General features: G+C 36.8%; 5 protein-coding genes across 5 annotated transcripts in view; 3 read left to right on the forward strand and 2 right to left on the reverse strand.

Moving 5' to 3' along the window:
• The first annotated feature begins 769 nt into the window (after positions 1-769).
• On the forward strand, positions 770-6,133 carry LOC591756 (39S ribosomal protein L22, mitochondrial). Its single transcript, XM_791309.5, has 5 exons — positions 770-1,204; positions 2,473-2,538; positions 3,496-3,573; positions 4,309-4,378; positions 4,798-6,133. Exons 1-5 carry the CDS (start codon positions 896-898, stop codon positions 5,004-5,006), a joined length of 732 nt encoding a protein of 243 aa, XP_796402.1. The 5' UTR covers positions 770-895; the 3' UTR covers positions 5,007-6,133.
• A 2,903-nt stretch (positions 6,134-9,036) lies between these two features.
• On the reverse strand, positions 9,037-28,281 carry LOC115922312 (WD40 repeat-containing protein SMU1). Its single transcript, XM_030981014.1, has 11 exons — positions 28,153-28,281; positions 20,286-20,496; positions 19,546-19,698; positions 17,855-18,094; positions 14,998-15,138; positions 13,754-13,849; positions 13,206-13,333; positions 12,497-12,623; positions 10,830-10,997; positions 10,067-10,219; positions 9,037-9,375 (listed from the first exon to the last, which is right to left on the reverse strand). The coding sequence occupies exons 1-11, from the start codon at positions 28,176-28,178 to the stop codon at positions 9,277-9,279; spliced, it is 1,542 nt and encodes a 513-aa protein (XP_030836874.1). The 5' UTR covers positions 28,179-28,281; the 3' UTR covers positions 9,037-9,276.
• Positions 28,282-29,378: 1,097 nt separating this feature from the next.
• LOC591782 (WD repeat-containing protein 61-like) lies at positions 29,379-41,303 on the forward strand. The gene is made up of 10 exons (XM_030981016.1): positions 29,379-29,428; positions 32,843-32,976; positions 33,619-33,704; positions 34,439-34,525; positions 36,529-36,677; positions 37,019-37,112; positions 37,781-37,874; positions 38,964-39,056; positions 40,251-40,329; positions 41,056-41,303. Exons 1-10 carry the CDS (start codon positions 29,426-29,428, stop codon positions 41,143-41,145), a joined length of 909 nt encoding a protein of 302 aa, XP_030836876.1. The 5' UTR covers positions 29,379-29,425; the 3' UTR covers positions 41,146-41,303.
• A 4,280-nt stretch (positions 41,304-45,583) lies between these two features.
• Positions 45,584-52,182, reverse strand: LOC115918045 (methylmalonic aciduria type A homolog, mitochondrial-like). The gene is made up of 6 exons (XM_030981017.1): positions 52,040-52,182; positions 49,877-50,656; positions 49,187-49,309; positions 48,476-48,646; positions 47,708-47,943; positions 45,584-47,057 (listed from the first exon to the last, which is right to left on the reverse strand). Exons 2-6 carry the CDS (start codon positions 50,601-50,603, stop codon positions 46,761-46,763), a joined length of 1,554 nt encoding a protein of 517 aa, XP_030836877.1. The 5' UTR covers positions 50,604-50,656; positions 52,040-52,182; the 3' UTR covers positions 45,584-46,760.
• Positions 52,183-52,370: 188 nt separating this feature from the next.
• Positions 52,371-72,089, forward strand: part of LOC591622 — a 20,582-nt gene continuing 863 nt past the window's right edge. The window contains exons 1-15 of the mRNA XM_030981018.1: positions 52,371-52,592; positions 54,779-54,879; positions 55,340-55,540; positions 56,155-56,243; positions 56,817-56,916; positions 57,158-57,279; positions 57,838-58,034; positions 59,306-59,477; positions 59,785-59,842; positions 61,005-61,149; positions 61,750-61,789; positions 66,369-66,420; positions 66,898-67,084; positions 67,829-67,952; positions 71,673-71,763. Coding sequence (XP_030836878.1) covers positions 52,382-52,592; positions 54,779-54,879; positions 55,340-55,540; positions 56,155-56,243; positions 56,817-56,916; positions 57,158-57,279; positions 57,838-58,034; positions 59,306-59,477; positions 59,785-59,842; positions 61,005-61,149; positions 61,750-61,789; positions 66,369-66,420; positions 66,898-67,084; positions 67,829-67,952; positions 71,673-71,763 — 1,890 coding nt within the window. The 5' untranslated portion in view covers positions 52,371-52,381. The remainder of the gene's footprint in view (positions 52,593-54,778; positions 54,880-55,339; positions 55,541-56,154; positions 56,244-56,816; positions 56,917-57,157; positions 57,280-57,837; positions 58,035-59,305; positions 59,478-59,784; positions 59,843-61,004; positions 61,150-61,749; positions 61,790-66,368; positions 66,421-66,897; positions 67,085-67,828; positions 67,953-71,672; positions 71,764-72,089) is intronic.

Here is a 72,089-nt window from a genome sequence, read left to right on the forward strand (position 1 = left end):
GCCACCCCTGATGACACAGATCGACAAATCCAAACCGGAGAATAACTAGAACATGAGGCCATTCCATGAAGCTAGCCAAAACAAGGAGCCGCCTTGACATCAGGAAAATTTCCTATACAGAGAGTTGTAAACAATATTAGAACAAGCTGCCACAAACTGCCATCTCCCACATTCCTCATGCAGCTACAAACGACAAAGTTACTATCCAACCTGGGTTTTTTAATGGGTCTCATGGGATCCCCTTAACCCTGCATGCAACACCACATCACTATCTACTGTAACTATCTTCATCACCACGATGGCGAGGTGTATCCTTCAATTAGGTATATTCCCTGTCGATCAGTCCAGGCTCTGCTCAAGGCGCTTTAGGAGTTGTAGTACAGTGTCAAAGTAGAGTCCTGTAGTGTTGGAATAGTGATTACCGATTACTTGTACCATATTACCCCAGTCTCACTGATTAGGCCTTTAAAAAAAAAGATGTTCTTTTGCCCTTTTAATAGGTGTCAAAACATGGGTCGGTGGATCAGAAATCTTTTTTTTTTATAGACTCTATATACTTTAAAAAAAAAAAAATTATCCCTCTCATATTTCTCAGTTTTGAATGTTTTGATACATTTTTTCCTCCAAAACACGGTTTAAAAAAAACTATTTTAAAAAGCCGACCGTCGATTTCAACATTTTTGGGTCGGTCGCAAAGGGCAATCATCATTCGAGCTTGACTGAGCTGTATCTAGTCTACAACTTATAAACTAATAATAACATACAAATACATTTATAAACTCACCCGAATACAAGACTACAGTGACAAACATCGCGTGTACGCTCTGCATATTCTTCATCTATTAATGCATTTAATTAAACACCAGCCATATTCAGGACTCATAATTTCATCAAAATGTCTGCTTTGAATTTAATGAGATCATTGAAGTACTCTGCAATTTGCCAAAGGACATTTTCGGCTGCATTTTCAGTTCAACATTTTGGTGGCAATGGATGTGCAGTCCCACGCGTAACGAATTATGTGTGCCTTCCGGGGGACAATCCGCTGAACGCGAACGGACTCCAGCCTGTAAATATTTCAAGACATTGTGATTCACTCACACAACGATCGTTTGTGCACACATCTTCAAATTCATTCGCATGGGATGCTAAAAACAAGAAAGTTTATCCTCCTCAAAAACCCGGAGAACCTAGAAGTCCTGCTGTAAGTAGAAATTAGGCTCTGAGTCTGAGACTGAGTCTGACGCCGACGCCAAAAAAGGCTTCGGAGCTTCAGACAGCGGGTTGGGCGACATTATCTCAAAGTATGCAAAGGGATTAATTAAACTTTTGACTTACTAGGTTGCTCGACTCCTCTGGGCATCTCGCAGGCCACTTGAAGTTATAATTTGAAGAAGTCTTAGATGGGAAAAAGGGGGTGATTCTTCTTCCTACCCCGACGATTCTTCCATGTGCATGTTGTATCGTTGATTCAACATGGTGAAGAGAAAGTACGCATGCACGGTAGCGGCGCAGCAAATTTAATGCGTGCGTAGACTACTATCTCTTCGCCATGTTGAATCGCAACGGAAGTGCAATGGCAGTGCCAATACGTAATATTACGTAAGTGACTGACATGTCATGCTTTAAACTTCACACATAATGAAACGCACAATCAGCATAGATCTAGATCTAGATAGTACTTAAAATAGAAAAATCACTGAACATTTTAGTACAACTTGCAAGTTTATACATGTACCTTGAATATGACCAAAATGGGAATTTTTCTAACTTAAAAAAAGTTAGGTAAGACTAAACTGCAGTGAAATACTTCACCTGAAAAAAATCATAACAAATAGAAGGCTTGACTTTAATATCATGATTTTGGTATCAGATCAAACGGAAACTCGCAAGCTTTCTCCTCGCACCAATATCTTATAACATTGAGAGAATGGCAGCCAGCAATAGCCAATCAGAAGGGCTCTTGTAGGCGTCAATTTAGGAAATAAGGCCGAGACCAGATCAACGTAATGCACATGCGCTAGAATCGGCTAGCTGTAAGCTCAAGTTCTACGTGCTAGACCACTAGTGCTCTTTGGTAAAGCATCGATCCTCATTACCAAATCCTTCAGCTCAGAGAGGACTTAAAGCCGTCAGTCCCCTGGTTGCTTACTTACAAGCACATACCGGTACATTCTTTCTTAGCAGTCGTGTTAAACAAACCAAACCATATTATGTTGGTGCATGTTTTCATTGTTTTGTTAACTGCAGTCTCACAATTAATACACAGCACAGTTGCAATTGATTAGATACATATCGCATTAAAAAGACTTGGTGTACCAAGCCACTGCAGTTACTCCAGAAGGATGGAAACTAGAAGTAGGGTAGGGATAGAAAAGTTATATTAAAAAAGTAAATTGTTTTTTCTTTCACAAGATGGAAGCCTAGAAAATGCCATTGAAATATTTATCCTCTTTGCTTTGTCTTTGGCAGGAAATCTACTACTCTCGGAAGGATATTAAGCATAGCCAAAGAAAGATGTGGTATATTACTACTTTTGTAAGTCACTTATAACTTTTCAATATGTAGGTTCATAATATATTGTAGAATTGTAAATGACATTTTTTTTTTAAAGTGAGTCAGAGACGATGTAGAAAGATATCTCTGTTGGGGCTATCTTATTGATTAAGATATTTCTAAAGTAGTGAAATTTGTCGGACTTAATTAGGACGGATGCATCAGATTCATTCACTGCACGTAGTATCAAATGAAAATGATTCAGAATTTTAATTTTCAAATTCTATATTTAAAGGGCAATCCAACCCTTGTAATAAGTTGATTTGTATGAAAGCATAAAAATAACAGAAACGGAATGGAAAAAGTTTGAAATGAATCGGACCAATAGTAAGGAAGTTATGAATGTTTGAAATATGAGATCACTAAGTCTGCGAATTTCAAATTAGCAGTTTGGTCAGTAGATTTTGACTTAGGACGTGGATAACTCTCCCATTTGCTGTGTACAAAAATATCATTAATTTCTATTTTTCTTGTAAGTTTCTTCTCCCTTGAGGTGCTACTCAAAATATATTATAGATAACATTTTATTATGGGTCTTCTAAAGAAATAGACCCTCCTAAGCCATGAATTTATGAACAATTTAAATTTTAGTCATTTTATATGTTGGAACTTGGAACAGATGGGAAAGTAGTCTGGCGCTACATCACATTGACATTACTGCTTCAGCCAATTTGAAGTGCCCATAGGTATAGTGATTACAACTTTCCAAAATTCATAACTTTCTTATATTTTGTCAGACTTTGAAACTTTCATCACTTTGCTTCTTTGATCTTTCTGCTCTCTTTTAAAGTAGTTGTTTATTTGGGTTGGCTTTCCTTTTAATGTAATGGAGAGATATTGCATTTTTTATACTTTGTAATACCTTTGTATTCGTAGTTTTTTCGTACATCATGAAACAGCAGATTTCATTTTATGTATTTATTCTCTCCAACCAAATAGATCAAAGGAATGATGATTGATGATGCTGTAGCACAGCTTGAACATGTGAATAAGAAAGCAGCGAAGATAGCAAGAGAGGTATATATTACATGTTTATAAACCTCCCATTTCCCCCCTTCCCTTTCTTTTTTTTTTGTCTGTATATCTGTTCCTTTGTAATGTATCACTCTCTTTCTATATAGAAGTGTTGTGGTTCAGTAGTTCATGCATGTATTGTATTCAAGATGTGGAGGGTTCACTTCAAATATCAGCCTCATGCCTGGCAGTAAAGTACTTTTTTATAAGGTTATTAACTCTATATATGCAACAAAAGTAATTTCCCTTTGCCATATTGTATTCATCATGGGATAGATATACCAAAGGCTTTCAAAATTATTTAACTGTTTCTAGTGCAAGATTTTTCATACTGGTGTTGAAAAGGTTGTTATGGAGCTAATCAAGAATGAAAATGGGTAATTTTGCAAAGCCATTGTGTTGCACAAAGCACTCCTTCTGTCAATAGATGCCAATTGTTTTGTGCAAAATTGCTCGTGTGGCAAACTAGTGATCATGCAGAGAGGCAAAGAAAGCAACCCAAGTGTTGATACACACACTTGCTACTCTTTGCCCAAGTGCAGTAAATGGGTTCCTGGTTGAATAATGTCTCTTGGATCCTTTTAGAATCGTACAAGATATCCCTTTGAAAGCTTGACAAATTATATGAAAGTGAATGTGCAAAATTGAGTATTATATAATCATGTTCACTATGTTAGTGATAATTTCACAGGATTCTTTGGGGTTTCTGACATCAAATATAATTTTCCCCATGTTCAGGTCCTTCTGGAAGCCCAAGAAGAAGCAGTGAAAAACCACAATGTTGAATTCAAGTCCAATCTACATATAGGTGAGTTTATGAGCAATATCACATCAGAATTAATAGGAAATCTCTGGTTTAACGTCAGTTACTTTCTTTCAATATTCATGAAAATTGTGTGATCTGAATGAAGCGATAGATGCAATGTGCTTACATGATGTGTAAATTGTGTGAACGGTTATTATTTTCGGGTAATTGGCTAGAGGAGGCTAGTCATGCTGATATGCATTCATCTCCACAGGATGGTGACCTCGACCGTACTTATGAATGAACTGGCTAAAGACAGTGGGTGAAATTCCTTAGTTTGTAGATGGTTATATGTCAGCTAGCATGTAATTGGATTTTTGTATTTCAAAATATATTATTAATGTAATAGTTGGATTCTGTTGGATTTTATTTTAATTTTTGTTATTTTCACTAAAGTTCAATTTCCTTCTTTTTCTTCTCAGCGGAAGCACTAGTGGGGAAGGGTAAATACCAGCATGCTATCAGATTCCATGCTAAGGGTAGGGCCAGTATGTTGGACCTAGTCTACTGCCATCTAAACATCAAACTCCAGGAAGGACCACCACCAGAGAAACCCAAGTTCACCGGCTATGATCAAGCCAAGCACTACATACAGTCTAAAAGGAACCGGACTATTATTGCAGGACTTTGAGTTTCTTGTATGTAAGACTTTGAGGGTTCAGTGACACATTTGATATCAAAATGTTCAGAAAAATGTGGGCTTTCCAGGAAACACAAAGACTCAACTCCACCCAACGCCCCCATTGAAGTCAATGGCTAGTGAAACATAGACTTAAGGCCCAAGTGATCAGTGACACATAAACCACCTTTTCTCAAATTGGAGTTACGTCTGACCAATTGACTTGGCCTTCTGCTATATATTCATCAAAATCCAGGAATTAGGACATCCACCAGAGAAACCAAAAATTACAGACTATGATCAAGCAAGGCACTACTTATAGTCTTAAAAGAACAGGACTGATATGGCGGGAATCTGAGCCCCTAGTATGCTGGACCTGGTCTATTCATCAAATTCAAGAAATATCAATATTTATCGGTTATGATGAAGCAAAGCACTACCTGGATTCCAAAATGAATATGATTATTATTGCAGGACTCTGAACCAAGACAGTCACTCATGATACTTTGTATATTATTATGATATAGCAGACCATTGAACTCTGAACAAGGCATTTCCTCAGGTGCTTGGTATTACATGTACAGTATTGTGTTAAATGAAGATCATATAGAACAAATATTTTGCGGGACTCTGAAATGGGATATTCTCTAACCCTGATTGTATTTTTTTTTTTGGTGTGTTTTGAAAAATTCATAATTGGACCGCCATTGCTGGGCTCTTCCTGAGGCTTATGATATTGCTTTTCTATATTTAGTGATATCTATATTGATGTTATAACAAAAAAGGAAATATCTTGCTCAAAATTAACAAAGAGGAGTCAAAATCTCTGGTAATTAAGAAGCCTGGGAATATTTGAGGGTGGCAAATCAGAAGAGAGGCTTGGTTGAAACAAGCTGGTTTGATAAGGGCAGATTACAATGTAAACATAGTTTTGAAAGGCCATTTGAGATTAATATGCTCCTTAAATAGCCCTCTTCTCTTTAATATGGACTTGCCCCTTAATGGCACCATAAATTACAAGTGATGCAGTCCTAAGAAATTATATCTGTTTCATTGTAAGATGTAGCTTACAACATGGTGACTGTACACATCCGTCTGATACTAATGCTAATCAATTAAATGAATTGAAACATTGAAGACATCAAGCATGAAATGTGTATGAATTCAAACTCAGTTGTAAATTAAAGCGTATTCTTAAAAGTAATACAAAGTTTTGGTATCAAGTCATGAATTTGGTTCAAATTAACATATTGGAAGCATGTGTGATCCTACAATATTCAGTGATAGTTATCGTGGTTGAAATCAAGTCTTAAGTTTTGAAATTGTAAATAATAAACTCTTTATGTTGTATAGCTCCCTCTCAAGGTCAATATATTAATTAAGATATATAACAATGTTACTTGACAAAAATCAACTGATTTGCTATTCCCGTTTGAAAATTATAGATCACAACTACATATTCTGAGATTTTCATGGTCGCAGCTACCATTGTATGGCCGTAGGCGCTATTTGAAATTTATATATTTTTATATTCCATTTTTCTCGAAAGCAGAAGTGTTTTAGGGGCTAAATTTTGTATTGCTTATCCACAGGGGCATCCAAATATATCAAATTATAAAGAATCACTATCCATCCAATTTTCAAAATTTCCCAAAACTTAGTATTACCTTTAAAAGCACCGTTACAAAAGAAAACTAAACATCAACAAATCACAACATATCAGTACTCATTCCCACACAATGCAAAGAATGCATTGATCTCATCTTCACACCAAGACCCAAACATTGTAATCATGACACGTGGACAAGAGAGGTGGGAATTTATGTACAAAATTTATGAAGCATACATGATAATATATACAATATCTATACAGAGCATTTGAATAAAAGCTACACCTCACTATGATGGGAAATGATAGTTTGCCATGTCCCTAGCAGCTAGATGAGTGCCATCAAATCAATGCTCAACAAATGTACATTGCTAGATACATGTGTAAACCCTTCAGTTGCTATCTTGTCTACATTCATCACAATCATATCTTTTATCTCCACTATCTTATTTCTTGATCTTTTCATTAAAAACTTGAAGTTAAATGCATTCATAGATCTTGTTAGGCAAAATTACTAATCAATCGATGTCTTAAGATAAGTAATCTATGGAATGCTCGAGTGTTTCACAAACCTGGTGCTAAGTCAGGATAATAATAATTGAGCTCCAGACATGAGTGCTTTACAAGAACCGACTACTATTAGTTTTCCCGCCCAATTTTGTCAACCTTGCATCCGATTCAACGATGCGATCATTCAATTTCATGATCACCGAGATCAACAGTTAAAAAGCTAATCATTTCATTCCCAATTTAATTGTATAAGCATGCGATTTCATGATTTTCTCACATAAACGTGTAAAAAGCGTGTTCAAATTAAAAATGCATGTAAATGCATTCAACTTCGCACATGCACTGCCCTGATGAACGTTAAGGTATTCAAATTCACGAATACGCAAGCATTTATAGCATTGGGCAGTCTTTTTTTTTTTCACTGTTTGTTCTTTGCAATCTAAATCTGTTTGAATAAATTATGCAAACTTTATGTACCTTGAAATTTGACCTATAATTGAAATATCTCATGTGTATCTAACCCTAAACATGACATAAAGCACGATCTGTTAAAAAAAAGTATACATAATACACTTAACAAGTACAAAAATTGGGCGGGAAAACCTATATTAATGTCAGAGATGAATGGAATATTTAAGTCCAAAATTATTCTTGCCTACAACTTTTATTTCTTCCTAACCAGGCGTTTTTTCCTCAATTTTTGTCACAAGTTTCTAATGACAGTATCTTTCTCTTGTCACAGTAGGGCTTGTACATAATCTGGTTAAGAAGAAAATACATTACATGAGCCTTGGCATCATGAAGATACAGCTGATTAATGCGTCAGTCATCAAATCACAATCTATCTCTTTGCATGATAAATTCAAATTACAGGAAATATATGCAACCTTAAAGATAAAAACCAGTTATGGTCATGCGATCGTATTGTAAAACAAACGTGGAATCAATCAGAAAAGGTTGATCATCTAGCATATAACGTCCCTATTTTCACGAAGTGATGGTAGTGAGGAAAATCGTCACGCAAATTGAATGCGTGACACAAACATTATATCTATCAGGTCCAAATAGATATAATAATTTACCAAATATATCAATTAGTAGGTGGTTTCTCGGCAAAATTTGTATGATCACGTATTAGTCAAAACATATTCTTTTTTGAGATGGGACATTTCCAAAACTGGTCTTTACCTTTAAACTCATGAAACTGAACAAGATGAGTAAGACTGCCTCTCTGATATGCCTTTGTCTACATTCAGTTCATTTATTACTAAATGTTCAGGATACATTGTATTTCAGAAAGATAATAGCTATACATTTGGTAGACAAAACATATGATATCATGACCTTAATCCTCTGATCCCAAAACCTCAAAATCTTATCATTCTGTCCCTCTATGGTGATACATGTACATGAAATTGTACCCAGGTTAAGGTCAATTTTCTCAAATGGTACTTCAGATATCTTTAAAAAAAATCAAAGCCAGAAACACAGAATGTTATGGAATTGATCTTTATGATCTTTGACCCCAATATATAATAAGTTTGTTTTCCTACGGTGAAGTTCACATCTCAATTATTTCTTAAAGCAATGTGATAACGAGAAAGCAGGATCAAACATAATGTCTCCGGCACGACCTTCAGTGGGCGGCGGTATAATGATACAATTGTTCTCTAATAACAGTGGAATCTAAATAACAAACTCCTTGGGTCCAAGTCAAATTTTTATAAAGCATTCTTGAATTCTTGATCTATTGGAGGGTGGAGAGGAAACAACAGTAAACAAAGAAGTAGGAAAATTGCTTACTTGTTATAGTTACAGAGTTCTTTATAATGACGATCCACTGTATTGGATTACAGGGCCCTGTCTTACAAAGAGTTGATATCAATCGCAACTTATTTGCGATTGATATCATATCAATCGCAACTATGTACATAAGTGATAGGAGACTGCAAACTTGCGATTGATTTGGATCAATCGAAACTCTTTGTAAGACGGGGCCCAGGTGTACTTGATTTCTAAAAATATTTTTCAGAATGTCCAATAACGATTTTTGTATGTGGACCCTAATTGACTTTTAGGCATGCAGGGGAAAATAACTTACGTTAGATTTCAAAAAGCTAAAGCCCTATGAACTAAAGTCTATCTCCTGTCTGTGCAGGCAGCTCATGATTTCCATAGCTTGAGGAGACCATCTTCGCTGTATGTGGCTAGAAGATTGTTGTGAGGGTGGGGTACAATGCCTATCACATCCTTCTCATGGACCTGGAGGGGGGGGGGGGGGTAGGAATAAAAACAACATAAATACAACAGTTTTAAACAAGAGATATGTCAAACAGACAATGAGTAGGTGATACCAAGCAAAAGTGTAATCACTAATGCAATATTCTTGTGAATTCTCTCAGTTGTCATGTTGTACAAATTCAAACCTAACAAACTATCAACTTTAATACACATTGCATGTGTATTACACAGTTACAAGAATATTACAAGTTTACACCATTTGCAGACCTCCCAACATTACAACATTCGAATTTCAAAATTCCTATTATTTTGTGCAACTCAGCATAATTTGTGGCAACTTCCTCTCTTCCCCTTCCTCTCTCCCCCCCCCCCCCCCCCCCCCCCTTTTTCCCCCTCCTCTCTCTCTCTCTCTCTCTCTCTAGTAAAAGATATATCTTACGGTGAGTGTCCTTTCTAGTTTTCCAGTAATAAAAAATAAAGCAGAAAGGTTGGGAGGTCTCTTTTGCTTGTTAACATTGTTCTCATTAAAATCATTTTGTCCTGGACTCCCCAATGATTTGTGCCTACTATTCTTTTCACTGAGCAGAAGAGACACCTCCCCTCCTCTCTCTCTCTCTCTCTCTCTCTCTTTCCCCTCCTCTTCTCTCTCTCTCTCTCTCTCTCTCCCCTTCCCCCTTCTCTCTCTCTCTCTCTAGTAAAAGATATATCTTACAGTGAGTGTCCTTTCTAGTTTTCCAGTTGATGTAGAGAAGCAGTAGAGCACCAAATCCTCTCCTACGCAGTAGATCCATTCCCCTCTCGGTGATAAGCAACTACATGTGAAATCTCCTCCCTCCCGCTTACCAGAGCTGAAACTCCGAACAATCTAGTACACAAAAGATGGATCACAAATATTAAATTTGGAGACTATTTTTCTTTAAAATTTGTCTTGGATAAAATGAGAATTGTCATTTTCTATCCAATGCGACCTAAAGAAAATTGGGTATAACAACTCAAACAGCATATATAGGAGCTGGAAACTTGAGTTTTTGAGAAAATATATCACCACTAGATGGCTAGATTTTGTCCGTAGATTAATTGATTAGAATTTTCATACAGAATAATTTCTCTTGTCACAGAATGTCAGGTACAAGTATTACAGTTGTCACCCATAATAGGCACAACAAGTAATTTTTATATTGGGTAAGTGGAAATGTTTGTGGCTTACTCGTCATAAATTTCATATATGCAAAAATGTTGCGAACTGAACGTACTACAAATTTTTACATATGTTTCACATATGGTTCAAATTCATGAATCTTCATGCCTCAATATATTTGGATCACAATTGACAAAACTATTGTTGCCATGGTAATGGCCATCTCACAAAAGTTTCTAGTTTTACATACAAATACTGCTCCTCTGTAACAAATTGCATATATGCAAATTTTGGCAAAAACCTATATACTAGCTTACGAACAACCAGATATTCGTACCTGTCCTTGCATGTTCATGATAACGACAGTGTTGCTACGGTTACAGACAACAAACTGTTCTGCATTCTTGGGATACGGCATAACAGAGTTGACTGTGATGTCAGTAGCTGATGAGCCTCCCAGTGATTTGAAGGTACTGATGCATTCTGTAGTCTTGATGTTCCAGACCTGGTAGAATTCAATACAATATGATTGATTGAGATTGATTTATTTTACAGCAAAACTCTAAAGGGTGTTCAATGCAGAGATTAACGTGATTAGTGGAAAAGTCCATAGTGTGCGGTCATTTGGTATCCCTTACCCGACAGTTCTTAAAGGGGAATCCAACCTGAACTGATAACTACTCTCAAAGAAAGCCGACATATCAGATAAGCAGACTGATAAAAGTTTGAATTAAATCAGACAAAAAGTCATTTAAAAGTTGTACCTAATCACTATATGTACGGGCACTTCAAATTGGCTGAATCGGTAATGTCACTTTGACGAAGTGCTAGACTATTTTCCTAATTGTTTAAACACCCAAAATGGTAAAGGTGTCAATTTTTTCAATATGTATGATCCAGGAGGGTCTATTTTTTTTAAAGATATATTTTGAGTGGTGCATCAAGAGGGGAGGCACTTACGAGAAAAAGATAAATTAATCATATTTTTGTACACAGCAAGCGGCACTACATCCTGACTTATGGATCCTGCTGAGTATCGTCGTAGAAGTAGAAGTGGAAGAGTTGTCCCATGACTACGTCACAATCCACTAACTAGTAATATACATTATATACCTCACTAAAGAAATCCAGCCATCTGATTGGTCGAAATTGCAGTCATGGTTTTAGCCATTCCCGTAAATAAACAAAAAATGCCAAACCCATGTGATAGTTCGAGGGTTAATCGGTAAAATCTCGGCAAAATTCCAGTTACCGGGAAAATAGTTCAGTCTTGCTGAAAAACTGGTTTGAGCAAGCGTGGATACCATACATTAAGTGTGCGAATCAGTGGTCACTAGACAGCAAGAACACCAAAAGGGTACGTGAATTAGTCTTATTATTAGCCGTAGATCTAGGTCTAGATATAGATTGTAATTTTATTGTTTGCGATAACGGTGATACAGGTATTTAAGATTGTATAATGCAAGTGTTTGAATTGATTTAGTGGATGAAAAGTTGAATTCTACGCCGTTTTATGCGTCATTGCAGCGCTAAATTTGGTGTGTTTGTCGCTAATTTCTGACAAATTTAGATAGCTTTCCTGATGATATTTCATGCAAAATTTCTGTTATATTGATAAGCACTGATTCTTGTCCTTACATTTGACCTGTTTCTTGTCTGTTATAGTCATGTAATAGATGAATTACTTGAATTCTGAGCACATTTCAGTAACACAAAAAATCCAGCCCGTTCATAGTCCCACACACGTATTTGTATGTACATTGTGCCCTTATGTGCTTAGTCTGCTGTCTCAATAGCATAAACAAACTTGATTACCATGATTAGTAAGTCGCACATGTATTCTATGATCCTTTTTGGTTTATAAAAGTATTTATGACTGCTTTAATTTTCGAGATATAGTTGTTTCTCAAAGCAGTCATTAATACTATACTATTAAAATCTAACAAAATGTGTTAAAAGAACTGTTTTAAAATGATTTCTTTTTGTTGCAGTGATGGACTATACCTTGATGGTACCATCTGATGAAGCACTGAGAGCAAGATGACCATCAGGAGCAAAGACGGCTTCATTCACAAATGATGTGTGTCCTCGGAACTCTTTCAATGTCTTGCCAGATTTCAATCCATGTATCCTGTATCACACACACACACCAAGAGAAAACATGTAAGAAGTGTGAGTAACTGTGTGTGCAGACATTATACCCAAATCTAATATACAAACATTTAAACAAAAGGGCGTTTCTGTATTTGTTGTACGGGACATTAAGACGTTTTTCTAGACTATGAGGCAAAGAAATCAGCAGTGAAGATTGGTTTAATGGTATTATAGTAAAGTACTACCAAGGGGCCCTATGAAGATATGACAAATAACTATAAATAAGCCTTTCTCAGGAAGATAGAGCTGAAATTATCTTATGTCATACGAGACACACACACAAAAATGATTTTCTTGAAATTCAAGTTGATGCACAAAAAAAATATTAATGAAAAAGTACATCATAGACAGTTTAGCTGTCAAAGAAGAATTTAATTCACCTTTCACACTAAAAAGTTCTTTAATAAAAAACATGCACAAGATTAACATCTTCAGGACGATATGTCGTACAGAAATGATATTTGAAATTGATCTTTTTAAGATAGTATACTGGCACTGAAATACAAACCTACATAGAAGGATAGCATTGGTGATTGGTCCCAATTGGAAAGAGACTAACCTTAGAGATTGATCAAATGAAGAGCTGAGTATCTGAGTGGCATCTTTGGAGAACTTGACAGAAGTGACTCCCTTGCTGTGAGCATTCTCAAATCTTCTCAAACACTGCCCTGTCTGAACTTTCCAAACCTAATACAAATTTTTACAAATTCAAAAAAATGCTCGCTCTCAAACACTGTACTGTCTTAACTTTTCAAACGTAACATAACAAGGAAGAATATTTTTAAATGAAATAAAGATAAATGGCCATGAGTGTAATTCAGATCTCTATTGGATCAGTGATTTTAAAAGAATACAAAATAACGGCAGAAGTTCAATCATTCAAATTGCATTGGAAAAATGGTAATGTCTGTGAATAAATATCTACATTATTGCATCCAAAATTTAAGATTACACTATGACTAAGTTTAGTTTTCATCATGAACGGCTCAATTGACCGAAATCCCACAGAGACTTCATTCCAAATTGTGAAAAAAGGACCCCAAACCAAAAATAAACCCAGCACATCCAAATATGACATTGGCAATGACAAGCCTGTCATCAACCTACCTTGATCTTACCATCCTGACCCCCTGTAGCAACCATTTCGCTGTCCCGACTGAAGCACATACATAGCACAGCATCATCCATCAGCATGAACGAATCCTGGGAGCAGCAAAGGATATAGACTTTCTCATGAGCACCAAAGAAACAATTCTTTGATATTTAAATACATCAAAACACACAAACTCATTGTAATATAATGCATCAAAAGAAACTGACCTTGTAATGTTAAGAAATCTCCATATTAGAGTAAACTAAGAAAGAAATATCATTAAAAAAATTTATTCTCCAGAATTCAATGTTTTCATGTAAAACACAGCATAGTTCAAGTGGTGCAGCCAGCAATAGGAAAGCAACAATGAGTCAACTGTCACAATCTCCCATAAATCACACAGATATAACATAAGTTATGAGACTGACATATGTGCTTAAACTGGCTAAACATTCAATTTGAAACAATGAGCAATTTAAATTCTTATATCAATTTTTTTGTCAGCATAAACATTCTTCTAGAACCCATTTTCCTTTTCTTTTTTCACAAATACTTACTCTTCAGAGTTAACATAAAGAAGTTGAGAATGCAGATGCAAGCAAAGAAATTTAAATTCACTGAAAATTGCAAACCAAGCTTAACTTGATCCAGAGGCTGTGAAAAATGTGTGTATTACTAAAAAGCACAATTTTATCCACTAGGGCCAGACCTCTCCTCTGGAGTTCAAAAACTGTATTCTTTAATCCCAAAAGTGCTATTTTACTGACAAAAATTGTATTACAAAAAAACAAAACATGGATCAATGCCTTTTACAGTTTCTACATGGAGGAAGAATTTTTTTAATGGATCATTGGTTGAATATGCATGATTTCGTCATGACTGGTGTGTTTGATGAACCAATGAACATCCCCAAATTGCTGATGTGAGATGCTTGTAGAATACTTTACAGGACAGAATGGGCATTTCGCCATTGAAAATGGCACACACACACATCTTTTCTTTTCTTTTTTTTTTTTGGGGGGGGGGGGGGGGAGAATCATATTTTATTGAGGAAAATCATACTGTCGTATTTACTTCTAAAAATCGTACTGGTTGGCAGGTCTGTAGGGCAAGTCCATGCAATGTATTAGTGTATGAAAAATGTCTTTTTTTTCATGTTTTTCATCAAAACATGAAGAATCTCTTTGACATTATTATGGAATAATGGTGCTTTAGTATCACTACCATTAGTTATAGGGGAATAACACCATGACCTTACCTCTGCCTGGTACTTGAGATCCTTCCTGATCTTTCCTGTCTGAAAGTTCCAGACCTCAACGAATCCGTCCACACTACCGGTCACTAGGAACTGACCATCCGGAGAGAAAGCTGCACATTCCACATGGGACTTCTGACCAAACTGTAAGGATGAAACATACATTAGGATGTACATATCAAAGTACAGTGAAGCCACTAGGGCTGGAAATTTTGGGTATCTTTTTAATATGGGTACCCGCTCAAATTTTGGGCAGGAGCCAAGGTACCCGAAAGTGATACATAAAAAATAAAATTGCTAGATCTACATCTGTTATTAGATTTAAATTTTCCTATAAACATGTGTAAAGGGATAGTTGAGTTCTTGTTTCAGACTGCAAATGCTTTCAAAGTGCATGGTTATTGCTCTTATTCTTTTTTATGACATTTCTAGTGCTCTTTTAGGACCTAAAAGTGCTACAAAGGTCATTTTAGACCCCAAAATGTGTGAAATTTATCCAATACGATCATACCAATTCAGCTGCACTTTAAAAAAAAAATATGGTGACCGTTAATTTATTAATTAATAAATAATAACAATACACGAACCAGCTGGTTGAGCGTATCCTAACCAACACGAAAAAGCCAACAACTGCATTGGCTGGGATAAAACATATAAGGCGCTATCTCGTTTTTCAAATTATTGAATATTTGTGGGGCACCACAAATATTAGAAATCGTTATATTTATAGATATTTCAGCCGTCTCTGAATCAATGTCGATCAAACAAAGATGATTTTGTCATTTAAATGGTATGTTCTTTCTAATGTAACACTCAGTTTTCATTATCTCATAAAAAACTAGATGGAATTTTGACTGCGCGCAGTCGAAAATGATGCCTCCGCCATAGAGCAATTTAAATAATAGTGAGGTCTCTTGCTTTGCGCAATTTCTCAAGACGCGTGCCAAATTTCGAGGCAATCGGCCCCTCCCCCCCCCCCCCCCCCAGTCAGGGAGGTGCTCAAAATAGCCCAGTTAAGTACGGGTTAAGTAACGGAACATATTTCAAGTGGTTCTTGACATATCATGACAAGTCCTATACATGTAGTCTGAAATTTTCAAGTTGACCTCTATGACCATTGACATACATGTACTCCAAAATCTAATCTGATCGTTTTCCTATGGTGATATATATACTATCCTTAAGTTTGAAGTTTAAATCTCCAGTGGTTCTTGAGATATTATGATAACAATCTCAATGTATGGAATTTCATAAGTTGACCTCTGTGACCCTTGACCTTTGACCTACGTGCTCCAAAATCTAATCAGATCGTCTTCCTATGGTGATACATACTATCCTTAAGTTTGAAGTTTAAATCTCAAATGGTTCTTGAGATATCATGATAACAATCTCAATGTATGGAATTTCATAAGTTGACCTCTGTGACCCTTGACCTTTGACCTACGTGCTCCAAAATCTAATCAGATTGTTTTCCTATAGTGATACACACTATCACTAAGTTTGAAGTTTAAATCTCCAGTGGTTCTTGAGATATCATGATAACAATCTCAATGTATGGAATTTCATAAGTTGACCTCTGTGACCCTTGACCTTTGACATACGTGCTCCAAAATCTAATCAAATTGTTTTCCTATAGTGATACACACTATCACTAAGTTTGAAGTTTAAATCTCCAGTGGTTCTTGAGATATCATGATAACAATCTCAATGTATGGAATTTCATAAGTTGACCTCTGTGACCCTTGACCTTTGACATACGTGCTCCAAAATCTAATCAGATCGTCTTCCTATGGTGATACATACTATCCTTAAGTTTGAAGTTTAAATCTCAAATGGTTCTTGAGATATCGCGCTAACAAACTCAATACAAGGAATTTCATAAGTTGACCTCTGTGACCTGTGACCTTTGACCTACGTACTCCAAAATCTAATCAGATCGTCTTCCTATGGTGATAAATACTATTCCCGAGTCTTAAGTTTAAATCTTAAATGGTTCTTGAGATATTGTGATAACGGTCAAACGGGACGGACGTACGGACGGACGGACGGACGGACGGACGGACGTACGGACGGACGGACGTACGGACGGACGGACGGACGTACGGACGGACAACCCGAAAACATGATGCCTCCGGCACCACCTTCGGTGGCGGAGGCATAAAAATGTTGGTGTAGGTCCAGAGCTGCCAACCCAAACTGAACAAAAATCTTATTATTTTCCCACAAAAATCCTATTTTGAAAATAAAAATCCTATTTTTTTCTCACTGCGAAAATGCATTTTTTTAATTTTTAATTTTTTTTTTTTTTTTTTTTTTTTTTTTTTTGGGGGGGGGGGGGTTTCCATTTTGCATTAGTTCCTACATACAGGAAGAAATTTTTCAATGGACCAATGGTTGAATATGCATGATTTCATCATACTGATGTGTTCGATGAGCCAATGAACATCCCCAAATTGCTGATGTGAGATGATTGTAGGATACTTTACAGGAGAGAATGGGCTATTTGCCATTGAAAATGGCACACGAACACACACACAAAAATAATATATATTTATTTTTAAAACAAATTAAAAAAATAAATAAAATAAAATCATATTTTTTGAGGAAAAATCGTACTGTCATATTTACCGGTACTTCTAAAAATCGTACAAAATACAATAAAATCGTACTGGTTGGCAGCTCTGTAGGTCCCTCTGCAACAAAACTCAACTATCCCTTTAAATTTGACTATTTATAGCAGCGAAGATGGAGATGATTATACAGTAGGGCTTGGAGTAAAAACCGGATACCCCAATCCTGCCCAAGAGTCACTGTGACATTCAACTCCAAAAGTGTAGTAAGTTGATAATGTGATGCCTACCTTGATGGTCTTGCTGAGTTGTGTTGGATACTTCTCCTCTTCCTCATCCCTGACGGCTGCCTTACCCTTGAACAAATCTATGGTCACGCCTGGAGGTAACAGACCCTGGTGTTGCTGCCATTTAAGAGACTGTCCAAGCAAGGCTAGCAGGCGTGATGGGGGTACCACGCTGACCTCCCCCGAGAGGGCCTGGGCGATGGCCGCTCGTCTCCTTTCCTTGCTGCTCCCGTCAGGGTACGCCTATATATGGGTACAAAATACCAGTCAAACATTGCCTTCTCACATATACTCTTCTTTATTTCTTGCATTTTGAAATCCTAGACTGCAACATTGAAGAATTTTGTGTTCCCTTTATATTGTGTGAGTGACACAATTTGACAGTGGCTGTCAGTGGCAGCCCACTGTTTGTTCCACTAATATCAACAAGAGTGAGTAAGGAGTTAAAAGTGTTCTTTTTTAAACATATATGAAAGAGCTAGAATAAACATCATCCTAAAAGGGACCTGGTAACATTGTTCAGATGAGAGAAAGTGGTGCTAAGGTAGTGAATTAAATGCTTGATGTACAATTAAAGATAATCTGAAAGTTCTTAGTGAAAACAGACCATCATTAATGATACAAATTGGGGAAAACTTATCTGATCAATTCCTTAATTCTCCCAACTATATTATTACAATTTAATTACATTTTAGTTTGGTATAGTTTGTCACAAAGCAATGTCTTGGCTCTATATACCATTCCAGGCATTTAAGTGTTGAAAGAGTTTTAAAAGCCTGTCTTATGTCTTATTTGCAAGGAAAAATGGTTGGGAAAATTCAAAAATGGTTGGGAGAATTTACTGTCAAAGGGTGTCGCACAGTGACACCTTCAAAGAAAACCATAAACATATTTGTGGTTTGAGAATTTTTTCAGGATTGTTTGCATGTAGGAGGTATAGTACAGTAGAAGGAATATAATAAGTAACATTTCATACAAAAATTACGCAATTTTTTCATCAACCTTCAACAATGTTACTGAGTCACTTTAAAGGTACTATGTCCCTTTTGCAGCCAACCTCAAATGCTGTAGAACTTTGCAGGAATTATGAATATGTCATGTATGTCCTATATGTGAAATTTAAACGTTAGCAGTGTCCTCATATTCAAATTATGCAAGGAAACCCGTTTACTTGCTAGACTTCACTGTCAGACACTATTGAGTGACTGACTGGCTTTTTTTTCTTCTTTGGTAATAACATACATGAAAAGAGTTGTAAAGGGTACATATAGCATTTGTCTACATCAATAACCCACTTCTTGTGATGGCCAAGATTAAACTGATTGAATCTTTGCGCAGCATAAAACGTATGACCATTCGGTAAAATTGTCTGAAAATCAAGACTATTACTTTTGGGCTCTATAGCCCTAAAGTCGATTTGACAACTAATAGTCGTTATTTTCCCACTTGAAGATATTTTCAAGCCCCACCTTTTTTAGGGAAGTTCTAAATTAGTATTATCTTTCAAATGCAGTTGGAATTTAACTTTTTCATTTTTTTGGCCTGCAAATGGGACATAGTACCTTTAAGAACAATCTTTACCAAACAAGGTGTACATGTACTTTGACACTTTCTTGTTATTCTAAATGTACATCATCCCAATGGTATTATTGGGTATGATGCAGCAACCAGGGCATGGAGGGGGTTCTACTTACTTCACGAGGATCAAAGTAGGATCTAGCAAGGAGGTTTTCTAGGTGGACGTATCTGTCAGCCTGGTTCTGTTTGAGCATAATCATTGGATCAGTCTGTCTGAGAAGTGATCTAGCAGCGCCAAGCTCACGCAGCTCAATCAATTCAAGCACAATCTATATCAAATACAACAAAAATAAAAGGGAATCCTGATGTAATGATATGTACCCGATAATACAACGACTACATGTACTTTGTGTTGAAACATGAAAATTAAAAACTAAATCAACTTAAGCAAGATTGGTGAAAATTCATCGTACTTTGTTGGAGCAGTAAATGGGGAAGCATAATTACCAAAAAAGAAAATCTGTCAAGTCATTTGTTTATAACAGGCATATTTTGTCCCTAGCCTTCATTTAGCAATTTTATTTTTAATAATGACTTCATTGCAAATATCTACTATATGAGAAAACATTAATTTAAAAAAATGTTTGTAAGACTTGCTTTGAGTAGCCGGTCTTCACTAAATCTTTACCTGAATTTCCAATGCTGGACTATTTGTGTTCACTATTTGAATACATTTCATTTTTGATCACATCAATATCTACAAGTAGGTCAATATTACTTTTGGCAATGCATAGGATAGTACCAGACTACATCAGAAACTGTAAAATACGCAAAATTCCTAAGATAATAACACACTTCAAAACCGAATTTTCAATTAGATCATCTAGGAAAGCTTTGAGAGCTAGGTTCACCCTACTTGTTCATAGAGGTCAATGAGGGTCTTGTCCGGGAGCTTGAGTGATTGTATCTGCTGCAGGACAGTGTCCCAATGACCGCTGTTGATGTCCGTGATGAACTGGTCAATGCTGTCCACCGTGTTGAGGGATACAGAAGATTCCTCCTGAAGGGTGGCCAAGGTCCGAGGCAGACCTGCTTCCTTCAGATACTGCTGGATCAGTCTCACCACACTAAAAAGACAATTATCAAAATTCAATTAGATGCACAAGTGGGGTATGGTATTTCTACATCTCTACTCCGTCCCTGCCCAAATGTGCAACAATTTCACTTAATAATTGTTTAATCACCTAATAAATATGAAATTCTGTCTTTTTATTTCAGGTACATGTTATCAAATTATCATTGTTAACACACAAAAACCCTTATTTACATCATTCAAAGCCGAAACCTTTCATTTTATAGTCAGTCTCACAATTACAAATTAAAAACACTGTGCAAACCAATTCTAGACTAGCCACTGACGAGCGACTGTAATTTGATCCGATTTCACGTCAAATTCAAATTTCAAAATTTTTGCTTTTTGGATTTGTCCTGGCGCAATGCCACACCCACTCCCACAGGTTTGTCTAATTATGAGCTAGTCATGAGTGACTATCAGAATTAACCGTTTCAAGGCCCCTACGGACGGACAGATTAGTGTCTTTTGATGAGAACAGGTAGATATTATGTATCTAGATTTTCAAAAGGCTTTTATCAACGACTTCTGTACAAATTGAAACAACTCTGAATACATGGACAAGTATTGGATTGGATAGAGAGTTTTCTTGAAGGACGCAGGCAGAGAGTTGTTTTCAGAAATGGTGTGTCATCTTGGAAAGACGTTACAAGTGGAGTACCACAAGTGGAGTACCACAAGGGTCCATTCTCGGGCCCTGCTTTTTCTGTTTTATTGGAATGACATTCCGGAAATGGTGACCTCTACAGCTAAGATGTTTGTTGACGAAAACAAAGTGTAAAGATGGATCAGGACCAAACATGATTGTGATATTCTCCAAGATGATCTGAATGCACTTGCGGCATGGTCCAAGCTCTGGATGTTAAGATTTTAATATTGAAAAATGTGTGGTACTGAGAATAAGAGGTGCTTTGCAGTACTGTTATTTCATGAACGGAAAGATCCTTCAAGAGGTGTCTCATCACAAAGATCTGAGAGTTATTATGACGAATTGTTTGTCCCCATCAACTCATGTTCAAGCTATTGTGAATTCCGCTCATCGCAAAATGGCTATTTTTCATTGTTATTTTACAAATCTAAATTAAGAAAAGATTGCGACCTTTTATCAATCAATTGTGAGACCAGCATTGGAAATTTCATCAACAGCTTGGAGCCCTTACACTAAGAAAGATATAGAGGCATTAGAGAAGGTCCAAACGAGGTGTCTGTCTATGCAGTAACGAGACCAAGACTAAGATAGAGTCTCTACAGGAGAGGAGACAGAAGATGGATTTGATCGAAACTTACAAATATCTTAAAGATATATACAGTGCGTCCCAGAAAAAACAAAACTGAGAATTATCGATGTTTTATCATAACTTAATCACATTTATAATTAATAAATGACACATATTTGAAAAGCTTAGATCCTCCTCTTTCATTTGATGCAACTCATATGACTCATATTTCACGCATGAGTGATTAACATCAATTTGAAGAGAGGAAATCAAAAAGTCATTTGGCGGGTGGTATCTGAATTTCAAAGAGAAAATCATATTTCTAGAAAGTTGGGTTTCTGCCCTTTCATGACACCTCAATAAGGAAAAATGAGCAAGGAATGACAAAGTTCTGTTTGTTTAAAGTAGCCCTTACATTTTCATAATTTTAGCAAACAAATTCGTTTTCACTGGCTGCCTACCTAGCAAAAAGCAGAATTGACAAAAGACTTAACTCCGTTTCGTTGACAATTAGCCATGCATGAAGTCTTTCGTCTACGGCTGATTGTCAACTAAACGGAGTTAAGTCTTTTGTTAATTTCGTTTTTTGATACGGCAGGCAGCCAGTGAAAACGAATTCGTTTAATCAAATTATGGAAATGCAAGCACTACTTTAAACAAACAGAACTTTGTTATTCCTAGCTCATTTTTCCTGATTGAGGTGTCATATGAAAGGGCAGAAACTCATATTTCTAGAAATGTGATTTTCTCTTTGAAATTCAGATATCGTCCGCCAAATGACTTTTTGTTTTCCTCTCTTCAAATTGATTTTAATCACTCATGCGTGGTATATGCATTATATGAGTTGCATCAAATGAAAGAGGAGGATCTAAGCTTTACAAATATGTGTCATTTATCAATTATAATTGTGATTAAGTTATGATAAAACATCGATAATTCTCGGTTTCGTTTTTTCTGGGACGCACTGTATAGGAATAATTCAGAAAAGTTCTTCTCTGCTCCAAACAAAGATTTAAGAGGTCATAATAAAAAGCTTTACCAAAGACGTACTCGCACAAAATAAGCTGGCCACTTTTTCTCAAATCGAGTGGTCCAACCCTTGAACAGCTTACCTCATAACATAGTGTCTGCACCCACTGTGGCTACTTTTAAAAGAAAACTGAGAGCCCTTCCCATAGGACAAAACACTATGAACATGACTGAAAAAGAAAGCGGACAAAATATACAGTTCCTCAGGTAGACAAAGGAACATCCCTTCACTGCTATTATGTAAAAATGTGTAGAGCAGGTGTCACATGCATATTCACCTTTTTACATAATAGCAGTGAAGGGATGTTTCTTTGTCTACCTGGGGGCCGTTTCTCGAAACCAACTCCATGACAGTCATATCTTTGTCGCCGACCTATGGAGATGTCATGAAGTGGGTAAACTGTCTCACAAAGCCATGACAGACATGATATCGATATATCGCGATACTAGCAGCTCAAGAAGATAGTCTTTGTCACGATCCATTTGATTTATGAAGAATAACCCAAAACAAGTTTTGGGGCTAAAATTGTTCAAAAAGAAATATATACATATAAATTCTCCTAAAATAAATAATAAATAGTGTCATTATCATATTTACATCATCAAACGATTTGCATATTTCTGTAAAGATTCTTAAATTGAAGAAAAACCGGTGAGTGTTTTTTTTTGACAGTCAAATCAAAAGTTAGTTGAAGGATACTGTAATGTGATAGTTTATCAATACATACTTTTTTGTTTATTGTGACGAGGAATTTTAGGCAAAATGCCTTTTCTCAGCCAGTTTTTATTCTAGAGCCTCATAAATACTTGTTATATAATTGATTTGATATTGAAAATATAATTTGGAAGAAGTAATTAGAGAGGGAATAATAATGCACATAGGCCCCAAAGGTATGACGGTATCCTAAGAAAAGACTATGGATCGACTATGAAAAACGGTGTGTAACATTCTTATCTCTCTTATTCATATGTTATAGTTTAATGATTTGTGATTTAATGTTTATATTCAACTTTTTAAATTTTCAGTATAATTTGTATTCTCAATTTTGTACATTTGCATTTCGCATCCCAGAGAATTACGTACCGAACTCGTCTAAATTTTTCTCAAAATGATAGTGAAACTAATCGTCCATTTCGCGGCCCATGGAATGGCAACAAACTGACTTGTGATGGCGCTTTACAGCAATTAAAAAGATATGACAGGTTCGGAGCAGTGACAACTCGCTTGTCGCGGAAGTTGTCGCTCATCTTGGCAAAGACGGCTTCGTGAAACACTTAGCTGACAAGTTGCGCGACAGTGGCGAGATGTCGTTGATCTTGTAGTTATGACGGTTTCGAGAAACGGCCCCTAGATGAACTGTATATTTTGTTTGCTTTCTTTGTCCGTCATGTTCATAGTGAAAGGGCTATCAACCAAGTAAGTATTAGAGTTGAAGAAATCTCCAACTTTGGAGCAAAATATCTACTTTTTTTATGACATTTCTGGAATTGGGAGATGGGCCAGTTGGCTTGTATTAAAGATAAAGACCCCTTTAATATGGTCATGCGATTGCATTGTGAAAGAAACAGTGTGGAATCGATCAGAAAAGGTTGATAATCTAGCATATAAGTATTGGTGTGTACTGCAAGGTTCTGGAATCATCAAAATGATAAGAAGTTTTGCCCAGCCTTGGTAAAGTTACAAGCACTGTACACAGAAAGACGGTATATGGGACTACGCGACACATGCGCGATATATATCAGGTCCAAATAGATATAATAATTAACCAAATATATCAATTAGTAAGCGGTTTCTCGGCAAAATTTGTATCATCACATATTAGTCAAAACATATTCTTTCACATTATTAGTAATAAGAGCTTCCATTTCATTTCTTGAGAGGGGGGTGTTTCCAAAACTGATCTTTACCTTGAAACCTACTTTTAACATTCAGATATGCCTAATAAAGATTTTAGATTTTGTCATTGGCCTCCCTACTTCAAACTTTTCAAGTTCAACTTCAAGAAAACCGGCAAGGCGACAGATTAGCTGAAACTGAATCCGAAACAGAAAGCAAGTCGTTATCTGCTTATTACTTATAGATCTAAATATAATTTTATATTTAGATACCGTAATTAACGGTGTATACACTGCCCTCGTGTATTAACTGCACCCCTCTTTTTCGCCCTAAAAAAAAATAAAAATTGCCGTCTCTGTCGGCAGCAAGCCAGGCCCGTGTTAAAAAAAAGCTGAATGTGTAAGATCATTAATGTAAATTAAAAAACAGTAGAGGACCTAGGATAGAACCTTGTGGTACGCCGTGTAATAGAAGAAAAATTGGAGGAATTATTATTATAAACATATTGAGATGATCTATCAGAAAGATTACTTTCAAACCAAGATGAGGGACAAATTTAAGTGTTGTTCTAGTTTCGGAGTGGTGAGTCAACACACCGATTACTGAACTGGGAGACATTGCCAGTCATAGCGCCAGGTGGAGGGGCATAAATCGAAACCTGTGTGAAGTTATCTACTGTAATGAGGATCGGACACATTACGGTAGATAACTTCACACAGGCGTATGCATGCCCGCAACCCACCATCGGTATGTACACTACTTGTATTGTGGAAGCTAGTTCGTAATTAGGATTTGCGCATGGGCAGATCAAGATCATTCGTACCCAAATTGTAAAACCATTGAGACGAACACTCGGATCCTGCTCATGAAAGTTATGTAATCACTATTCATTTATGAACCAACAGTAAATTTATCTGATAGGGTCATTCCATGTCAAATCACCCAATGGTTTTAACCCGACCATTTTTGATTTTGATGAAACTTAGTGTACTTGTTGAGTGTGATCTCACAGCACCAAATCCCAAATTTTAGGTCAATCGGGTGAGGGGTTTGGGAGATACGGCCCACCAAATTTTGAGATTTTTTCAAAAATGGGGGTGGCGGGCCTACCTTTGAACCCTTGTATCTCGGGACCTAATGGGTCAATCTTCACAAAATTTGTATTGTTGGAAAGGGTATTCCATAAGGATTCCAAGTCTGCTGCCATTTTGAAAATTCGTACATGTTGGGGTACTTTGACCTCTTGACCTAAGATTTGACCTTGAAATTGACCTTGTGGATCACGTGACCTTGACAACATTTTTCAAGAAATGTAATCTCTGAAATGTTCACTTAAACATATAAAAGTTTCAGAGATATAATATTATTGGTTTAGGAGCAATAAGGATTGAAAGTATTCATACTTACAGATATTCACAATAAACCCTATTATAATGTATGCAATACATGCAATATGCACAGTACAACGTACATCTTCCACATGCTTTTTTGTTCTAGGCATATCCATTCTAAATGTCAGCGGTACTTGAATAGAAATAGAATGACAAGTTCATATAGGCCTAAAGGGTTAACAGGATGTATGGCTTTAGGCCTCTGAGTCAGTTCTAGGATAATTACCCCCCTGGAAATGTTCCCCCCAGGACAATTACCCCCCGAGGACTATCACACCCAGAGAACAATTACCCCCCAGAAAATTACCTCTTAGGACAATCTGTCACCCCCCCCCCTCCGAGGACAATTACCCCCTAGGACAACTACCCCCCCCCCTCTATTAGTTGAAGGGGAAGTTTATCCTGATAATAAGTTGGTTTTAATCAAAGCAGATTTTTTTTTTGGGAGGTAATTATCCTTGAGTAATTTTCCAGGGGGGGGGGGATGGGTTAATTCCCAGGGGGGTAATTGTCCTGGGGGGGGGGGGGGACAAATTGTCCTAGGAAGTTATTTTCTGGGGGGTAATTGTCCTCTGGGTGTGATAGTCCTCGGGGGTAATTGTCCTGGGGGGGGGGGGGACATTTCCTGGGGGTTAATTTTCCAGGGGGGTAATTATCCTAGAACAGACTCAGAGGCCTAAAGCCATACATCCTGTTAACCCTTTAGGCCTATATGAACTTGTCATTTTATTTCTATTTAAGTACTGCTGACATTTAGAATGGATATGACTAGAACAAAAAAGCATGTGGAAGATGTATGTTGTACTGTGCATATTGCATGTATTGTATACATTATAATAGGGTTTATTGTGAATATCTGTAAGTATGGATACTTTCAATCCTTATTGCTCCTAAACAAAAAATATTATATCTCTGAAACTTTTATATGTTTTAGTGAACATGTCAGAGATTACATTTCATGAAAAATGTTGTCAAGGTCACGTGATCCACAAGGTCAATTTCAAGGTCAAATCTTAGGTCAAGAGGTCAAAGTACCCCAACATGTATGAATTTTCAAAATGGCGGCAGATTTGGAATCCTTATGGAATACCCTTTCCAACAATACAAATTTTGTGAAGATTGACCCATTAGGTCCTGAGATACAAGGGTTCAAAGGTAGGCCCGCCACCCCCATTTTTGAAAAAATCTCAAAATTTGGTGGGCCGTATCTCCCAAGCCCCTCACCCAATTGACCTAAAATTTGGGATTTGGTGCTGTGAGATCACACTCAACAAGTACACTAAGTTTCATCAAAATCAAAAATGGTCGGGTTAAGATTTTCAGATTTTTTGGGTGATTTGACATGGAATGACCCGATAGTGATACACAGGTGGAAGTATTCTTCTCAAGAGGCAAACAAAAGGTATTCATGAAGCACCTCCATCACTTCGGCAGTGATTATTCTAAAATGCACACGTGGGAAGTATCCATCATGTAAAAGATATGTGGATATTTTGGGGTCATGCGGTCCAGAGCTATTTACGAACTCGCTTATTGTGCAGCGGTTTGCTGTGAAACCTGTGAAAAAGTGTATGATAATATCAACGTTTATCCGAAAAATACTCAAAAAATGACAAGAAAATTGATACAAAACAGGTAATAAACATAACAACTTTTAAATTATGATCTTTATATAAACATTTGATGAATATTTTCTTCATTTTGGGTATGTTTTAGTGGGGTATCTCTAGATCTAGTCTAGCCGGAGTTATATGGGTCAAATTTTGGATAGAATCTAAGTTAGATCTAAAAGGGCTGATTCTAATCTAGTTCTGAACAAGCGCCAATAACTTTTTCTGAATCAAAATTCAGGTAAAGAAAACTAGTTCTGGATCTATCCATATTCCATAACAACAGGATCACCTCACACTTCCATACACTGATGGTGATAAGTAGATCTCAGTAATATTGTGTATTGGGATTGACCGGATAAACCATACACTTTATTAACTATTCACTCAACGTAATAACTCGTACATGTAAGCCTACCCACAGCACAGCGCCCACAATCAGACAATCATGACAATCCAGGGATCGACGATCCACGCGCAGCTCATCGCGTATTTTCACTCATACAATTTCATCCAAAAACAGATTCACATATACACTCCAAACACAAGGGAAAACAAGTAACTTACTCAGCAGATTCGATTTCCAAAGACATATTCAGTGGTTTTTGTAGCCGAATGTGAAGAAAGCAGCACCAGCAAAAAAGCGATCCCGAGGTGGCGTAATATGAATATTCATGAATCTATCACATATTCATATTACCCAGTCGAGCTTAGTCTGTTTTTAAGCCTTGATCTGTTAGCAGTTACTAGTACCTGATTCTTTCCAAGTGAATTAGAAAGTGATTGAATAATAATAATAATAGGCATTTCAATAGCGCGCTTTTATCTAGAAATTCTATTCCGAGGCGTATTTATTATTACCCAGACTTTAGCCTAGCTCCCATTACAGTGCTCCAGCATTTTATTTCAATTTACATCAGCTGCATGGGTTGAGTGTGGCAAATGTAATTTTTGGGGGGCTCAACAGGGAGGGGGGGGGGGGGGCTAGTGAGCACTTTGATTCACCAGCCACCCCCCCCCCCTCCCCTGTTGAGCCAAAAAAAAATTGCATACGATCTCCCTCAAAGCAGTTCCCCAAAGTTGACAGCCATGGGTTACTCACTTATTAAGACATAGATCTACAGGGTGTGCCGCTCTAATGGGTCACTTTTTTTACAATAAATCCCTGAACATTTTAAACCAAAATATCCCAAAACATGGGTCTGTTTTTTCAAAATTTTAGAGAAAAAAAATATTATTGAAGCATTCAAAACTAAGAAATAGAGGAAGAAAACAAAATTATTAAAAAAAGAAGATTTCTGATCGACCGACATGTTTTAGTTACCTGTAGTTACCTGTAGTTACCTGACTTCACGGGCTCTAATTTAAGACGTATTCCTATAATGCCCGCCTTCCTTCATTTAAAATCCATTGCATGTGATATCGTGTCATAATTGCAGATAAAGGGCAATTTACATTCTACAACGTCTTTTTTTTTTTAGGCCTAAGATGGGACCTGCGGCCAGGGGCCCGTTTTTCGAAACCGTCATAAGTCTAACTTCTTGACTAACCCATTGAAATGTCTTTCATAGAATTAACACACGCTTCAAGAAGTTAGACTTATTATGGTTTCGAGAATCGGGCCCACAATCGATTTATTTTCTCCTTTAAATAGACTACGAGCGCTCAAATATCTATGAATATTCATGATTGGTATCCTGGTAGATTCTGAAATTACTAACACACGCCTTTAGCTTCGTTAAAACTTCAATTTTATTGGGCCTTTTCTGCTTTAAAATAACATATATTTTAATCATTAACTTGGTTGGCAGAGAGAAGAAGCAAATTACCTGACAACGAAATGGTAAGTGTGTGCTCATTTGAAAATACGAATCATTGTCTTTATGTTAAAATGGTTAATATTCAGTCCCATCTACTGCTATACATGTAATGTCAAATCAGTCATGATGTCACTGTGTTAACACTAAACTTTAACCAAGTAGCACACTGTGCACACGGAGTCGGGCTAACTCGGACCAGGGGACAATTCGGCCCAGCTGCAAAAACGGTCATTTTTTTGCATGTTTAGGTTAAGATAATTTTGAGTTCTGGTAAAAAAAGAAAATGAATTCTCACAGAATCTAACAAAACTTAGAATTAGAGTAAAGGAGGGGGTTTTCGGCCACATATTAAGACAAAATCCTATTTTTTGGATTCTTTACTTCCTATTTATTATCATTTCTTGTTCAAATCATGAAGCAAATATTATTATTATTTAAACAAAAAAAGAATTGCCGTGACAATATTCATTTCAGTTTTCACTGTTTTGGAGCCAGTTATCGACCTAGCGATTCAGTTTACGACCGCATGTAGAAAGTCGATAGGAAGCGCGCGCGCCGTGCTTTTCCGCGCTAATCTATTGCATAAGTGGGCGGAGCAGGTATCCCGGAGCTCCCGGGTGCTCGCCTGGTCGAAGACTAGCATTGCGGTGATCGGAAGTTGGAATCTGAATTAGACAGACATATCGTGTGTGCGTTGCGGGGTCCGGCTGCATTGATTAAATACATGTGATGAGATACTTTTGAGCTTGCGACAAACACAAAATCGGGCTCTAAATCTGAAAACTACTTGAAATAAAGCTCATTTTATGGTACCCATATTTCTTACATACAAAAATGTATGCGTAAGAAACTCAATTTTTCAGATTTGGGTAGCGGGACCGCTGATTACATCGCTAAAATGTGATATTTTAGGATATATTTTCCATTGCAAATGTGGTTCTTCAGTGACTCTGGCATGGTATGGTATGTGTGGGATATGTGATATGCTATTATGCGATGTATTTTAAAGGGATTTTGCCATGCATCCAACGGATCGGCCGAAAACTGGAGCTGGTCGTTTACCCCCTCCTTTACTCTACACTGAATGTTCAAGATTACAAATAAATGTCATGTGCCAAACAATTTTGGAAGAAAATGTATACTGGCTGAGTAATGAGCATAGAAAGATAAGGAAATTAGGGTAGTACTAGCCCCAACACCATGTGTGTTGTCCCATATACATCTTTCTGTGTAAGTGATTGTTACTTTACCAAGACTCTGCCAAATTTATGATGATTTTGATGATTCCAGAACCTTACATTACACACCATTACTTACATGCTATATGATCAACTTTTCTGATCCATTCCACACCTTTTCTTTCACAATGCAATCGCATTACCAGAACTCAAGTTTATCTTTAAGGGTTAGGTTTAGGGTTAGGGTTAGGGTTAGGGTTAGGGTAAAATGACAAAAAATGACCGTTTTTGCAGCTGTGCCAAGTTGTCCCCTGGTCCGAGTTAGCCCGGATCCGTGCACACATAGCTGCATTACTATCCTGGCTGTGTATTAAAAGCTGTGCTCAACATCACTGTACAAAACTCAACTAATTTTACTAAAAATCTTTACTTTAGTGACATTTGGTGACAGCTAAATAGCAGTAAAATACAATTTTTTAAAGGTAAAGACCAGTATTGGAAACGCCCCAATTTCAAAAAATGAAATGGAAGCTCTCATTACCAATCATGTGAAAGAATATGTTTTGACTAATACATGATGATAAAAAATTTGCCGGGAAACCGCCTACTAATTGATATATTTGGTAAATTTGTTTCTCTCATGGTCTGTGAGAGATATAGGGTAGTCCCATATACATCTTTCTGTGTATAGTGCTTGTAACTTTACGAAGAATGGGCCAAATTTCTTATCATTTTGATGATTCCAGAACCTTGCAGATGCTAGATGCTAGATGATCAAGCTTTTCTGATCAATTCCACAACGTTTCTATCACAATGCAATCGCATGACCATAACTGGTCTTTACCTTTAACTTACCGATGTTAAAAAGAATAATTTAAAAATTAAAATTACAAACCAGGTTTGTAAAAAACGCGTAAAAACGCGTAATTTGACGTACGAAAACCAAGGTTTGTCGACAAACCTCCTTTGTGAATTCAGGCCATATTGTTTTGGTGAAGCTGCTTCTAGTCTTGACAATAGTCCGAGCCACTAGCAGTGATCTCTACTTCATACTTATGTTTCTGGGAGGGGAGAGGGGATCTTTGTCCCTCCTTCGAACATAAGGATGACAAAAACAAACGCTGCCACTGCCGGGGGATACATTCGCATTGCGGGGCAATACAGATTGCAATATTTCTAGTTTCAATTAGACATACCGCATACAGAACAATGATAATTTCCTTGAATTAAAAATGAACAAAATTTGTTTTAGTAGTTTTGACTACCGGTAAGTCATGTAATTGAAATACCAAATCTACCTAAATGTATTATTATATACCTCTCTTTAGTATGTTGAATAAATCTAGTCATCTGATTGGTCAAAATTGGAATGACCACAAAGAAAAGAACAATGCCCGTTGCCTTGTGTAACGGGCAATAGTATAGTATTAATGACTGCTTTGAGTACTTTTATATGCCGAAAAAAAATAGACTAAAAAATAAAAAATAAAAAAACTTTTGTCGAAGATTGGATTCGATCTCTTGCGTACAAAAGGTGATGTAACTAAAATCAGCGCCTTAAACCGCTCGGCTATCGCGCTCTGATACCGTACTTAACAGTTTTCTCTAATATATACATTAAAATGGATTGAAAACGGCTTCGCGTGATTGATGATTCGCGGCTGCTCCATTAATTGGGCCCTTCTTTTACTTTTGCAATGCATATTGGCACGAACTTAGATCAAGATCTATCGGCAGATGTTGTTTTTTTGTTTTTGGAAGTTTATTTTCGTCTTCATGTCAACAATGCAACTGAGATAAAATTGTCGGTAAGATCGATCGAGATTCAATTGTATTGAAATTACCGACCAATTCTTCGCACACGTACGGTATCCTTGATCGCTCGAACCATTTTTTAACATGTAAACCTATGGGGTAACCATGGAGACTGACTATTTTCCCAATAACCATGGTTATTGGGAAAATAGGTCTGTTTTTACAGGAACAGTTAAAGTTTATGAATGCAATTTCGACCAATCAGATTGCTGGATTACTTAATTGAGGTATATAATTAATGATAAAGATGCCTGTTGCCCTGGGTAACAGGCCGCATAGTTAAATTTTGCTGTCCATTGAATTTTTACACAATGATTCCACAGGCATAGCGTTGCACGGAATGAACAACTTTTCTTCAGAGTGAAAGAGTGATGGCTTATTTCAAAAGTATACCAAAACATTTCTATTTTTAATTCATTTTATATCTTGATTTTATTATTTCAGTACAGTGTGGTGTACAAGCAGGAGCAGGCGCACGATGACAGTATCTGGTGTGTGGCTTGGATGAAAAGTGATAGGGATGGAGTTGAGAACATCGTCACTGGATCAGTGGACGACTATGTCAAATGCTGGAACTGGTAAATATTCTTATCACCATGGGAATTCCCTTGGTGTTGGAAAAGTACACATTTTCATTCAAAAGAACTCATCAGTGAAAGCATAAAAGATAAAATTAAAGGACATAATAAAAAGGGGAAAAATTGAGGAAAAAAGTCAACTGTAAATATTCATTGAACTTCAGCATATATATATATATATGCATTAATTAGAGTTAATGTAATATGGCAATCATTCTAACAATCAACCACTATTCTATTTCTGTGATTCTAGAAATAAAGTATTTATTTAAAAAAAAATTTCATTAAATGATTTATCATTTTTTATTACTTATTCTTGAGAATTTTTACCCCAAAGTGTCAATTCAGTCTATGATATTTGATTTAATAATAATAATAATAATAATAATAGCCTAATAGTCCACTCCAAATTTTATTAAACCGAAACGGAAATTCTTTTTGCCCAATTGATCGTGAGCCCGGCAGCCAAACAAGGTAGCAACAACTCCCATCTTTTAACGTCTTTTGGTATGACGCGGCCGGGGTTCGAACCCACGACCTCCCGGTTGTGAGGCGGACGCTCTACTAACTGAGCCAACACTGAACATCGTAATAAGTGATGTTATTATTTCTTATTTGTGATTTCTCATTTTGATTTACCAGGGAGAATGATGAACTAAAATTAAAATGGACCTTGGAAGGACATCAACTTGGAGTGGTTTCTGTAGACATCAACCCAACGGGAACAAGTAGGTGTATCTTAAATCTCATAAGGGTTCCAGTCTTCCAGATTATACGGGTCGTTTGTTGTACTGTGTAAAGTGGGTATGGGATGATATCGCAATGTACCAGTGATAAGGCCTGTGCAGTGTAACAACCTTATCAACAAATTTTAACCCACTCCTTCACCAAGAAAGAAGGCCTGAAACATCCTACTTGAGAATGCCAGCTAAGTTTCTAGCCTTCTTCAAACCCAAATGTTACTGTGATTACCTTCCATTTCTCTCTTTAGAAAATTTAGCAGTTTAATTAGAATGTCCAGATGAAATTTGGGTGATGTCACTGATTGCTTCCTGTCAATAGACTGATTTGAAGATTCTGAAATTCAGAAATGGAACTGTGTTTTATATTTGTTACACTCTTACATAACTACTACTACTACTACTAGGAGTGACTTGACTTGACTTATTTGATTCATTACAATTGATTCAAACTTACAAATTACTATGAGATGTACCTGCTATGTGATGTGTAATTTCCTTTAGCTTTTTAAAATAATCTATCAGTTTAAGGTGGCAATGATGGCCAATTTTGAAGTGCTCAAGAATCTTTTGAGAAGTATGTTCTCTCCTGGATCCCTTCACTAAAGCCCAATTTTGTAATTCAATCATTTTGCAGGATGAAACTCTTATAACTCTAAACCACTTGCAAAATTCACAGAATTGTATGAAATTACAATATTCTCTGTCGTTTTATTCCACAGTTGCAGCCTCAAGTTCTCTTGACAGTCATATCAGATTATGGGATTTAGAGGTCGGCAAACAGATGAGGTCAATCGATGCGGGTCCAGGTAACTCAATTCAACCACATAGTATCAATAATTGGTGTTGTCCATACTTTGGGGTTATGCAATATTTTGTTGTTGTTAAAATTTTGTTATTATTTTGCACAGTTTTAAATTTGTTACCAGTGCAAATTATCATATTTTAGTGCTAAATTTGCTTTGAAATCTTTCAAAACTGAACAGAAAAAGACCAGAAGGAGATGATATGAAACGGAGAAGGCAACCTTGTTTGTGTGTGCTTAACTGATTGTTAAATATGTTTTGATACTCTAAAGTAGATGGTTGATGAAAACTATGTTTGTTATGGTAATTATGATGATGCCATGGAAATGGTAACATTGATACCTACAAATATCATGGTGGCTATGGTGATGATAGTGATATCTCTCATCATCCATCATTTTAGGTGCAGAGGGTAAGGGAGGTAAACCCTGTGCTTGATCAGCCCTTGTTTACTGCAGGGGGGAAAGGTCTGATCTATTTATCACATGACTAGCAATAGGACAAAATAAAAAGTTGTGATTGCATGTGACTCTCACTGAATATTTTTATACAGCTTTTCAACCTCTCTCTCTCTCCTCTTTTTTTTACTCTTTCTCTCTCTTTCTCTCTCTCTCTCTCTCTTCTCTTTTTCATCCCTCTCTTCTCTTTTTCATCTCTCTCTTCTCCTTTTTTCCTCTCTCTCTCTCTTCTCCTTTTCACCTCTCTCCCTCTCTCTTTTCCCCCTCACATTTCTCCTTTGCTGTCTTACTTACTTTTGTATCCTTTAATGTTGTATTTGGTGTACAGGGCTTGTGCCGGTTGTTTTGTAATTTCTTATTGATACCATCCGAAACCTTACTCGCTACTTGTTTCTTACTATATTATTAAATCTAATTTGATAGGAAGCTATCCAGACAGAACCTTTTCTTGTTTTTGTTTTTTACATCTGTGCCCTGTTCTGTTTTGTATTCATTCATTGTACATGTATATGTTATCCCAATTTATTTATTATATTTTACATGGAATTACATACATGTTTGTACCTTTGTAAAAATATTTTTAAAGATGGAATTGAATAAACTGAACTGAATCAAACTGTTTACCAAGCAGTTCTTACTCTTTTTCCCTATGAAATCCTATTACCGGTAGGTCCCCTAACCAAATGCTGCATGTACATGTTCTTGTCCATCGCTCCATTTACAATCATCATGTGTCCTGGCAATGTGTGGACGGGGTGTTGTTTCACTGAATAATCAACTCCATGACAGTCATATATTTGTCTGTGACCTACAGATATGTCAGTAAGGACAAACCGTTTCACAAACCATGATAACCAAAAAAATCATGATTTTGATACTATCTGCTAAAAAACATAGTCTTCGTCACGATCCATCAGAGTTTATCCTGAATTACCAAAGAGGTTGTGAGGCTTGATTTCACTTAAATTATTTGAAAAAAAGAAGTAGAAATCTAAGAGAGCTGTAGCACAAATGATCCAATTCAATTTGCATGAAAACATATGTTAAAGGTAATACAAAGTTTGGTATGGGGTTATGAAATTGGAAGCATATGCGATCCTACAATATTCAGTGATCGTTGCTCTTTATGGCGTATAGCTCCCTCTCAAGGTCATGATATTAATTAAGCTATAAAACAATGTTTCATGACTAAACTCGACCAGTTAGCTATTCCGGTTATCACATTTACATATTCTGTGATTTTCATTGTCGCAGCTACGATTGTATGGCCGTTCCTGGGAGCACCGGTAAATTTTTGTATTCAATTTTTCTTGAAAGCAGAAGTGTTTTAAGGGCTTAATTTTCTAGTGTTTATAATACATCCACAGGGACATCCAAATATATCACTATCCACCCAATTTTCAAAATTTCCCAAACATTTGTAATACCTTTAATAATAACATTTAAAAATTGAGGAAACTCAAGGTTGCTTTTGCGATGAGCAAATTGAAATTTGCCATTTTTTTTTGCAATCATTTCTATCATTATATTCATATTTCTATTTTGCAGTTGATGCATGGACGATAGCTTTCTCACCCGAAGGCCGCTTCTTAGCGTCCGGTAGCCATGTTGGAAAGATCAATCTGTTTGGAGTGGAGAGTGCAAAGAAAGAGTCCCAGCTAGACACCAGAGGCAAATTCACACTCAGCATAGCATATGTAAGTTTGAAAATGAAAGTATTATCACTATTGCAAGCATAATGTAAGAGGATTTTTGTGTTTGTTTTTGGTTTTGATACAAAATTGTATCAAAAGTCATTGTAATTGAAAAGTCTTGAAAAAACTTGCTATATTAGCTCAACATCTATCAATTTGTTTAAATGTTCAATTTATGAGCCAAACATGACATTTTTTAAGTTTTAAAAGTTAAGTGAAAAGTGTAAAAAGAATAGACATGTGTTTATCAAAGTATTTTGGCATAAGAAGGGGAATGTTTCACACTGTAACTTATCTGAAGGGGACAAAATCACACTAGTGACCACTATCTCTTTCCTTTTCAGAGTCCAGATGGAAGGTTTTTAGCAAGTGGAGCTATCGATGGCATTGTCAATATATTTGATATTCAGTCAAGTAAACTGCTTCACACATTAGAAGGTGAGTCATAAAGCACTAACAATGATAAGTATTTCTACTTAGCATTTTTATGCATCCGCTACAAAGTAGCCGGAAGCATTATGTTTTGGGTTGTCCGTCCGTCCATCCGTATGTACGTCTGTACGTTACGTTCTAGTGATCACGTTATCTCAAGAACCAATTAATGGATTCCTGCCAAACTTGGGTCATGTATGTATCTTGCAGAGCCAATGAACTGAGTAAATTTTGGGGTCATGAGGTCATAGGTCATGTGGCTCATTATGTATGCAAAAATAGCTTGTAAAAGCATTCTCGTTAGAACTGACGGATGGATTACTAACAAACTCAGGACATGTATGTATCTTGCAGAGCCAATGAACTGATTAGATTCCAGGGTCAAGATGTCAAAGATCAAAAGGGTCACATATGTATATGAAAAATAGCTTGTTATCATGATATTCTGAGAACCTGCTCATTGATTACAATGAATGTCAAACTTACAAAATTTGAAAAATTGCTTCTGTTTTGGTTTGTAAAATCGCTTTATGGGGGAGGCATCATTTTTTGGAGTGGGGGGGGGGGGGGGGGGAGTATTTCACAAAATCAGTGACCATAACCAAATCTCTGATACCATTAATGCGTTCCCAGTCAAATGTATTAGTCTTGTTTTTTGTATGCACTACTTCCAGGTCACGCTAAGCCGATCAGGTCACTGTGTTTCTCTCCAGACTCTCAGCTGTTAGCAACTGCATCAGATGATGGACAGATCAAAATATATGATGTGTGAGTAAATTATTATACTATGTGTCTTGTGTGTACAGGGGTGAACGTCCTGAGATCAGGGACCCGTTTCACAAAGCCTTTATTCAATGAAAAATGAAAAATATCGGTAACAAACCTGCTGATAACCAATCAGAAGCAAGGATTTCATTAGCTTATAACAACAACTGTCATTTGTCACTGATGACAAGTTTTGTGAAACATCCCCAGGAGGACAGAGTTACAGAAGAAATATGCCCATGACAGAAAATAACTCAACTATATTTAGTTATTTCCTATCCTGTTCATTACCAATAATATAACAACAAAATAATGGATATAGCATTTTCCTCTTCATTTGATTGAGTGGGGCTGTCAACTAGAATCATTAGGTTTATTTACAAAATGTTGGTATTAATGTACAGGACCTGCCTATTTTAATATTCTAGCCATAGCATTTATACAGTATAAAAACAGCATATTGCAGGGAAAAGGAATTCAAGAATTCTTTTCCCCGCTTCCATGAATACTTCTATATGCAGGCTCTATGGCTAAGTGGTAGAGCACTGGTCTTGTAACTGGTAGGTTCTTTGTTCGAACCCAAGTCGATACGGTAGCGCCCTTTGCTAAGGCATTAATCCTCATTACCAATTCCCTCAGAGATGTCATAAAGCCATTGGTATGCCCGTTGCTTTCTTACATGCATAAAGATTCTATTTGAAATGGATTTTATGCCTCTGCTACAAGTTAGCCTGAGGCATTCTGTTTTCGGGTTGTCCGTACGTCCCGTTCTCATGATTGCGTTATCCCAAGAACCAATTGATGAATTCCCGCCAAACTTGGGTCATGTATGTATCTTGCAGAGCCAATGAACTGATTAGATTTTGGGCTCACGAGGTCAAAGGTCACAAGGCTCATTATGAATGCAAAAATAGCATGTAATCACGATATTCTGAGAACCTATTAATGGATTACAATCAAACTTGAATGTTAAAAATTGCTTCTGTTTTGGTTTTTGTAAAATCACTCTATGGTGGAGGCATCATTTGCGACTGCACACATTGGAAGGTCCATCTAGTTTATATTTTCATTGTTTGCTCCTCTCATGCACAGACAACAAGCCAACCTTGCTGGAACCCTCTCTGGTCACAGCTCATGGGTGACTGGTATCCACTTCTGTCCAGACAACACACATTTTGTGTCCAAGTGAGTCACCAGAATGTTAACTCATTGAATACTATTAAAGCTGGAGATAAGTTAGTCCGAGGTCAATAGAAGAAGGAGATTTTAGAGCTGGAGTCCCAAGCTGGCAACAAATTATTTCAAGCAACTGCTGTTTTCTAAGGTTGCACAATAGAATCTACAAGTCTGCTGTTACCTTAGATGTCTGAGGTTTGATGCCACCAACATCATTGGAAAGTTTGAGTAGTGATTTTAAAAAAAAAAAACTATAAAGGGGAAAATCTAAAAGATGATAAAATATGAATACAAATGCCTAATTGTGTCAAGAAATGTGCTTACAGTATTAATTTGTGAAAAACAGTAACATTTTACAAGCCTAAAACCTGCAATTTGAGTAATTTTGATTAATATTTCAGGAAATTTTGCTCCATTTCCTTTCGCTTGCCTCCTATCTGTTCACTTTGTAATTCTGTTTCTTTGAACTGACAGTTGCTCCTTACCTTGTATATTGAACTTAAATTCGGCCTTAAGTTAATCATGTTGTAAATCTTACTAGATGTTTCCTTAGGCTGCCGAAGTTAATCAAACTGATTTAAATTATTTTTATTTGAAATTTGTTCTGTATCTTAGGCTAATTTTTTCCTTATATTCATAATTTTGTATTTTATATGCTCTTAGTTTAATGCTTTAGGTTCATTATTATAATGTTGTATAGATATATTGGACCTTCTTTTGTATTTGTATTTGATTTATAAGAAACCACCATTATTATTATGACTTGGGGTGATAGAGGAGACACACAATTGGTAGTTTTCAAATTCTTCCCTCAATACATGTGTATTGAGGGAATATAGATGATGTAATGACATCTATCATCTTTGTCTCTTCTCTCTTGTTCTCTTCTCTTTCTGATATTCACTCTCCCTTTCTCTGGAGATGATATTATGGTTTTAGAGGGAGTAGGAAAAGTACCTTTCTGTTTTTACCATTTTTACGGTAATGTTATGGTAAAGACTAGAACCAGGCTATCCTGTGTTTTAAAGCACAAAAAGTTGTCTCATTAGGCTTCCTGTTCATTCTTACATTCTACTCTGATGAGTGGAAGACAATAAAACATCAGCATGTTTTGTTCACAGCTCTACGTGTAATTAGACTGACATCACTGACTGTCTCTCACTCTCTCTCTCTCTCTCTCTCTCTCTCTCTCTCTCTTCTTAGTTCATCAGACAAGACAGTCAAGGTGTGGGACTGTGGAACAAGACAATGTGTAGCAACCTTCTATGATCACTACGACCAGGTAATACCTCAGCCAATCGCAGCCTAATTCTTCTCAAATATTACCTCTAGGAATTATAGTAATAGTAATAATAATGATAATGACAACAACAGTGATGATGATAATACCAGTATCATAGCGCTAGATACAATAATGCAAGACTGAGTAAATATCCAAGCCCGTTTCTAAAATTTCTTGTTAATATACTGCAGGCCTTATGAAGTAGAAGTAGCTGTCTGTTGCGAAGCGAAGATGACCGCCTTTACTTTAACTTTACAGCTGTTCTCCATACAGCTCGCTGGCCTGCAGCAGTTGTCCAAGACTTGGTTTCTATTTGCCTCCGCTTGATCTTGTCCTTGTAGCGAAGCCGTGGTCGACCAATCCCTCTTTCACCAGTATAGCCAGTTTATAATACTAGATGATAGCAAAAGGACTTGGCTAAAGTGGCTGACAGCTATAATCACTTTGAGAGGGGGGATTGCAGCCTGTGAGTAGGGTATCACAACAAAATGTTGTACTACAACCAGGTGATCTGCAGTCTGGGAGAGGCATATAATTTATCATTGCTCTCAGATTCTTCCACTTACTAATAATAATGATAATAATAATAATCTTTTACAGCAACAACAAGAAAAACAAAAACATTTTGTTCCCCCAAATGTGTTATACACTTTTGTATTGTACTTAACCCCTAACAAAGTGTAGGTAAAGTATAAACTCATTTTCTGTTTGTTTTCTGACTGGCAGGTTTGGCAAGCAAAGTACAATGGCAATGGATCCAAGATGGTCTCGGTATCGGATGACAAGGCAATACACATCTATGACTGCCCCATCTAGATTCTAACAGAAGAGTATTAAAGGACATATCATCAATGTTATATTTGCTCAAGATCACAATTGGCCTGTTCGTGGTTGACACCCCCCCCCCCCCAAGTACCCATTTAGGAAAGTCACCCCTTGGACAGTTACCCATATACACAGCTATCAAGTTGTTGTACTAAAGTTGTTGTACTGAAATGTGAAGGGAAAAAATACTGAAGGTTAGATGGAGAAAAAAAAAGAAATTTAGAAATAAAGTTCCTATGTTCTGTCTGCTGTATTTATGTGGGAAACTGATTTTCTCAACAACAACAAAATAAACAACTGATTTTCTGCCATGGTAATTCTGAACTGTTCCTGTGAAAGTTGGTATCTCTGCATATAGGGTGATTCCCAGTCAGAGTATGCGGGCCCTGTTTCACTAAAACACTTGATTGATCGTAAGTCCTCCAAGTCAGTTATAAATGTCAGTAATCTTTATTTGCATTTGAATGGTTAATTTAAAAACAGGCACTACAACTTTGGAAGACTCGGTCACAGCTACTTTTTAATAAATACTTGTTGTCATAATTCACTAATGATAACATTGATAATTTGTTTGTATATATTATATAATAAATCTTGCAAAATGTTGCATTGTTGCATTAACCTTACAAACTTTGTCTTATTTTTGTAGAGCTAAATTTGGAACACTAAACTTCTACACAGAATTTTGAGATTTTGCTCCATTGATTAATTATGGTAATTTATGCAAATTTATTCCAAAAATGATCTAAAAAGCACAACAAATGCTTCTTCTCCTTCATATTTCGACCGATTTTGATTTGGTTTGCTTTATATCGTAGAGCTAACTTTATTTATCTTGTGCTTGATATCCCACAGGTTAAAATCAAGCTTTGTTTTAGTTATAAGTACTGTAAATAGACTTGATAAAGCATCGGTGTGTATATATGTATATATTCTAAGGGATGGTTCACACATGTCATCAAATTCAACAATCCATAGCAATGGTTGGACTAGGGTTATAAAGATTGAGTCGTTATCATTATCAATTCAAGTCCACCCATAATACTAAGTCCACCTTCCACTGAAAGCCAGAAGGGCATTATTGTTATAAAACTCTGTATAAAAGTATAGAGGTTAACGTCCTTCTTGCTATTAGGAATGTTTGCTTCAGCATCAGGGGTGAAGTCAACCTTTCTCCTTGTTATGTTTTGTGAAAAAGAAAGTTTAATTTGAAATGACACTCGGTATCAGATATAATTTCAATCATGACAAGAATTCCTGATATGTAACTACATTTATTTAAACATGGGAGGTGCATGCCACCCCTCAGCCTTCTTTTGCTATTCAGTATCGGTGAATCCTAGTGAATTAGAATATGCATTCTTTTACGAAGGTACTCTGGTATGTTCAAATGCACGATGCACTTTTCAACATGTTCCTAGCTTTTGTTGAATTGCTGACTTTTGTGAATAAAAATATTTTTCATTGAGAAATCAGTGAGATTGTCCTTTTTTTCTTCACTGTAATCACAGAACAAATTTTAAAAAGAAAAGAAAATGGTGTATGATGGGAGCTTGGAAGAAAGTAGTAAGGAGACTGAATGAAATGAGTGAGAAAATGGATGAGTTGGATTTAAAAGTAGCATTTTTTGTACCACAAATCACTGCTTACATTCAAAATATGATACTCATTCTTCATAGAATTATGTACATGGTATGGCCAGAAACTAAAGTTTTGAAGAGAATGCCGACACCAGGGATATTATGTGAATGTCTAAACTTGAAATGATTTCACACAAGACAGTTACTTGGGGGAAATAATGTCATAAGGAGAAAGTTAACATGATGAGGGGCGGCACCAGAGTTTCTTTTAGCGGCGCAGGTCTAAAAGAGTGCTATCAGGAAGAAAAACAAATTTCTTAAACTTTTATGAAACGGTATATTTCTCCGAAAAGAGCAAACAAATTTACTTGTTTTGGGGTTAAACCATTGGTTGGCAATCGCCCTCTTTTCCCCTTGTCATGTCACCCTAAATGGAGAAAAAGAAGAAATAAGAGATGAAAGCAAAGGGAGAGATGAAGGAAAAGGAAAAAGAATGTGAGATAATATAAGGAGATAGATTGCTCATCAAAGATTGTACTATAATGTGCATGCACCTCTTGCAACATAAATGATAAAGAAAAAATCATGATTTTATATGATGTCGAGTACTAAACCTGTAAACAGGAACCGGATTTCAGTTAAAGTATAAGCAAATTCTGATAAAAAATAAGAAAGTTATGAATGTTTGAACTTGCAATCAATCAAACACATATTGGTATTAAAGATGAAGTTAAGTTGTGGTCATGCGATTGCATTGTGAAAGAAACGGTGTGGAATTGACCAGAAAAGGTTGATCATCTAGCATATAAGAATTTGTGTGTATTGCAAGGTTCTGGAATCATCAAAATGATAAGAAATTTGGCCAAGTCTTGGTAAAGTTACAAAAACTGTACACAGAAAGATGTATATGGGACTACACGAACACGTGGCGTAAAAATCCTACCCTGGATTTTTACGATGTTACTTGACAGAGCCATGCTTTTCAGGGAACGTGTCTTATCTGATGTTCTTCCACACTTGCATATAAATAAGAATGATAATGCTCACAAATTATTTTTCACCTCTTCCCAGAACTCAACCTGCTCTTTAAACACTGACATATCTTGCGAGGTCCTCTCTTATTTGCTCTGTACATACAATTTCATTTTTATCATTATTGATGCAGGAATAGAGGGGTTGTATGGAAACATATTTGCAACAATTATATTTAGGGTGCATGTATGGTCAAAAACTTTCTTGAGGGAAAATGAAAATTTCTGATTTCTTCTTTTTACTACAGAGCAAATAGGTGGGGACTTTGCAAGATACATCACAGATTTGCCAACTTGTGTTTGATTGATCACAGCTTTAAAAATTCATAATTTTCTCATTTTTACTCTGAATTTGCTGAAATTTGCACCAACCTGTAACTCTCAATTTCTGTTTCTATTAAAACCAACTTAATATCAGGGGAGAGATTGGGAGAGAAAGACGAGGAGATAGAAGAGGGGTAGAGAGAGAGAGAGACAAGTAAAGGGAAGGGAGATAGAATGATGGATAAGCGAGATAGTGAGGAAGGGGTGGTGGGGGGGGGGGGGAGAGGCAAAGGAAGGCAGAGAAATTGTAAGAGAGAGTAAGAAAGAGACAAACAGTGTCAGAGAGAAAGATGGTGGATTCATGCTTATTTGTCAAGGGGGGGGGGGGGGGTCTAAGAAACAAACACTAAGGCCCGAATTCACAAAGGAGGTTTTCGTGCGTCATATGACATGTTTGACACGTTTTCACAAAGCAGGTTTGAAAAAGCATGAATCCACCAGATCTAAAAACGCGTCAAAACGCGTCATATGACGCACAAAAACCTAGGTTTGTCGACAAACCTCCTTTGTGAATTCAAGCCAAAGAGATATCAAATTTCTACAGGGATGGAGGTAAACATGAATTGTGTATATGATTTGATTTCAGTTTCTTATTTTTAACCAATTTCCTTGTTCCATGGAAATATATTAGGCTAGTATCGGTGTACTTGTATGATTATTAATAGAAACTTGTACGATCTTCTCTCAAAATGTTCCTTGTGTACACATCCTGTACAGATCCACATTGTTTTGGAATATAAATGTAATTTTAAACATCAACCATTGAGAACATGACAAATCAAAATGCAAAGGACACTTTGTAAGTGAATTTTTCTTTTATTTACATTACAATGATATAGCATTAAATACTTGTTATATATATATATATATATATATCTGTATTGCCTATGTCGGTGCACACTCGTTTCATGCCAAAATTTGAGAAATGGTACAAAGAAAGTGCAAACACACCCCAAAAATTAACCTTTAATGAAAAACTGAATTTTGTTTTTTCCCTTATCATATCTACATAATGATACTGAACATAATGCAGAAATAAACATTGTAACATAACTGCAAATTGAATACTGACTCTATTTTTACTGCTAAGTGAAGAACTTAAAGGTTGGAAAATGCTGTCATTTTGTAAAGCACCTGAATGGGGAGATTAAAAGAAAAGACATCTCACAAACTTGTTCACCTCTGAATAGAGTGAACAATTAGAATCTTCAAAACATCTGAAATATACATGCTGCTTGTAAGTGTCGGCTTGCATGGTGATGTAGATATACAGTAGGCTTGCGTGTGCTCCTGACGACGGATAGTCAACCTGTTCGAAACGTCGAGCCACTCCCGCCACTCATCCTCTCCAAGCGCTATAGTTCTCCTTAGAACTATAAGCTAAGAAAGATAACCAACAGTCTTTTTCAAGACTATACCAAACAGTCCTTTTCAGGACTACAAACCCTCAAGAAAAATTACCAAGAGTTCTTTTCAGGACTCCTCAATCCTCCCTCTCTCTCACATGGTACACCCCCAAGCCTACTGTATATCTGAAATATATATGGTATTAAAAATCAAAAATCAAATATGCAGCAAAGAAATATTAAACTTTGTTCTTTGCATTTGACCTCTGTATTATATACTAGATTGCAGTGAAAAACTGTGTGTGTCACTCATGAAAGCACATTCTTTATGCCCTTTATATTTGAATGCATACTTAAAAAAGGTTTCAACATCTTAAATCTGGCATATTAGCTTTACAGTTGTCAAACAAAACATCATACTAGACAAAGCTATACACATGACCTATATTAGAAAATAATAACATGATTTTACAATATGAGAAAATCACTTCCACTTTTTCCATTAATCCCCCTTAAATAAGATTCTTGCAGCGTATTTGCTCTGCCGGCTATTTGGCTTCAGAGAACCTCCTGCACGTCTGAAGCGCATAATGAATATTCATTTTGACTCGACTCATCAGATTAATGCACACAGAATATGTGCAAAATCTCCAATCCATGAGGTGTATACTATTGAGGCATATATGGCAATTAAATACTGAATCACAATGTCTTTCAGCATCCCACTTGGTCCTCATTTCTCTCTTGGGTATTGAGAAGGCAAAGTATATATTACAGTCAAACCTGCTGTAGAGACTACTTGAATAAAAGCACAGCCTGCCAAAAGAGACCAATTTTGTTGTGTCCCTTAAAAATGATTTCTCATTGAAACGTGTATTAATGAAACCTGTACATAACGACCACCTGCCAATAAAGACCCCTTTTCTTGTCTCACTTGAATCTATACAGGTTTCAATGAACCACGTCAAGGGTCAGACCTCACTGATAGCTATAATTATAACAAGAACTAGATATTTCATTAAAGTTACCTTTAGTTGCCCTACTATCATAAACGTGCAAACTCATATGTACACATAATGCCCAACCTTACAACTTTGTTGGACCTAGCTAGTGCTGAGCAGATCAGCCAGCTCGGCACATGCTAAGCACTAGGTACATGAGAGGGCTAATAGCTCACTTGAAACTTTGAAATGGTCAGTAGTTGTCAAAAATGATTCAGCATTCTATATCTTAGTGTAAGAAGTGAATAATGTCGATTTGAAAAAGGGAAAGGCATTCCTTATTTCAAACCTGCTAACACTGTATAGGAATTTACTACAGCTAGGTCAAAAATTCCTGGAGAGTTTTGAAAAGCTCTTGAGGAGCTTGTCCGCAGCAATCCCTGAGGTGCATCTGCCAGCCATTACCTCCTTCTCCCAATGCTTGATCTCTGTTAGGAGCTCCTGACTCTCCTTGAACTCTTCCATCATCCGATCCTTGATGTGCTGCCACATCCACACCCTCCTCTGGCGCTGTCGCTTGGTGGTGAACTGGCCGGCTTCCATCATGATGCCTCGGTACTCTTCCATGGTATCCCACGCCTTGCTCAGGCCATCACCGGTCTTGGAGGACACCTGTTTGACCTGAATAGGGTGTCCATCATAAAGAAAACATTATGTACTTAGAATGAGCAAACTGCTGAAAGTCTTGTGTTTAATAGATGTAGTAACTTCACTTTGTCAGCAGATGTCCTGTAGGCCACTGTTTTACACTCGGATAACTATGTATGAATTAAATTTAAGAAAATTTATCCCAAGCATAAAAGAAGCACATGGCAAATATAATTGATGTATCCTCTGTCATACATAATATAAAAATTTCCAATTCTGTAAAGGAAGCAACACTGTTGACAGAACCAGGCATCACTACCAGTATTTCATACACACAGTTATATGCTAACCTCTATTACAGTTGAATTGTAAAATCTGCAAATGTGTTGCAAACTGAATGATATGGTATACTGACTTGTCCCAGGGCTTCTATAATGTGCTGATGTATTTAAAAACCTGACATGAATCTTTTGCAACTTACTTAAGACTGCCTTTATGGTAGCAAGAATTTTTCACTCATTTCAAAGATTCGGCTGTAATTGAATTATTTTGAGGAGTGTGAAGCTATAGCGAATCCGGAACAGTAACACTGTTTGCACAAGTTTTACACTAGTGAGATGCCCCAGCATTACCCAAACTGTAACCCTTAACTGTTACTTTGTTAAATAAGAGCAGTTTCTTACCTTGGGGGCCCACAATGGAGACCTCTTATACATGAGCTTCACAGCGCTTGTATACTCGCTCCTAATCCTACGTGCTGGGATGAGAAGCTCACCGTCTGCCTTGTTGATGAGGATGAAGTCTGCCCTCTCTACGATCCCCTTCTTCAGACCCTGGAGCTCGTCGCCCCCTGCTGGTGGGATCAGGAGAACCAGCATGTCCACCATGTCTGCTACAACGTATTCTGATTGGCCAACGCCTGTGCAGTACAACATAAAATCGTTGAATATTTGTTTTTATCTCTGTCATTTGTGTACACTTGCATGCAACCTAACTGTACCTAGATAGTAGGCTGTTACCCTACTGCTTTCATCCTGAAGTAAAGCTAGGAAACGTCAAGTAAGTTGAAACTTATGAATCCAATCACTTACCAAAGATAATATTATATCATTATCATTAATATGATAGACCAAAACGTTTTTCAAGTACAGGGAAGAATTTGTAAACTGCAACATTTAACCCTCTCATTACCAAGATCACATTTTTGCTCCATTACAAACATTCAACGCAGTGCCCTCTCATTATGACTCATGATTGGGAAGCTAGAAAGTATAGTGTTATGGTGAATATAAACAATAGGGGAATTTACAGAGTCTTTTTTTAATACATTTGAATAATGTGGCAGAATTCAATTATGTATTTAGTAACCATAGTGTCTGGAAAGAAAAGGATTAAAAACAAAGCTCTCATAACCCTCCAGTTCACCTATTTGATCTTCATCACACTCATACCTATTGTTTCCACAATGATGACATCATAGCTTGCTGCCTCACATAGCAAGATGGTATCATTGGTGTTCCTTGTCACACCCCCTAGAGTTCCAGCAGAGGGCGACGCCCTGATGTAGGCGTTGGGATCCCTTGAGAGCTCTGTCATCCTTGTCTTATCACCAAGGAGAGAACCTAATCAATGATTGAAAAAATAAATAAATGAATAATAATTTAACAAATATCTTTTAGTAAATAATTAACAAATAAATGAACAGATATATAAATAGTAAATAAATAAATAAAATATATAAATAAATACAAATATGATAATAAAAACAACAATACTACTTCCAAAAATATCATTTAAATGAAGAAATTAAATATTCAGTTTATTTATGAAGTACCTCCACCATAAGATTTAAGGAGATTGAACATCATAATTGTCCCAGTTTTAGGGAAGCTGCAATGTACCATGATAGAGTGCATTGAGAGTGCACTCAACAATTCTATTTTATTTTATTTCTATAAGGTACTCTGCATTTTACTCAAATTTAGATAAATGTATTGTCTTGACAAAGGACACTGAGGCTATGCCAGTGACTCAACCCATGACCTTTATATCTGTCTGCAGCCTGATGTTTAAACTGCTTGACTATGACACCCAACTTTCAAGAATATTGTTCAAAAAAGTTGTAAGCATGGTCACAAGAATGAGATCCTATTTGCTCTCACCTCCAGTAATCGATGATGAAGGATCAACAGCAAGAACAGCCACACGGTGGCCCTCTGCGGTCAGTTTCTTTCCAATCGCTTCAATGAAAGTAGACTTTCCAGCGCCAGGGGGACCAGTCAATCCTACATGAAAATGGCAAAATAATGAATAGAAAATAGAAAACATTGAAAAGATCTGTTTCTTTTTTATTTGTGCAAATTGTTTGGCAATGCAGTGGGACATTTTAAAGTCCCAGATATCAGTAAATGAGATCGGACATTACATATGAAATCATCCGAGAGAACTGATATATTTTCATGATTCAACACCAAATGTATAATATTACCAATAAAAACCTTTGATATCTAAGGAGCATTAACACAAATTTATAGTTTTTTTCCATATACTAAATTGCTTTATTTTCAATGAATATCAATATGGTGAATCATAATGTGATTTTTATAGCAGCCCCTTCCCTCCCATGCAGTTTAACCATCTTTCCATGTTTAACTTCCGTAAAAGAAAGTGGGCAAGTTTGTAAAACCTTGAATCTGAAAGATAAACAACAAAATCTAGTGCTTCACAATATTAGGGCTTCAACCTTTTAGATTCAGAATGACCCCCCAATTAAATATAATTATTTGATTGAGAGTCACAAAAATAGGTAATGGATAGATACATCATTCATTGTTAATGAAGTTCTTCAATACCTATTCTAAATGAAGGAGGTGTTCCTCTGTTCTTCAGCTGCACTTCTCGAAGGTGGTCCAGGACTCTTCTCAGCAGGACCTGGGCTTGTCTCTTCCCCTTCTTATGGGTTGCTTCCACCAGAGTTATGGCTCTTGCAAGAGCCCATCTCTCACCAGCCAACAAAGCATTGCTCAGCTCCTGCGCATAGATCTCTTCCTGCTTCCTATCCTCTTTTACAGCAGGATGCTTACAACACATATTCAATGTCTCATGATGGTTATCAGATGACGACATTGAAAGATGTCTTGCTGATTTCAGTTGCGAGCTTTTGGCCCATGCCGATCTTATTTTACTGCAAAGCTTAATTGAGCAAGGGGCCGAAGATGAAACCGAGGACTGTACATTTTTCTTTGTATTTACTGCCTGATGGAATGGAAGTAAAGTTGAGAAGTTTCTTTTTGGTATACAGTAAGACAATGTTTCTTCTCCATGACTACTCACAGAATTACAGCTACATATACTTCCATTTCCTTGGGGTATATGTCCTCGGCCATTTAAATTGCTCTGAGGCACTATGTCCAAAGCAGAAAAGTGACCGGTGTTGATTAAAGTTTCAACGCACCTTGCAGCAGTGGGAAATGTTTGCAGCATACTGCTTCCTAGCTTCACTCGACAAGAATGACAGATTGCAGCCATTTTCCCATGATCTATGCCAATGGATTTCAGCCTCTGAAACACAGCACTCATTATGATAAAGTGAACGCTTCTTTGCTAGCTAGAAGAAAGACTTGCCAGTAAACCTGTAAATTAAAAATCGGCAAAGAGTTGGTAATCAGAAAATTATTTATCAAGCCCAATAATCCTCAAAATATTCAATCATACATGCACCCTAAATATGATAATTAGTCAATTACAATACTGTTTCTTTAAACCCACTGTTTGGGAAAAATTAAGATCTATTCTGTTATCAATAACGAAGAAAACAAATTTTGCGTTCAAGTTAATAATAATAATTATAATTGCTTATATAGCACCTAACACTTACTTTATGAGAAGTCTCTAAGTGCTCTACAATAATGCAGCATAATTACCCTGGCTTTAGCAGTGCAGCTGTTATGCACGCTGCGTTTCAAGGAATAAATTCCTACCAGGTCCCCATTTACTTCACCTGGGTGGAGTGTGGCAAATGTACAGTGTAGATCAATATCTTGCCAAAGGACATTAGTGCCGCGAAGGTAAATGCGAAGGGAGCTCACAAGATATGTCACAGAGTTGCAATTTTTTTTTGATTGATCGCAACTTCAAAAATTCAAAACTTTCTTAGACTATGTTGTAATGAAATTTAGTCTACTGGAACTTTCTCTGACCTGACGTTCCTTTCAGTTTTCTGCTTCTAGTTAAAACCAACTTAATATCATGGAGGGTGGACTTATATGGCAAAGCCAAAGACTAGTAAGCAGCTCAAAATAATGTAAACCAAATACATCATATAGATCTATATGTAAACTTCATTTACAGAGCCATGTCAAAAAATTACTTTCCAAAATATACTCAGCTCATTTCACGTCGTCACATCATCATGTTCACAATCACAGAAACCAATTCACTCTAAAACTTGAACTGAAATTAAAATTAATGTTGTAGGTGTTTAATTTGACTACAGTCGATATCAGACAGTCATTTTTTTTCTTCTTCTCAAGTTCATTTTTCACGATGACAAAAATCACTAAATCACATTGATTATCAATAAAAATTAAAAATGTAAGGTCTAATTAAGACTATAGACAATACACCAGTTTACAGTTGTATCAGTGCGCATGCGCAGACATGGGCGCCATTTTAATTGGCGAGTAAACAAAGCCAATGACCTAGAGGTCATTTGGTTTGTGCGTAAATTAAGATTGCGCCCATGCAAATTATGATGTGAGCGCACAGCATGCAGCACAGCGTGCAGGCAGTGATGTTATCATAATTTGCATGGGCGCAATCTTAATTTACGAATAAATACCACTGACCTCTAGGTCATTGGCTTTGTTTACTCGCCAATTAAAATGGGGCACACAACTGTAAACTGGTGTATTAATCACAATGCCATCAATCATCATGATTATAAAAGTTGTTAGGTTCTAATCATTAATGTCATAAAATATTAATAAATGTGAACGCCAAAAATTTCAACTTACTGATTTTATACATTGGAAGAATAAGTGAATCAGCAAATCTCGTCTTTTGACCTTATAATTTTGATAATTATCCGCATTTTTTAAATTGAAGTGAAGGCTCTGCCAGTCTGGATCTGCTATGCTAACTTAGTCTTTTAAACATCCTTGGATATTAAAAGAAGAAGTGAATGAATTCAAATGCTCCATATAATTGCCTTTTTATATTTCAAAAAATTCATATTTAATATCGAAATTAGATTGATATCCAATTTTAAGATCATTTTGGGGGATAAAATGAGAATTGTTATAGATTTATTTTCGCATAATATTCTTAACTTTAATGCATGAGACTATTTCAGCAAAATGGCAGCCTCCATGCTCACACGCAGAAGTTTGTTTCGTGCAATAAAATCTGCAAGATTATCATCCCCAACGTCGTTTGCGTGCAGAAAATTACAAGATGTTTATCAAGGACATTCTGTGACACAAAGACGAAATTTCAATGACCTTCTTGGTGACAAAACTGTGCGGATTGGGTGTGCTTCTGGATTTTGGGGAGACACTGCAGTATCAGGTACCGTATCATCATCATGATCATGACAGAGGCTCTTCGCGCGGATCCGGGACCCGGCTACTCCCGGCGCGGCGCTATACCACCGGCGGCCAAGTCGTGTAAATGGGCGGGGCTGCTCCGCGCTCCTGAGCTGAAATGGGCTGAGCTCTGAGCCCGCAATCACACATATTCTTGACAGTTGCAACATAGATCTAGGTCTAGTCTATTAACTTAAAGACTAAGTTTTGAATTTTCGATGCGCGATTGATCTTTAGAATTCATGTAAAAAGGTAAAATGGACTCTAGACCTAGACTAGCGAGTCTATAGACCCCATTCAATTATTAAAAGACGAAAAATAGAAATTAAAGAATTTTAGGAAACAAATATATCTAGACTTGCATGACTAGAGTAGAGTAGAGAGTCTACAAATGGTTTGGCAAGAGTTTTTCCAATGGTTTAGAGCTAGACAGAGTCAGAAATAACCGTCTGGAGTGGAAGGGGTCATTCTTTAATAAAACTGACATTAGTAATACTAGTATAGAGGAGGTCTGAGGAGCCAGATGTAATCTTAGCGGAACAACCGTCGATATCAGAGACTGAAACTTTGGGTAAAGTATAGAACCTAGTATCGTAATCGTATCTTTCAAGGTTCCAAAAAGAAAAAGAAAAACAAATTAAAAATCATTTTGGTATTTGTCATGAAAGAGTAAAAGCAAAATGCATTTTAACAATTTTGACAAAGAAGACAATTCGTTCTACCCCCCCCCCCCCCAATGCTTGTACCAAGTCCCTTTAATTGATTGTCAACCGCCCCCTGGCCATATGCGTGCATGAAGAGTGATGTAAAAGAAATTAAATGCATTTGTAATCAAACATTCCCGCACCCGTCAAACCTTACAAATTTTGCTAGCTGGGGGCCGTTTCTCGAAACCAACTCCATGACAGTCATATCTTTGTCGCCGACCTACGGAGATGTCATGAAGTGGATAAACCGTTTCACAAAGCCATGACAGACATGAAATCGATATATCGCGATACTAGCAGCTCTAGAAGATAGTCTTTGCCACGATCCATTTGATTTATCAAGAATAACCCAAAACAAGTTTTAGGGCTAAAATTGTTCAAAAAGAAATATATACATATAAATTCTCCTAAAATAAATAATAAATAGTGTCATTATCAAATGTAGATCATCAAACGATTTGCATATTTCTGTAAAGATTCTTAAATTGAAGAAGAACGGGTGAGTGTTTTTTTGTTGACAGTCGAATCAAAAGTTAGTTGAAGGATACCGTAATGTGATAGTTTGTCAATACATACTTTTTTGTTTATTGTGACGAGGAATTTTAGGCAAAATACCTTTTCTCAGCTAGTTTTTATTCTAGAGTCTCATAAATACTCGTTATATAATTGATTTGATATTGAAAATATAATTTGGAAGAAGTAATTAGAGAGGGAATAATAATGCACATAGGCCCCAAAGGTATGACGGTATCCTAAGAAAAGACTATGGATGGACTATGGAAAACGGTGTGTAACATTCTTATCTCTCTTATTCATATGTTATAGTTTAATGATTTGTGATTTAATGTTTATATTCAGCTTTTTAAAGTTTCTGTATAATATGTATTCTCACTTTTGTGCATTTGCATTTCGCATCCCAGAGAATTACGTACCGAACTCGTCTATATTTTTCTCAAAATGATAGTGAAACTAATCGTACATTTCGCGGCCCATGGAATGGCAACAAACTGACATGTGATGGCGCTTTACAGCAATTAAAAAGATATGACGGGTTCGGAGCAGTGACAACTCGCTTGTCGCAGAAGTTGTCGCTCATCTTGGCAAAGACGGCTTCGTGAAACACTTAGCTGACAAGTTGCACGACAGTGGCGAGATGTCGTTGAACTTGTAGTTATGACGGTTTCGAGAAACGGCCCCCTGGTGGACAGTGGAATCTTCTTTCTTCTTGTACAAAGCATGTTGAAATGAATTGGGGGAGTGGAAAGATTATTTTTATTTCTTTAATTTATTTATTTATTTATATAGTTATAGTGTCTAACTTTATTTATTTGTTTATATATTTATTTATTTATATATAGCGGTATATTTATTTATAGGGTCTATGTCTATTATTTATGTATTCATTCAATCATTTATTCCTGTTATAATTTTGTATTTTTTTGCTTGATTCTTCTTCTTGCAGCACCTCAGTTAGTTCACCATGGCAAGATTGATTATCTTGTATTTGATTACCTGTCAGAGATTACCATGTCCCTTCTTGCTGCTGCCAGGAGGAAAAACCCAGTAAGTGATTTTGTGTGGCTGCTCCATTTTGTTTTTACAAATTGTTCAGATTAATTTAGAATGTTATTTCATAGATGAGCTCATTGTCACCTACAAGGATAAAGAGTTGGATTAGGAACTTATTTATTAAGTTAAAGATTTTTCGCATTCAAGTGATTGTAAGCTGCAAATGTGATGCACTACATATAGTCCTAAGAGGAAGGGAAAAGTTGTTCTCTATCCCTCATATGGACTCTTTGTTTTCAAAATAAAGTATCCAGCTTAACTTTGGCTGAGGTACTGAGTGTTCTAAGGTCCCTGTGAATTATTTAGATAATATTTACTTTCATCTTTTGTAAGTTTTTGTGTTCATCAGTATGGATAAGGAATCCATTCACTTTTCAGGGATACATCTTGACAGAATAAAATCATAAATTGGTTGTTATCAATGTCTAATATTGTATATCTGTTTTGATCCAAGGACATGGGCTATGCACCAGACTTTGTGCAGGTCATCATCAAGCATCTCTTGCATGATATCAAGAAGAAAGGAATCAAGGTGATAAGCAATGCCGGAGGAATCAACCCTCATGCTTGTGCAGCGGCCATTAAGCAAGTGGCAAAGGATGCAGATATTGATATCAAGGTTGCTGTCGTGTCCGGAGATAATCTCATGGTTGATGTAAGTTCATTCATTTGTTCCAGTCCCATTCTAAATTGTTTAACCTTTGCTCCATAATAAGTCTACATTTATACATGTACATTTCTTAAAGCGGTTTTTTTTTCAACCGGGATGACGCAAGGCATCTCCAGGAGTTGCACAAGAGAAATTCAGTTATATCAAAATTTATCTGGGAAAAAGGTCTTGAAATATTAGAAACCGCTCTGTATTTTCATGAGGAAATATTATTTTAAAGTAAAGATTATTTTAAAGTAAAGATAGGAAAGATTTGATTGATGTGAAACTTTTTTTCCTATTAAAAGGTTCCCTTTTCAAGATAAAAACTTTGAAAAACGCCGAATATGGCATTGCCAAAACTAGTATATTGCATTGCAAAGTTTTATACTATTTCCATCATTACTGAAGATTTTGTTGTTCTTTGTAAGATAGTGTTACTTTTTAAGAGTATTTCATTTACACATCTCATGATAATTATATATATATAAGATAACGTATTGCTAGGTTTTTTGTTTTCCTATCTCATTCATATAATAAAGAAATTACATAAGAAGGAGCCAAGCATAAGAATGGAGAACAAAATATATAATTATGAATTTTGTCAAAATTTCTTTCAGAAAAAAGCTGTGTATGCCACAAACCCAACAGATCTTGATTCTGGAAACCCTTTGCCTGAATCACTTGTAACAATGAATGCTTACTTTGGGTGAGTCAAGAATTGTGTACCATTATTATTATTATTTTTCTGACCCATCCTTGTGCAGGTTTCTCTATTTTATTTCTGTGTTTTCCCCTCCTATATTATCTTTACAATAACTCTATTTTTGTTACATGCCACATTATTTCTTTGTTTTCTCAATTGTTATTCTCTCTCTCTCTCTCTCTCTCTCTCTCTCTCTCTCTCTCTCTCTTTAATACAAAATGTATTTATTGTTAACATGGATCAAAATTAGGAATGAATGTTCTCTGGTTGATCATATTAAGTGAATTACTATCTGGACTGTCTGAAAGGCTATTGAGATATACAAGTAAATCAATCATTTGCATGATAACCACGTACAGTGGGTGTGTCATTCAACTACAAGTACTGTAGTCATGGATACTGCCTGCTGAGAGTCACAAGGGCTTTATCTGTACCGGTATGTAGAGAGCTATACGTCAATGCCTTTCTTCCTCTCAGCAAATAATTTGTCTATGCTTATTGTTAGTTAACAAAAATGATTTGTTGGACTTCAATTCAAATCCTGAAATACCTTTGGTATCGTTTCATTGATTACAGAGCAACGCCAATAGCCCGGGCCTTGGACCTAGGTGCTGATATAGTTGTGACTGGTCGATGTGTAGACAGTGCTGTGGTACTAGGACCCCTCATGCACACGGTATGTATTCACAAAACACGAAGAGTTTGGGACCTTATTGAATCAATACAACTAATCTATTCTGAAGTATCATTCAACCTTTTTTTTGGGGGGTGGGGGTTCCATTATTGTTGTTAGTTAGTCTGGTCACTTGAAGGTTAGAACACATAAGTTTGTCTGTTCATCTGTGTTTAACACATAATTCTGTCTGTCTGTCTGTCTGTCTGTTTGTCATTAATTTGTTCTCTGTTATTGTTGATAGTTTGGCTGGTCACCTGAGGATTATAACACGTTAGCTGCTGGCAGTCTAGCTGGTCATCTGGTCGAGTGTGGGGCTCAGGCCACCGGTGGTGTCTTTACTGATTGGCATCTTGTACCTGATTGGTGAGCTATTACAATAGAAGCACCATCAAACTCCCCCCTCCCAATTTAAAAGTGCCCCTGCCCCCACCCTTCCATGATATATCACAATGAGTAGTATTGCACTAGGTCACCTTTTTTATTGCAATATATTTTGTTCCTGATTGGTGATTGATAATCTAAATACTAGAGCTTTTAGAAGTACAATCTAGTACAAAGACAGTACATGAGGCTCCTGGGGGCATGGGGCATATTGCCCCCCCCCCATTAGGATTAGGAACATATTTGTTTTCTCCCCATTGGCACGGCATCTCAATTGGTGATATTGCATTATGATTTTCACAAAAACAATGGGTATCTGCAAATGAATCTTAGCTCATAATGAAGGAAGTGAAATAGAGCATTCATGGGTACTTTTTTGTGCTCTGCGATCACTAGAATATGTTTACTACAAGTATACTAGCAACATATGTGTCTTTTTTTTTGTAGCTGCACAATATTTATAGGTGATAGTTATGTATTAAGATATAGAGATGTAATCATACACTGAACATTCTTGTCTTTCCCTGCTCTCTTCTTCAGGGACAACATTGGGTTTCCAATTGTCCAAGTTGCCCCTGATGGAAAGTTTGTGCTCACCAAGCCCCCAAAGACCGGGGGTCTCGTCAACAAGGCAACAGTTGGTGAGCAGCTGGTCTATGAGATAGGAGATCCCAGAGCCTACATGCTTCCAGATGTGACCTGTGACTTCAGCCAGGTCAACCTAACAGAGGTCAAAGGTCAGTTGTTGAAATATACTGTACCGGTATGTCTTCTTAATGTTTTCTCAGTGGGGTCCACATATTAATACAGAGAAGCTAATGGGGTATGTGATTCTAATACCATACTTGAAATTAAACCTGTCAGTTGGGGCTTTGATCGGATTGGAAGATCGGAGCGACACCCTCGCACCTGTGATCGGTATCAGCAACAAAAAAAAAAAATTTAAATGCCAACATTTTTCAAGTTTTTGCCTATCAAATGCTTAAAAAAAAATGCATAGCTGACATTATTTTGTTATTTGGCGTTGTTGTAGACCATGTTTGGTGATATTTAGTGCCTTTTCATGACTTTGAAATTAATAATATTGGTCTAAGAGAAGAGGCAAAACATGCTGGCCGCTATCTTGGATTATAATTTAAAAAAAAACCTAAGCATTATTTTACCTGAAGGAGCTTTAATATTTCATATCATGGTGTGTAGGAATAAAATTGATGTCATGCACACAAACTCAAACTCTCAATGTTCTTTTAGAGTAATCACATTTTCTTTCTTGTCATGGACATAGTAAACATATGAGATAAAAATCAAAGCAGTATAAAGTTCAAGTGCAGATTGTGTTGAAAGAGAATGATTGTAATGACACCAATCTTGACTAATTACCTATGAAAAAATATGAAATACAAATACACTTTAATATTTGACATGTTAGCTATAAAATGCTCAGGCAGTAAGTTTGCAGTGTTTGATCATGCAAGGACTAAGAAATTAAAGGATCGCTTTCTTTTTCCCCCTTAAATCTTCATGAAATCCATTTAAAAGATCTAGTTAATACTCTGATAACATCACCCTCAAAGTCATTCATAACTATTGTGTCGTTTTTGAGGTTTTGCAACTTGAACTCGTGTTGCATATTTAGTGACACCCTGTATCCACCATCAGTTAGTAGAAGACAGTAGAATTATTTGTGTTGTTTTGTATAGTCATAAAACACATGTGTTTTGCAGAGTAATGAGCAGACAAAATGATATCTGCTTGGATCCAGAAGTATGCTTCTTATTATTCATGTCATATAATGTAACCCATCGACTACTGAATTCTCTTTCCCATCAGCTTTTAATAAACAGAGGTCACATGGTTCCCGTATGCAATGGGTTAAAGACAGTTGCTTACTGCTCCTCTGTCAACAATATTTGCAATAAACCTTTGGTTAGAGACAGAGAAATGGAAATGAACACGCTGCTAATTATGTTTCACACACCCAAAATACTTTTGTTTTGGTCAAATGTAGATGAAAATGGAGATGGTGTTTTAGTGACTGGTGTGAAAGGCTATAACCCTAGTGATAGCTACAAGGTCAGTGCAACATACCTAGAAGGATACAGAGCCACTGCTGTATCTACGATCGCAGGCCGAGATGCCATCGCCAAGGGAAGACGAACAGCAGAAAGCCAAATCAAAAGGTATAGATCATTAGGATAAACATTTAGCATTATTTTCAAAAAAGGATCTGCGAATCAGCCACTCTTGAGATACTATACTTGAAAACAGAATGTTCTGCGTCAAATACATTGAAATTCTGTGTTTCAGACATGACAAGAAGGCTATAAGAATGATAATTATTAGCTGAGAACTTTTGTAGATTTTTATATTTACATATATGTCTTTTTTTATTTGTGTTTCATTTATGATCATTATATTTGATTCCCCATTCATTTCACTGTGTTTAAAATGTGTTTTGATCATGTTTAATTCATGTTTCGATTGTAGGATACGAAAAATATTCAAGATGTTTGGGATGCAGGACTTTACCAGAGTTCGTATACAGGTAAATAGAAAAGAAAATATCTGAAAAACTGAAGGAAATGTATCCCTTTAGATGTTCCTTTTGAATTTTGGAAGTTTATTTTAAAAAGTAATACCTCAATAGCACTTCCTTACCAGCTTCAAAATGGATAGATTCTTGGCCATTAAATTGGTCTCATCGTGTGACTTATAAAGTATAAGCCTATAATGCTATGGGAATCAAGGGCAAGAGTATAGATAAGAGGTGACAATGTTGAGGAATTCTTTTTACTCAAGTTTAAACAAGGACTAGATAAAGAATCAGGGCTATCTTGTCATGTGAATGTCATGTAGTTTGTACACAATCATAGATTTATGGCAAGACAAAGCTATCATGCATTACCATCCGAGAATTTAGCATAAGCCTTGAGATTTTCTTCAGTTAATAACATGTTGACTATTAAATTCTCTCATTCCCATAGGCTTAAAGGCATGGTTTAACTATGTTAAATCTGAGATGCACGACCCTGCTTGGTATCAGTGTCTGTGATATTGTGTAATATGGAAGCTCTAAAAATTGCGCTTCAAAATGATCAAGAAGTAAAAGACTCAAAAAAGTAAAAAAACTTTGAGTAACCGGTTTTACCATACTCGTTTTCCCAGTAGACTGTAGTGTTATGAAAACAGTTAGGCAAATGCAAAAGTTGGTTTTGATTTCCAATCATAAATATCTTGATAATCAGACAGGCGATCGGCTTGTAAATTTCATGGGGTTCCTGACTTACCTAAATGTTTATAATTATCATTGCAGCATGAACTATTTTTGAAGATTTTGTTTCAGAATCTAAGACAAATTTACCGGATCCCTTTAATATAGAAAGTGAAACCACAGGTCCCTATAGGCAAGGCATTAATAGCCCTACTGAAGCTTGGATCAGACAAGATATGAAGAGAAATGATACATTTGATGTCAATTTATGTTCATTATCTGCAATACTTGGTAATATATGGAACACCAAGTGACTTTGGACTTGCCCTTTTAAGGCGTTTATTAACCTGATATATTGTATATAGTGTGTACCTCCGTTTCACTATATGGTGCTGTATTTGTTACCTTATACAATGTTTCTTTATCCAAACTTGATGTGAATATCCTCTTTTATGTAAGTTCAATATCTATTTTCTTTACACCCCTTTGATAATAGATGATAGGTTCGGAGGAGACGTATGGAGCTAATGCCAGGGACCTTAACCCAAGAGAAGCTGCACTCTGGCTAGCCGTAGAGCACCCTCAGAAAGAAGCCTTACGGATCTTTGCCATGGAACTTGCCCCTGCTGGAACAGGCATGGGTAGGTCATACAATACATGTCTTGATGTTGTAAAGCATTTTGCATTTGTCATCAATGCTTTTTCTGTTGTGCTTATATGAAAAGCTCTTTCCCATCCTCTCCTGTTTTTAATTTCTCTACCTCCCCCCCCCCCCCCCCCCCCCTCTCTCGATTTTGCTTGACTTGAAATTGAATGTGATTAACATGGTTCGTGGTTCCAGTCCTGCCGCTGCACAAATGTCTTTGGCTAGACATTAATTTACATTTGCCACTCTCCACCTAGGTGAAGTACATGGGTACCGGTAGGAAGAAATTGTTTGAATGCTTCAGCGCCTTATGATGGCGGCTCTGCTACAGCCGGGTAATAATATGATACTTTGTATGAAGCGCAGTAGAGTATATTAATATAGTAGCTGTGCTATATTAATAGACCTGTTATTATATTTAAAGATTTAAAAGTGGTGTCTTATTGTTGTCGTATCAGTCTTTTTGTTGTTGTCATGCTTTAAACCCTATACATAATTTTTTTCTGTTTCTACCCCCACCATTTTTCTATATCTCTCTTTTTCTTTTCTGTGCTTTTCCCTCTCTCCATCTCTTTTCTTTTAAATGAATTCTTAGCTCCTGGTCTGACTGGCCTCATTGGTGGAAGACCCAAAACGTAAGTTTCCCCTACATGCCTTCAAACATGTATACCGTATTTGCCGGCGATAAGGCCGCAGCGCCGTATAGGCCTCACCCCCGATTTTGACTTTAAAAAAAAATTAAAAAATAAAAAATCACCGCCTTAGACCGCTCGGCCATCCCACACTGATGCTAGCATATGGAGTTTTCTGTGATGTATACATTGCACCTCTCTCTTGTGTATTGAAATGGATTCAAAATAGCGACTTCGCGTGCTGGATGCTTCGCGGCAGCTCCATTGAACAGGCCCTTCTTTTACTTTTGCAATGCATTGGCACAAACTTAGATCAAGATCTATTGGCAGATGTTGTTTTTGGAAGTTTATTTTTGTCTTCATGTCAACAATGCAAGATAAAATTGTTGGTAAGATGTGTGGAAATGTATAGTTATTGTACCGTTGTAGATCTAGTCCCATATGTGCAAATTCGTGCTGGTTTTGACCATGACGAAAACAGTCCATTTAAACTTCACCCCACTTTGGACCCGAAAGTGGGGTGCATTTTGGTGGTAAGCTCACCACAGAGCAAGAGAGAGTTAGAGTCCCTAATCTGCAGTATAAACAAACTTTGCCAGGACATCGCCAGCCCAACCTTGATAAGTACTGCTTGGAACTCCTCCATGATGTTCTAGTCTTATTCGCAGTCTCATATAGGTTCGGATTATGTCCATTCTCATAGCTACCGGTATACATGGGAGATGCCAGTTTCATCTTCCTTGCTTCACTTTATAAGCATAGTTATATCAGGAACTTCCTGGTTATAATTATGTTCCTTTCAAGTTTCATCATAATTGTTTAGTTCGATATAGTACATGGACACAATTAAATATGATATTGTCAAAAATTGTCAAAAATATCTTAACATCGAAATGATTTCTGGTCATGTTTAACTATTTTAATTGAAGCCTTTTTACTTGATCTAATACTTTTATGAGGATGATATAGTCCGCAATAAACTTGACAAACATTATCATCCATACTATATGTCGTAGTTTATAACAATAATTACTCATGAACCTCACACTACAAGGACAACATTCATCCAGATTCTGAGATTGCTCATTCTCACGAAGCTTGGTGTACGCGAAGATATTGGGAAAGAAAGCGGTCTGTAATACCAGACACGCAAGTGGGGTATTTCGGTCCCCGTTCACCGAAAAGTGAGATTCTCCATTTGAAAGTCGGGTAAGGTCGACAAATATAGCCTCTGTTAAAGGCGTTACTCCGCCACCAAATTTATTCGCATATAGACGAAATAAACTCGAACGCGTTTAGAAAAATGGTGTAGGCCTAGGCCTATAAGGAAAGGCCGGGAAAACATACATTTTGTTGGTTTGACCGTTAAATATTTTGAGGTATTAAAGCAAGAATAGAATGTTGTAAATATTGTTTTCGTTACATTTATTCCGTGCGTAATCTCAAGGTCTACTCAACTTTCTTTGCCTATTTCTTGCCCCCCCCCCCCCCAACGGCAGATCAAGGATTTGAAAATAGGGAGTGGCCGGGGCTCAGACGTCAAATTTGAAATGGGGGGGGGGGGGGTTGTTTAGGCAGACGGCATATTTCTTGGAATTCGTTATAAAGACGGTATTTAAAAAAATGATGATTCTGGCAAGATAAGAATTGAATTTCATCAAACTTTTATTCGATTTAATATGATCTGTATACGTATAGGATACAATATTTATTTCCCCTCAACACATCAAGCCGTGATGATTGAATGTCCATTGCATGTAACACGAAAGAAACAGAAACTCTCAAATCTACAATCCTTTAGAAAGATAAGGCATTACAAGACATCGAAGGACTTAATCTATTTTACAATAGTTGATGCAACCATAATGGAACATTATTCTTCTCGATACTGAGGATATGAAATTTCAGCACAAGTGTATTTGGTTTCAAAATTTTATAGCAGTTCGTTAAAGAAACATTTCGATGCTCACTTGTATAATAAATCTCTATGACAAGCTCATTTTTATCACGACAGTTAAACCTTTTCACTTTTTGATACTAAAGATTGTTGAAGAATTGCCTAATTGACTGCTCGGATGATTTTTTACCTTTCTCCGAAACCTCTTGGTTTTTTGCTCATGATTATAGCGCATTATTCTTTTTGTCACTGTATGTATTAATAAGCAAATACATATCTGCACAATGAACGTCTTTATGATTATGATGTCCTCGTTTCGTTGTATGTTATAAATTTAATATCATGACGAGAAGTGCGTCAAAAATATCTTAACATCGAAATGATTTCTGGTCATGTTTAACTATTTTAATTGAAGCCTTTTTACTTGATCTAATACTTTTATGAGGATGACATAGTCCGCAATAAACTTGACAAACATTATCATCCATACTATATGTCGTAGTTTATAACAATAATTACTCATGAACCTCACACTACAAGGGCAACATTCATCCAGATTCTGAGATTGCTCATTCTCACGAAGCTTGGTGTACGCGAAGATATCGGGAAAGAAAGCGGTCTGTAATACCAGACACGCAAGTGGGGTATTTCGGTCCCCGTTCACCGAAAAGTGAGATTCTCCATTTGAAAGTCGGGTAAGGTCGACAAATATAGCCTCTGTTAAAGGCGTTACTCCACCACCCAATTCGGAACAGCTTGCCACATGCAGTATCGTGAATGCGCCCGGCACTATGAGCGGCCGTTTTTCAGTGTATTTTCTTTTAGTGTTCTTAAAATTTGCCGTGTCGTTTGATCAAAGAGGTACTGGGCAAGCTTGCCTATTAATGATTTGGTTCAATACATAAGCCATCTAACCTTTATGTTTTAAGGTAATGATTATATTTATGCAGAAAAACTAAAATACTTGTGACAGTGCGATTATTTCAAGTCGCCCTTTTTAGCTTATTATGCAGCAACATGACCAAACAAAGTTTGGTCCAGTTAACGCTTGTTGGTTGGTGGTTTTTTTAAAGTTTATTTGTCCAATTAACTTCTTTATCTTCTCAATGTTTCCTTTCCATCTTTCCTTTCCATCTTTCCTTTCCATCTTTCCTCATGTTTTTCACTATTATCACCTTTGTTCTATATACCTTTCAGCTGATATTATTCTTTATTTTTCTCCTTCTTTCAACATCTCTTTTCTAATTTTCATTATATATTTCTTTATTTTCTCCTAATTTTATCTTCTTTAGCCATCTTTCCTTATGCCCTTCTTTATTTCCTCCGTCTTTCTAATTTTCATCTTTCCTTATGTATTCCTCTATTTTCACCTTGTTTTATTCTCTCTATCTTTTCTCATGTATTTCTTTATGTCTGACCTTCATTATCTTCTGTTTCCATCTTTCCCTGTGTATTTCTTTTTAAACCTTCTTTTATCTTCCTTTTCCATCTTTCCTTATGTTATTCTTTATTTTCTCCTAATTTTATCCTTTTCATCTTTCCTTATGTATTCCTCTATTTTCACCTTGTTTTATTCTCTCTATCTTTTCTCATGTATTTCTTTTTTTTCTCACCTTCTTTATCTTCTGTTTCCATCTTTCCTTATGTATTTCTTTTTAAACTTTTTATCTTCCTTTTCCATCTTTCCTTATGCTATTCTTTATTTTCTCTTCCTTCTTTCCCTCCATTTCCATCTTTCCTTATTATCACCCGTCTTTCCCTATTTTATCCTCCCTTTATATTTTCCTTCTGCATTTTTCCATTGCCAAGCACATCAATGTTCCCTTCTATACGTAAAAGAAACTTAAATAGCTAGTACTTGCTAAAAAAACCAATATGAAGTGAGACTTTAGACACACTGAATCCAGGCCTATTATAAATATAGGTGTAGGGTCTGCGATGAGAAGACTATGAATCTGGACTGGATATCAGATACCAGCTGGTAATCCCTTTATCAGTAACTAGGCTATGATTGACCACTGTCTCTCTCCCCATGGACCCTACTGGTAATCCCTTTATCAGTGGTCAGTGCTCCTATCAGATTATGGTAGCTCCAGGAAAAGTGGTGAACTGGTGAGCAGAGCTCAAATGAGATGTTTTCCTAATGTTACTTTTTAAAATTTTGTTTACTCTTTCGTCGCATAGGCCGCACCCGACTTTTTGATATTTTCTCTTCCAAAAATACTGCGGCCTTTACGCCGGCAAATACGGTATTATGAAAAGGTTTCATAAGGAGATGGGACCACTGAACTTGTCTTTCACACAATTTTTCATGAGACACTAATCTTTCAATATGGCATACCGGTACACCTATTTCTAGTCAATGCCATGCATATGTACAGGCCATGTTCACAAAAGTAATTTTTTTAAAATATACTATTCTGATCAAGTTTTCTTGTTTTTTTGAAATCTTAAATTTGTAGTCATGTAATCTTTTCTCAATTTTCACACATTAGATTTCCAAATTGATACTAATTGGGTGCAACATGGTATACACCATATATCCAATAATACCAATATAGTTCCTCAGTATACCACTGTAATATTCTACTTTCAGTTTTGTGTGCACAGAGGAATGTAAATTACCTTTATTTTAAAGTCAGACTAGACTTCGATCATTTCTCTCTCTTCAACTATCCATCACAGGTCTCCCATCTTGAAGCTCCACTCCTTCCTTTACCCCAAGGACAAGGTTCCAGTAAGTACCAACTCAGAATTTAATCCAATATAGCCTCTCTATTTTCTTTAGTGATTAAAGGTACCGGCATGTGTTTTAAAGATAAATCCAACATTAGTAACAAATTACCCTGAAGAAAAAAACTTTGAGAAACAGATACCGGTATGTTAAAGTTTGGACAAAATAAGATAAAAATAAAAAGGTATGACTAAAAAAAGAAAACTTGAGATCACTATACATATGGGAATTTTGAAGGTGTAAATTGATGATATCATTATGATGACATAGACAACTCTCCCAACTGCATGTATGCACAAAATGACTAGAATACAATGTTTGTTCATTTTATGCTTCTCCTTGTTCCTGCAATTAAACCCTGATACTTGATATAGTTTTTTTACAGGCTTATTTGTGGCTAGCAGTGATGAAAGTGAGTTACACTTGTATTGCTAAGAATAACTGTATCCACAATTTCACATTCTTGCTTGAAACCTGCAGGTGAAAGTTGATGTTGACGGCACAGAGGAAGACTTCACTGTATTGTCCAACCCTGGGACAGAAGCTGGCAGATCCTCTGACCCGGAGCCCGCCCCCATTGGTGATCTTGAGACAGGCGACCAGACATTTGATGTAGGTCAACTGGCGTACACTCGTAGCGGAGACAAAGCCAATTCTGCTAATATCGGTGAGCTAGGAGGATCATGAGGTCGAAGATCAAAGCTTTTTGATTCTGAATATTTTTTATTATTACTTCCTCCTTTGCAATTCTTCAGAATGATTGGAGACATTTAGTTCAAATTAAATTGGCAATACAAACAGGTGAACTAACCAGGTTATTTGGTTTATTATAATGGACAATGTACATAAAATTTCTCTTCTAGTTTGTTTTAATGTCATATGCATGATTACGTCATTTGCATTGCCTTCCTTTTATGGGTTTATATTTTGTACTATTGCACTTATTGTTATGTGTAAATTGTTGTAAAATTTGTTTATAATAATAATAATAATAATAACAATATTCCGCTTTTATATAGCGATTAATACACTTACGATGTCTCTAAGCGCTTTACAGATATACTATAATCCAGGTCATTGGATTCAATGCTTGCCCGCACACTCCCCACTCCCTGGGGAGTATTCCAGCCAGGCGTTACTTGACGTTAAAAAACTATTTTACCAACAATGACGGTGGCATCCTACTGGGTACCCATTTAACACCTGGGTGGAGAGTAGAAAGTGTAGGTTAATATCTTGCCAAAAGATATTAGTGCCGTATCAGGATTCGAACCCTCAGGTCATAGTTATGCTTTAGTGGAAGAAGAATTTCTGTTGTGATGGCAAATGAATCAATATCTTCAAATTTAAGTTGTATAAAAGAGACTTTGGAATTTCTTGAAATTATTATTATTTTATTTTATTTTCCTAGGTGTGATTGCCAGACATCCATCCTATTTGCCTTACCTGAAGAAAGCTCTCACAGCTCAGGCTGTGCAGGAGTACTTCCAGCATGTATTCGAGCCATCTGAAGAAGGAGAAGAATTGGTCATCAGGTTAGTTCATCATTTTTGTATTCATATATATAATACACATATAACTCCTAAAGGTTTGGGGAGAAGATTGGCAGCCTGGAGACAATTCTTGTTGTTGTTGTGTTTTTTTCCCCTTCTTCTTCTTCATTTTGTCCATTTATGTATTTCTTTTTACTCATGGAACAAGTAGTTACGAGAGTAGACGTGTATAGATTATTGCTAGTGTTATACTTGTCTCACCTGCATCCGGCACAACGTGTACCAAAAATCAAGATAGACTCTTACAAGACAGTAAATGTTAGAGCTCGTAGCGGAGATATTGAACCCAACCCAGGCCCACCTAAGAAGGGAATCAAACCAAAATATCCATGCGTTATGTGTGAATGTTCTGTTAAAAATCAAGATAAAGCTATGCTATGCTGTGGATGTGCCCACACATCGTGTCCAGATGTATCTGACACCTCGTATGAATTTCATCAACTAAACCAAGATGAACTATGGTACTGCCCACTATGCTCTTTAATGAACATATCTAACTCACTCTTCTTGGACACAAGTGTTGACAAGAGAAGCCCGCAATATAATCCCCCCTCTGCTGATGTTGATAACAACGTAACCAGGAATAAGAACACTGCAAGGAGACCTATTCTAGGCAAACTGTCAATTGCAACCATCAACTTTGGCAGTATTAAGAAACGTGTGGCAGAATTTCAAAGCTTCATTACAGATAAATGCCCTGACATCATTTTAGGAACTGAATCATGGCTTAATGAAAGTATATTATCTTCAGAGATCTTCCCAAATCAATATAATGTTGTACGGAAAGACAGGGATGAAAGGGAAGGAGGTGGAGTATTTATAGCAGTCGTAAACCACCTACCGTTAAAATAGAGAGACCAGATCTCACCCAGGACAACAGCGAACAGGTATGGTGCGAAATACCTGGAAGTCAGAGAAGGTTCATCGGTTGCTACTACAGACCACCAACCGCAATGGACGACCTCTCACAGTTAGACCATACCTTACAGAAGATCAAGCAAGAGATCATAACACCCTACATCATCCTGGGTGGTGATTTCAACATCCCAAATATGACTTGGTCTGAAAACAACACCAATTCTAAGGGTCGCCTCCAAGAACAGATCGTGACTTTAATGGACGACCATAGCTTAGAGCAACAGGTCAACTTCACAACCAGGTAGGATAGTAGTGGTACCGAGAACACTCTTGACCTCTGCTTTACAACTCATCCTGCACATGTTATAGATGTCTATCCACTTACACCTCTAGCAGACCACTGCATAGTTATGATGGAAATCGAAGCCATGCTCTCCATCTCGGCAAGGCCTCCCAGAACAGTGTATCAGTGGAGCAAAGTGGATGAAGCAGCCTTCAAAGATGACATCCGAACATCCGCCACAGAATTCATCAACAGCAAGCCTGAAGAGAATTTGGTTAACGAGAACTGGTGCCTCTTCAAGAACACCATCACTGCTCTTATCAACAAACATGTCCCAAGCAAAAGGATAGGGAAAAAGTTCCAACCACCATGGTTTTCTCAGAAACACAAACGGCTTTGTAGAAGAAAGGAACGCTACGACATCAAAGCAAGACAAAACAGCACTAAACCAGAGTATTGGGACAAGTTCAAGACCGTCCGGAAAGAAGTAGACAGGGAACTACGTAAGGCAAGGAGAAAGTACATATCAGAACTATCTATATCTCATGATGTAAGGAAGTTCTGGAAGTACGTCAAATCCCGCAAGAGAGATAATGTTGGTATCCACGCACTTAAGGTTGACAACGTAACTGTAGTTGACGACAGCTCAAAGTGTTAGCACAACAGTTCCAGAGTGTCTTCACCCAGGAAGACCCGCTACTGCCAACATTGTCAAATAGTCCCCATCAAGAAATATTAGATGTGAACATCATCGTACAGGGAGTGGAGAAACTCTTACAGAATCTCCAAACCAACAAGGCAGCTGGACCAGACAATATTCCCAATGCTGCATTGAAGTTAGCAGCCAAAGAAATAGCACCTGTACTTCAACTCATTTACCAACAGAGCATGAAGGACAGTGAATTGCCTGAAGATTGGAAACAAGCTACCATATCACCCATCTTCAAAAAGGCTCCAAGTCAGATCCAAGTAACTATCGACCGATTTCACTTACATGTGTCTGCTGTAAATTTCTAGAGCATATACTAGACAGTCAAATCATGAAACATGTGACCCAAAGAAGTATCTTGGTCGACGCACAGCACGCTTTCAGGAAATCAAGATCCTGTGAGACTCAGCTGATATCTACATTCCATGACCTATCTTCAAATCATAACAAGTACCAAACTACAGACATAGCTATACTGGACTTCAGCAAAGCTTTTGATGTAGTCCCACACAGACGCCTTCTTCAGAAGTTAAGTTTCTACGGTATACGAGGTGAAACCCTTGCGGGATCAAGTCCTTCTTAACTGGCCGTGTCCAAAGGGTAATAGTGAATGGGAGAACATCGCCATGGATGCCCGTCCTCGGCCCACATCTGTTCATCCTCTACATTAACGACATAATACAGTATGTCACATCAACCCCAAGGCTATTTGCAGATGACTGTATTATCTACAGGCCTATCATTAACCCAGAAGACAAAGTTTCCTTCCAGACCGACCTTAACAATTTGCTAGAATGGTCAAGCAAGTGGGGTATGAGATTCAACTCATCAAAGTGCAAAGTAATGAGGGTCTCCAGAAAACGTAATCCCGGGAAGACTAACTACCAGATGAAAGATAGCCCCCTTGAAGAAGTCAAAGAGAACAAGTACCTGGGAATTATCATCCAAAATATATCAACTTCCTTAAAAGGAATTTTTCTTCCTGCTCAAGAACTGTGAAAGAAAACCTCTTCAAGACAATAGTCCAACCCCACTTAGAATACACCAGCTTGGCATGGAACCCTGGAACCAAGAAAAACAGGGATCTGCTGCAAAAAGTGCAGCGAAGGGCAGCAAGGTTCGTGTTGGGCGACTTCACTCCCCAGTCCAATGTGACAAAAATGCTGACAACACTGAAATGGGACAACGTAGAGAGGAGATGCCTAATCCAAAGGCTAACTACACTCCACAAGATGATTAATGCAGAACTAGATATCCCACTAGAAGATTATCTCCAGAGGAAAGGATCAAGAAGTAGGCGGACACATGACAAACAGTTGACTACCTTTCAGTGCTCATCAACACCATTTGCAGAATCCTTCTTCCCTGAAGTTGTAAAACTATGGAATGACCTACCTTAACTAAACGTGGACATCAAATCCAGCACATTCTTCAAATCTGCAACCCAAAAACTAAATCAAATAGCATAACCCCTGAAATACCCAAATCTATACTCTCGTCACGCCAAGTTATACTTCCAGTTATAGTTCCTAGCGGACCTTTCAGAAGAGACGAACACAAGGTACAAGGTACAAGGTACAAGGTTATCATTAGGTGAGAGCATTAGTAGGATGTGTATTAATGCATATATTGCATTTGCACTTATGATGGCTTGGTAGTATATAAAGCAGTGTTCTCAAAACAGATGTGCTAGTGCTTATGGGATAGCACTTAAAGCGTCTTCAAACGCTTACACTATACTTGCTTTCTTTGCAGTCAGGTAGAATAATCAATCAATTTATTTATTAGAATATTTATCTTGATGCTTATTTGTAGTCCCATTATCTAATATGAGTGTGTTTATGCTTGACAGGTATGATCTCCCAGGTCTGGATGCCCTTAACTTTATGCTCAAGAAGTCACTAGGTGGTGGTGGTGTTACTTCCCTAAGGAGTGATCCCCAGGTGAGTGTTGAGTCCCCCCCCCCCCCCCCCCCCCCAATTAATATTCATTATCCAGTAAGATAGCTTTCCTCAAGTCCCTCATCAAAGTCTGGTAGATCCAATATAAGTGGTGATGGCAGTGGCATTGTGGGTAAAGAAACAATTGTGGTGATCACAAGTTACAGGGCTTTCTTGGTCTTCAAAATATTAGCGGTGGTCGGCCAATGTCCAAAAAGATTCATGAGACTAAAGGATCACCAAGAAATGTTGTCTATTAGACCTACAAACTTGTGGAGCATTCTGCTAGTTGTCAGAAAGTCTATCCAACAGAAACATTATTTGAATGT

The sequence above is a fragment of the Strongylocentrotus purpuratus genome, unplaced genomic scaffold (genome assembly GCF_000002235.5).
Source record: "Strongylocentrotus purpuratus isolate Spur 01 unplaced genomic scaffold, Spur_5.0 spur5_scaffold_11, whole genome shotgun sequence".
NCBI classification, from domain to species: Eukaryota; Metazoa; Echinodermata; class Echinoidea; order Camarodonta; family Strongylocentrotidae; genus Strongylocentrotus; species Strongylocentrotus purpuratus.

Coding starts and splice junctions, on each gene's coding strand:
- LOC115922312 (XM_030981014.1), bottom strand. CDS start 28,178: ATGTCTTTGGAAATCGAATCTGCTGA. Junction 19,699..20,285: donor TCATTGACCTCTATGAACAA/GTAGGGTGAACC, acceptor TATTTGATATAG/ATTGTGCTTGAATTGATTGA. Junction 13,850..14,997: donor ATCTCAAGTACCAGGCAGAG/GTAAGGTCATGG, acceptor TGCTGCTCCCAG/GATTCGTTCATGCTGATGGA.
- LOC591756 (XM_791309.5), top strand. CDS start 896: ATGTCTGCTTTGAATTTAATGAGATCATTGAAGTACTCTGCAATTTGC. Junction 1,205..2,472: donor GAGAACCTAGAAGTCCTGCT/GTAAGTAGAAAT, acceptor TGTCTTTGGCAG/GAAATCTACTACTCTCGGAA. Junction 2,539..3,495: donor TGTGGTATATTACTACTTTT/GTAAGTCACTTA, acceptor CCAACCAAATAG/ATCAAAGGAATGATGATTGA.
- LOC591782 (XM_030981016.1), top strand. Junction 34,526..36,528: donor GTCAATCGATGCGGGTCCAG/GTAACTCAATTC, acceptor TCTATTTTGCAG/TTGATGCATGGACGATAGCT. Junction 37,113..37,780: donor ACTGCTTCACACATTAGAAG/GTGAGTCATAAA, acceptor CACTACTTCCAG/GTCACGCTAAGCCGATCAGG.
- LOC115918045 (XM_030981017.1), bottom strand. CDS start 50,603: ATGAGTGCTGTGTTTCAGAGGCTGAAATCCATTGGCATAGATCATGGG. Junction 48,647..49,186: donor TTCATCATCGATTACTGGAG/GTGAGAGCAAAT, acceptor ATCATTGATTAG/GTTCTCTCCTTGGTGATAAG. Junction 47,058..47,707: donor CTCCATTGTGGGCCCCCAAG/GTAAGAAACTGC, acceptor CACCCTATTCAG/GTCAAACAGGTGTCCTCCAA.